This window comes from Ranitomeya imitator, chromosome 2 (assembly GCF_032444005.1).
Source record: "Ranitomeya imitator isolate aRanImi1 chromosome 2, aRanImi1.pri, whole genome shotgun sequence".
Taxonomy (NCBI): Eukaryota; Metazoa; Chordata; class Amphibia; order Anura; family Dendrobatidae; genus Ranitomeya; species Ranitomeya imitator.
In genome coordinates this window covers 355,298,464-355,370,552 of record NC_091283.1, presented here as the reverse complement: position 1 = coordinate 355,370,552, position 72,089 = coordinate 355,298,464, and the positions used below count along the sequence as shown (strand labels likewise).

General features: G+C 40.7%; 1 protein-coding gene across 2 annotated transcripts; it reads right to left on the bottom strand.

Moving 5' to 3' along the window:
- Window positions 1–14,516: 14,516 nt before the first annotated feature.
- On the bottom strand, window positions 14,517–45,803 carry LOC138663794 (oocyte zinc finger protein XlCOF22-like). Of its 2 annotated transcripts, XM_069750136.1 has the most exons (7): window positions 45,760–45,803; window positions 42,172–42,322; window positions 41,863–42,042; window positions 41,655–41,778; window positions 41,170–41,264; window positions 40,882–40,972; window positions 14,517–18,265 (listed from the first exon to the last, which is right to left on the bottom strand). In XM_069750136.1, exons 2-7 carry the CDS (start codon window positions 42,247–42,249, stop codon window positions 17,199–17,201), a joined length of 1,635 nt encoding a protein of 544 aa, XP_069606237.1. In that variant the 5' UTR covers window positions 42,250–42,322; window positions 45,760–45,803; the 3' UTR covers window positions 14,517–17,198. The 2 variants fall into 2 exon arrangements, with proteins under 2 accessions (XP_069606237.1, XP_069606238.1); XM_069750137.1 differs by lacking the exon at window positions 45,760–45,803 and having other exon boundaries at window positions 42,172–43,456.
- Window positions 45,804–72,089: the final 26,286 nt, after the last annotated feature.

Here is a 72,089-nt window from a genome sequence, read left to right as displayed (position 1 = left end):
ACTGAGAGGTGGGAGGGAAAATAGGCATGGAGAGCAGTGAATATTCATTCCCTTTAATAACAGGCACACGTGATCGCCTAGCCACTGTAGGAAGCCGGCGGCTGCAGCTAACAGTGCCTGCTATCAAAGAAGATGAATATTCACTGCTCTCCACGACCATAGTCCCGTGCCCGTGTGTGGGCAGCAGAGTATTCCGGCAGCTGACCTAAGCATGTAAGCTGCGCATGACTTCACTGCCATGCGCTGCTTACAAGCTGGAATCATCTAGCATCAGAACAAGATGTTACAAGAGAGCGGAGGGAAGGTAAGTAAAATGGTTAATGTTTTTGTGTTTGCAGCGTGATGAGGGCCATGAATACCAGAATGGTGATGGGGCCATTATACCAGGATGGGGGGCCATGTATACCAGGATTGGGATGAGAGGTCCATGTATATCAGGAAGGGGATGAGGGTGCCATGTATACCTGGATGGGGATCATATATATCAGGATGGGGGGGCATGTATACCTAGATTGGGGACATATACATACCAGGATCAGAAATATTAGTGCAGGTTTGTAGGACACTACCCCTATAACAGTGTCAGCAGCAGAGTCTCCCCCCCCTCCACCCCTTATAATAGTGACCACATTTTGTGCTTCAATGTTTTCTTCCTATTTTCCTCCTCCGAAACCTAGGTCCATCTTATGGTCCGATGCGTCTTAGTGTCAGAAAAATACGGTAAAACATGATCAAAAAGTCAAATGTAAATAAAAAATGGTACCTATTAAAACATAGTCATCCTCCAAAAACAAACCATCATACAACTCCGTCAGCAGAGAGATTAAAAAAGCTGTAGCTCTCCGAATATAGTGATGCAAATAAAATTTAATTTATTCCACAAAATCGTTTTTGTGTCTAAGGGGCAAAACATAAAAAAAAACTATAGAAATGTGGTATCACTGTAATCGTATGGACCCGAAGAATAAAGCTGCCTTATCACTTTTACCACACAGTGAACAGAATTTAAAACAAAAAATCCTGATTTGCTGTTTTTTGTTCATTCTGCCTCCCAAACATCGAAATAGAAAGCGATGAAAAAATGTTATGTATCAGTAAATGGTACCAATAAAAACAACTCCTCCTGCAAAAAAAAAGTCCTCATATGTCCCTGTTGGCAGAAATAAAGGAAAATTATAACTCTCAAAATATGGCAATGGCTGGTGTCAGTTCATTGTTCTGTTCTATGTGGGAAAAGGAGTTGAGAAAATCTTTTGATGATTCGCAGTGGGCTAAATGTTTTCGTCATTTGGAACCAAGGCCCAGGAGACTTCCTTAAAGATAGTCTCTAGATCAGGGGTCCCCAACCAGTAGCATGTACATGTGGCTCGCCTGCTCCTGAAATGTGGCTCGCTGATGGTCACCGGAAAGAAGACTGTGTTAAGTCCCCAGTGAGTCGCTCCACCGCCTGTAATACCCGCCCCGCCGATGGTAATATGTTGCCCCTCCTGTGTCAATCACTGACTGCATTCACTCCTGCGCAGTAGTCACTGTGCTCTATTGAAGCCACACAAAGTCTCGCGAGACTTCACAAATCTCGCAAAACTTTGGTTACTGCGGCTTCAATAGTAACATAGTTAGTAAGGCCGAAAAAAGACATTTGTCCATCCAGTTCAGCCTATATTCCATCATAATAAATCCCCCGATTTACGTCCTTCTACAGAACCTAACAATTGTATGATACAATATTGTTCTGCTCCAGGAAGACATCCAGGCCTCTCTTGAACCCCTTGACTGAGTTCATAATAGGGCACAGTGACCCACGCCATCAGGGCATTACTGCCATGACTGGCATATGGAGCCTGATCAGCAGATGAGGTCCACATCGGGCCCCGTCTCTTCTGCTGATCGAGCCCCAGCGGCAGGCTTGTGCTCCGTGCAGTAACTGAACCTGCGTCCGAGACGCAGGTTCAGTTACTCTATTGCAGTGAGGGCCCAAGCCCGCACAGCAATAGTTAAAGCCGCCAGCCAATCGGAGGCTGGCAGCTGACGTCCGCGCGCACTTCACCAGTGTATGACGTTATTGTCATTCCGCGGCAAATGCGCATTTGAGACGTCTGGAGGGATCATCATCGCTGTAGGAGCATGGCAAGGTACGAAGAAAGTTGTTTTTTATTTTTTTTTTTTTAAAGCAATATGTTTCACTGGCAGGATGGAGACACATGGACCATGTGTCTCCATCCTGCCCGAGGCAGAATAGAGACACGGGTGCAGGATAGGAGACAAGGGGGCAGGATGGGAGACTCGGCAGAATGGAGACAAGTGGCAGAATGGAGACACAGAGGCAGGATGGAGACACGGGGTTAGAATGGACACACGGGGAAGAATGGAGACACGGGTGGAAACGGAGGCAGAATGGAAATGGGGGCAGAATGGAGACACGAAGGGCAGAATGGAGGAGGGGCAGAATGGAGACACGGGGCAGAATTGAGACAAGGGGGCAGAATTGAGACAAGGGGGCAGAATGGAGATAAGGGGACAGAATGGAGACAAGGGGTAGAATGAAGACAAGGGACAGAATGGAGACACGGCAGCAGGATGGGAGAAATGGGCAGAATGGAGACAGGGCAGAATGGACACGGGCAGGATGGGAGACACGGGGCAGGATGGAGACATGGTGCAGGATGGGAGAAACGGGCAGAATGGAGACGGGGCAGAATGGACACAGGGGGTAGAATTGGAGACATGGTGCACGATGAAGACATGAGGCAGGAATATGGGGCAGGATGGAGACAGATGGTGCAGGAACATGGGGCAGGATGGAGACAGATGTGCAGGATCATGGGGCAGGATGAAGACAGATGGGGCATCATGGGGCAGAATGGAGACATGGTGCAGGATCATGGGGCAGGATGGAGACAGATAGTGCAGAATCATGGGGCAGGATGGAGACAGATGGGGCAGGATCATGGGGCAGAATGGAGACAGATGGGGCAGGATGGAGACACATGGTGCAGGAATATGGGGCAGGATGGAGACAGATGGGGCAGGATGGAGACAGATGGGGCAGAATCATGGGGCAGGATGGAGACACATGTGCAGGATCATGGGGCAGGATGGATATAATGGAGACAGATGGGGCAAGATCATGAGGCAGGATCATGGGACAGATGGGGCAGGATCATGGGACAGATGGGGCAGGATCATGGGACAGGTGGGGCAAGATCATGGGGCAGGATGGGCTATCACATGGAGGTAGGATGGGAGAACATATGGCTGGAGCAAGGAATGAGACACACGGGGGCCAGGATGGGGTATATTATTACTGCAGTGAGGTATTTATTTTATCTTTTGAGGATAGTGTTTTAAATGGGGGAGGCGGTCCTGTTACTGTGCAGAGCAACACTGCCACCTTTTTTTCTTCATCTGGTGTAGCTTAGAATTTTGGGGGAAAAAAGTAATGTGTTCTGCAAGCGGAGCTCTAGATAACTTATTTCCTGCAGAGATAAGCCCTGGCTGGAAGAAGTGACTGTGCTGGATGAAGACAAAAAGCAAAGATGAAGGACTTCACGTACAGACGTCACTGGTGAGTCAGTGTGTTACCTGTACACTGACACTATACACTGTACTACAATGTGGCTCTTGACCAACTTTTATAGCAAAATGTGGCTCTCAAGGTAAGAAAGGTTGGGGACCCCCGCCTTAGACTCTACTACTTTTAATGTTACCAGTTTCTTGAAATATAAACAATCCCTGATAAGCTACCTAAGAAAAGCAGCCAAAAGTGTTATTCCCCATCACTGGAAGAGCAGCTCTTCCCCCACCCTAGAGGAATGGTTCTCTGAAGTCTCCTCAATAGTATGGAACACTTGATTGCTCTATGACCTGCAGATGTTGATACATATTGTGTGATATGGATAGATTGGATTGAATTCCAAGAATCCGATGCATATTGCCTTGCTCCATCTAATTTCCATTGTCATATGGTCCAGGATGTAAATATATTATCAATTTATATCCTACACTGGCCCGCTCACACCCACATGGAAGAACAAGCACCTTAATAGAGAATGGATGTCAATGGAATGCTCCTGCATACAACTACTCGTCTGAGAGATAAACATGCTCAATACACCACTACATGAATTCCTCCAGAGGTGTGGTTTCAAAAATTGAGTCACTTGTGGCAGTTTATGCTATTTGGCATGTCAGGGGCTCTTCAAATGTGACGTGGCATCCGCACTCTAGTCTAGCCAAAATTGCCATACGCCCAAACACTAGTTTTTCACCACATATGGGCTATCTGTGTATGCATAACATTTTCTCTAGTTGCCCTTTTGAAAAAGAAAAATTTGGGTCTAAATCAACATTTTTACAAGACAACGTATTTTATTTTTTTTTTTAATTTTCACAGCTCAACCTAAGAAAATTCTGTGAAGCACCTGCGAGTTTAAGATGCTCCTCACACCCTTAAATAAAGTTTCCAAAATGGGGTCACGTGTGGAATGTTTCCACCATTTAGGCACAAGAGGCTGCAAATGTAACATGCGTCCGCTATCGATTACAGCCAATTTTGTGCTCCAAAAGTCAAATGGTGCTCCTTCCCTTCTTAGCCCTGCCGTGCACACAAACACCAGTTTTCCACCACATATGGGATATATGTGTACTCAGGAGAAATTGCAAAACAAATTGTTTGTCCACTTTATCCTGTTAACCTTGTGAAAATATAAAATTTGGGGCTAAAGCAGTATTTTTTTGTGAAAATTTAAAATTTTGATTTTTTCTTTCCTCGTTGCTTTAATTCGTATGAAGCACCTAAAGGGTTAATAAGCTTCCTGAATGTAGTTTTGAGCTCTTTGAGGGGTGCAGTTTTTTAAAATAGTGATACTTTTGGGTATTTTCTGGCACATAGAGCCTCAAAGTCACTTCAAATGTGATGGCTTCCCTAAAAATGTCTTATTTTCTTCAAAAAAATGATAAATTGATGACTCTTAACCCTTTTAACTTCCTAACAAAAAAGTGTGTTGGTATCAGGTATACGTGTGGGAAATCTTACTTATTATCTATTTTATGTGGTATAATTATATGATTTAAAAATTAAACGTTTAAAAAAAAATAGGAAAATTTCACAATTTTCAATCAAATTTTCGATATTTTCATAAACGCAAATCATGTCAACTTAAATTTACCATTAATATGAAGTACATGTCACAATAAAACAATCTCAAAATCACGAAGATATGTAAAATTCTGTATATTTGAAGCTGTATTGCAGGCTGTGAACCCACAGGCAGATGATACTGGTACTTAGAGATACATCTGTATATATCAGTTTATTTTGAGGTCCCTGTATTCTAGAGGTGAAGAAAAAGTCTGATTTTTTTTGTTCCTATAATAAAACCATTGCAAAAATGCAATTTTCTCTTCTTCCCTGGGAATCTACCCACCACCTACATCATTGCAGGCAGCAGCTAGAATCCTGAGCCACAACCTGCACTGACAGGTATGGGAGCATTTTCTCTACTTGAAGCTGCATTGCAGCCACCAAACCCATAGGCAGATGATACAGATACATAGAGATACATCTGTATATAGCAGTATATTTCTATGTCCCTGTATTTGAGAGGGAAAATAAAATACATATTTTTTTCTTATAAATTACAAAAAAATAATTGTCATTTTTTATGTGCTATTTTTAAAAAAAGAATAAACATCACAAATCAGGCAATAACAGACATATTTGGTGTCCCTGTAATCATAACAACCTGCACAACACAGGATCAGACATTTTATGGTGGTCGGTAAATGTCATAAAAAAATTTTAGGATTTGATTTTTTTTTCTCTATTCACACATAGCGTAAATGCTAATAAATATAACTTCGTCGTCCCAAATCAACAAATATTCATACTGATAAGTGGCACTTCTACACAGGGGCGGATTATTAGAGGGTCAATATGGGCGGTAGCCCAGGGCCCAGTGGTCTGGGGGGGCCCTGGGCTACCGCACAGAGATTGACCCTCTGATAATCATCTGTGAATGCCGGCGGCCGCCGCCGGCATTTATGTGCCCCCCCGCCGTACCCGGTGGGCAGAGAGAGGGGGCCCGCATTGGGCCCCTTCTCATCTGCTCACCGGGCCCCTTCCGGAGCTGCGGCGGTTTCCTATTGACGTGCGGGCGCGCTCCCGCACGTCAATAGTTAACAACAGCCACCAGCCAATTGGAGGCTGGCGGCTGATGTCGGCCGCAGGCGCACACGTCGCCGGCGTCTGACGTCATTGTCAGTCGCCGGCGAGTGTGCTCTGCTGCAGGGAGCTCGCCACCTGGAGCGCGGACAGGTGAGGAGACTGCTTGTTTTTATTTTTTTATTTTTTTATAACGGTGAACACACTGAGGGCAATGCTGGAGGACACTGGGGCAATGCTGGAGGACACTGGGGCAGATGGCTGGAGGACACTGGGGCAGATGGCTGGAGGACACTGGGGCAATGCTGGAGGACACTGGGGCAGATTGCTGGAGAACACTAGGGCAGATTGCTGGAGGACACTGGGGCAGATAGCTGGAGGACACTGGGGCAGATAGCTGGAGGACACGGGCAGATAGCTGGAGGACACTGGGGCAGATAGCTGGAGGACACTGGGGCAGATTGCTGGAGGACACGGGCAGATTGCTGGAGGACACTGGAGCAATGCTGGAGGACACTGGGGCAGATTGCTGGAGGACACTGGGGCAGATTGCTGGAGGACACTGGGGCAGATTGCTGGAGGACACTGGAGCAATGCTGGAGGACACTGGGGCAGATTGCTGGAGGACACTGGGGCAGATTGCTGGAGGACACTGGGGCAGATTGCTGGAGGACACTGGGGCAGATGGCTGGAGGACACTGGGGCAGATGGCTGGAGGACACTGGGGCAGATGGCTGGAGGACACTGGGGCAGATGGCTGGAGGACACTGGGGCAGATGGCTGGAGGACACTGGGGCAGATGGCTGGAGGACACTGGGGCAGATGTCTGGAGGACACTGGGGCAGATGTCTGGAGGACACTGGGGCAGATGTCTGGAGGACACTGGGGCAGATGGCTGGAGGACACTGGGGCAGATGTCTGGAGGACACTGGGGCAGATGGCTGGAGGACACTGGGGCAGATGGCTGGAGACACTGGGGCAGATGGCTGGAGACACTGGGGCAATGCTGGAGACACTGGGGGAAATGCTGGACATACTGGGGCAGATTGCTGGACACACGGTTGGTAATATTCTGGACACACTGTCTGGGGGCAATGCTGGATGCACTGGGGCAGATTGCTGGACACACTGTCTGGAGGCAATATGCTGGACATACTGGGGCAGATTGCTGGACACACTGGGGGTAATATGCTGGACACACTGGGGCAGATTGCTGGACACACTGTCTGGGGGCAATGCTGGACACACTGGGGGCAATATGCTGGAGACACTGGGGCAGATTGCTGGACACTGGGGCAATATGCTGGACATACTGGGGCAGATTGCTGGACACACTGGGGGCAGGACTGGAGGCATGGGCAGAATGTAGACACGGGGCATGATTGGAGACACGGGGCAGAATGAAAGACATGGGGCGGGATTGGATCATGGGGCAGGATGGATACGATGGAGACATATGGGGCAGGATGTGGAGATCATATGGGGTAGAATGGATACTCATGAGGGCAGGATGCGAGAACATATGGCTGGAGCCAGGAATGAGACACACGGGGCCAGGATGTGGAATATTATTACTATAGGGGCTAATTAAGGGATATTATTACTGCAGTGATGTATTTATTTTATTTTTTGAGTATACTGTTCTAAATGGGGGTCAGTCCTGTTACTGTGCAGAGTGACACTATATCGCCATTTTTCTTCATGTGGTGTAATGTAGAAGTTGTGAAAAATTAAGTAATGTGTTCTACAAGCGGAGCTCGAGATAACTGTGTTATTTCCTGCAGAAACGAGTCCTGGCTGGAAGAAATGATGGCGGTCTGTGCTGGATGAAAGATGAAGGACTTCACCTAGAGACGTCACTGGTGAGTCAGTGTTACCTATACACTGACACTATACACTGTATACTATATAGAGGTCCTGTGTATAATGTCACCAGTGATCTCTGTATTACCTCTACACAGACACTGCATACTAAGTACAGATCTCCTGTGAATACTGGCACTTATGGTGATAGTATTGTGTTGTTTTTTACTGATCAGTATTGTAGTATTCAGTCACTATGTGGTGGTAATATGTGGTCTGGAAATGGTGTTGTGGTATTTGTCCCTTGTATGTGATATTTGGTCACCAAGTGGTAGTAATATGTGGTCTTGACATGGTGCGGTGGTATTTGTTCCTTGTATGTGATATTATTCGATCACTGTGGTTGTAATTTGTGGTCTGGTCATGTTGCGGTGGTATTTGTTCCTTGTATGTGATATTATTGGTCAAAATATACCTAAATTGTATTGCAGATTCTACCAAATATTTAATAGGTTACAGTAGATTAGGGCCTGGCCATTTTTCTGGAATAATCTGGTTTGGGTATATCATGACCCCCGTCACATGACCGGGGGGGATGGGGGCCACAGTGTCTGAACAGCCCGGGGCCCTGGCTACCCTTAATCCACCCCTGCTTCTACACGGTCAAATAAACATAAACAAAGGTTTTTGCAATAGGGTCCCAAACTTATAGGTACCTATGTGCAAAAATTAGAAGTGACAAATAAGCTTCAATAAAAATTATTACATTTTAATTTATAGATGATTAAAATAATAACATAGGTAAAACATACCAAAGGTGCTAGGAAAAAGGGGAGGCTGGAAAAAACTATCAATAAAAAATAAATGTATATATATATATATATATATATATATATATATATATATATATATATATATATATATACATACACACACATATATACACACAAATAGCAGAGAGGATATCAATTTATATTAAATCCTAAAATAATGCATAATTGCCAAAACCTAAAGTGCCTGTGCTTTAAGTATATATCACAGTTTTATACAAACTTTCTATATCTAAGATCTTTATCACTGCTTGCAACAAAAATCATGCATATCAATGAAATCTTGCCAAGATACATACAAAAATAACGCCTGTTGTGCCTAAACATTGGAAAAAAGAAATCCCAGCTCAAATGGCAACTAAAGAGCATTTTATATATTATTCAGGCGTTGTATTTGTAGTCGACTACAAGGTGATGCCCAACTACCATAATTTAAGTGCTGAAAGCCATAGCAATTATTAATATATACAGCTCTGGCAAAAATTAAGAGACTACTGGAACATTTTCAGTTTGTCTGATTTTTCTCTTTATAGGTATATTTTTGAGTAAAATGTAAATTGTTATTTTATGAAAAAGAGAAATGTTCAAAATAACAAAAAAATGCATTGCTTGCAGACCTCAAATAATGCAAAAAAAAAACAAAACAATCCTCCACCAAATTTCACAGTGGGTGCAAGATACTGTGGCTTGTACGCCTCTCCAGGTCTCCGTCTAACCATTAGACGACCAGGTGTTGATCTCGGGATGCTTCAGCAAGGCTGGAATTGGGTAGGTTAATCCTTGCGAAGGACATATCAATCAATACGCATACAAGGTTGCCCTGAGGGTAGCAGAGCGCAAATGATGAATTGAGGGGGTACTGTTACTGTGCATGGAGGCACTGTAACTTTTTTTTTATCGGACAGTGTAAAAGCTGGATAAAAATTGGGGAATGTGCTCCGGAAGTGGTGCTATAGATAAGTGTGCTATTTTCTGAAGAGACGAGTACTGGCTGGAAGAAGTGATGGAGGCCTGTGCTAAATGAAAAGCAAAGATGAAGGACTTAAACAACAGATGTAACTGGTTAGTCAGTGTGTAGTGTCAGTATACAGATAACGCACTATGTACAGAGCTCCTTGGTGTAATGTCACTGGTGATCATTGAATTACCTGTACACTGACACTATACACTGTATAATATTATGTACAGAACTCTTGTGTATAATGGCACTTATGGTATTAGTATTGCTTTTTTTTTATTAATGATCAGTATTGTAATATTCATTCATTATGTGGTGGTAATATGTGATCTGGTCATGGTGTGATGGTATTTGTTCCTTGTATGTGGTATTATGTGTTCACTATGTGGTGGTAATATGTGGTTTGGTACGGTGTGGTGGTATTTGGTCCTTGTATGTGTTATTATTCAGTCACTATGTGGTGGTAATATGTGGTCTGGTCATGGTGTGACCAGTTTTTGTCTCTAGTATGTGGTATTATTGGTCATTTTATAAAATGTGTGCAACACATTCACTTAAAGAAAAATAAATAAAATATACCTAAAGAGTATTGGATAAGGTGATATTGTGTTTGATGGGAACTGATGTGTGAGGATGTGGTGCAGAAATAGATTTTACAAGAGTGGGTGGTGGGACTGTGGAAGGTTTGAGGAGCAAAAGTGGAGCAGGAATATAGACTGGTCGGAATCTCAAGGGGGCCCTAAAATTCCTGGTGGCAGCCGTGCAGTCCAGTAATGGGATAAATGCCTCGGGAGATGAGAGTCACTATCCTCTGCTTAGAGATTGATATGGCAGAGTGGCTCCAAATACTTTTCCATATAGAGCTCCTTCAGCCATATTTTCCAGGGTAATCAGGGTTTCTCCAAGTCTCTCTGGGGTGCTGACCTTAGCATCAGCATCCAACAAACGATCTATCTTACTGGTCTCAATGTCCTCCTTATATCCAGGGGTAGGGAGACAGTTGGACAGTTTGCAGGCCCTCCAGACCTGGGACCTGTGCCTCAGAGATCAAGACACTACACTGGGTGATTTGCGGCATTTCGAGAGCAGAGGGGTCATGAATGGATAGTCTGAAAACGTCACCAGTGGTTCATCAAGAGGCATGGACACATTCAGGCGGCAGATGGTAACTTAGATAATTCAATTATCAGAACCTTCGTAAGGTAATTAAGACTCTAAACCAGATGGGGAATACACAGAATGATACACGACAACACTCCTAAAATCTTTAGAAATATGAACATAGAATGATACCATATCACATCATCACACAGGTCCAGTCATATTACCGTTGGGCTGTACCAAAAATTGTGGTAAAAAAATAGAACAAGAGGCGTTGAAGGACTCACTTTGTATACAACTGTGTGGAACAACCAGACCCTACCTGAAGTCCTATATCTAGATGGGTTTGAGAATTGGATTTCATCAGGTATTATGAGACTTAGTCGTCTATTGTCCAATAATGCTTTCTGTTCATCTTAGCAATTAAAGGAGAAATTTAACCTCCGGGACTTTAACTACCCGGATATTAACTGGGAAACAGAAACCTGTGAAACCCATAAAGGCAACAGGTTTCTGCTAATAACCAAGAAAAATTATCTTTCACAATTGGTGCAGAATCCAACCAGAGGAGCAGCACTTTTAGACCTAATACTATCTAATAGACCTGACAGAATAACAAATCTGCAGGTGGTTGGGCATTTAGGAAATAGCGACCACAATATTGTGCAGTTTCACCTGTCTTTCACTAGGGGGACTTGTCAGGGAGTCACAAAAACATTGAACTTTAGGAAGGCAAAGTTTGAACAGCTTAGAGATGCCCTTAATCTGGTAGACTGGGACAATATCCTCAGAAATGAGAATACAGATAATAAATGGGAAATGTTTAAGAACATCCTAAATAGGCAGTGTAAGCGGTTTATACCTTGTGGGAATAAAAGGACTAGAAATAGGAAAAACCCAATGTGGCTAAACAAAGAAGTAAGACAGGCAATTAACAGTAAAAAGAAAGCATTTGCACTACTAAAGCAGGATGGCACCATTGAAGCTCTAAAAAACTATAGGGAGAAAAATACTTTATCTAAAAAACTAATTAAAGCTGCCAAAAAGGAAACAGAGAAGCACATTGCTAAGGAGAGTAAAACTAATCCCAAACTGTTCTTCAACTATATCAATAGTAAAAGAATAAAAACTGAAAATGTAGGCCCCTTAAAAAATAGTGAGGAAAGAATGGTTGTAGATGACGAGGAAAAAGCTAACATATTAAATACCTTCTTCTCCACGGTATTCACGGTGGAAAATGAAATGCTAGGTGAAATCCCAAGAAACAATGAAAACCCTATATTAAGGGTCACCAATCTAACCCAAGAAGAGGTGCGAAACCGGCTAAATAAGATTAAAATAGATAAATCTCCGGGTCCGGATGGCATACACCCACGAGTACTAAGAGAACTAAGTAATGTAATAGATAAACCATTATTTCTTATTTTTAGTGACTCTATAGCGACAGGGTCTGTTCCGCAGGACTGGCGCATAGCAAATGTGGTGCCAATATTCAAAAAGGGCTCTAAAAGTGAACCTGGAAATTATAGGCCAGTAAGTCTAACCTCTATTGTTGGTAAAATATTTGAAGGGTTTCTGAGGGATGTTATTCTGGATTATCTCAATGAGAATAACTGTTTAACTCCATATCAGCATGGGTTTATGAGAAATCGCTCCTGTCAAACCAATCTAATCAGTTTTTATGAAGAGGTAAGCTATAGACTGGACCACGGTGAGTCATTGGACGTGGTATATCTCGATTTTTCCAAAGCGTTTGATACCGTGCCGCACAAGAGGTTGGTACACAAAATGAGAATGCTTGGTCTGGGGGAAAATGTGTGTAAATGGGTTAGTAACTGGCTTAGTGATAGAAAGCAGAGGGTGGTTATAAATGGTATAGTCTCTAACTGGGTCGCTGTGACCAGTGGGGTACCGCAGGGGTCAGTATTGGGACCTGTTCTCTTCAACATATTCATTAATGATCTGGTAGAAGGTTTACACAGTAAAATATCGATATTTGCAGATGATACAAAACTATGTAAAGCAGTTAATACAAGAGAAGATAGTATTCTGCTACAGATGGATCTGGATAAGTTGGAAACTTGGGCTGAAAGGTGGCAGATGAGGTTTAACAATGATAAATGTAAGGTTATACACATGGGAAGAGGGAATCAATATCACCATTACACACTGAACGGGAAACCACTGGGTAAATCTGACAGGGAGAAGGACTTGGGGATCCTAGTTAATGATAAACTTACCTGGAGCAGCCAGTGCCAGGCAGCAGCTGCCAAGGCAAACAGGATCATGGGGTGCATTAAAAGAGGTCTGGATACACATGATGAGAGCATTATACTGCCTCTGTACAAATCCCTAGTTAGACCGCACATGGAGTACTGTGTCCAGTTTTGGGCACCGGTGCTCAGGAAGGATATAATGGAACTAGAGAGAGTACAAAGGAGGGCAACAAAATTAATAAAGGGGATGGGAGAACTACAATACCCAGATAGATTAGCGAAATTAGGATTATTTAGTCTAGAAAAAAGACGACTGAGGGGCGATCTAATAACCATGTATAAGTATATAAGGGGACAATACAAATATCTCGCTGAGGATCTGTTTATACCAAGGAAGGTGACGGGCACAAGGGGGCATTCTTTGCGCCTGGAGGAGAGAAGGTTTTTCCACCAACATAGAAGAGGATTCTTTACTGTTAGGGCAGTGAGAATCTGGAATTGCTTGCCTGAGGAGGTGGTGATGGCGAACTCAGTCGAGGGGTTCAAGAGAGGCCTGGATGTCTTCCTGGAGCAGAACAATATTGTATCATACAATTATTAGGTTCTGTAGAAGGACGTAGATCTGGGTATTTATTATGATGGAATATAGGCTGAACTGGATGGACAAATGTCTTTTTTCGGCCTTACTAACTATGTTACTATGTTACTATGTAACCTCCCTTAGATTATTTTATCAGTATATTCAGATTAGACACCTTTCTACACAAAACAGGACAAAAAACCTTGAGCTGCAGTTAGACATGATGCTAAGCACAATAGAGATGTCAGGGAGAACATCTGGTAAGATTTCTGAACTTTCTAAAATGCCACTAATGTAAATATGGGGAAAATTAAGGTGTTATCCGTGCATGCTCAAGAGCTAAAAGAGTTCGTTTGGCGTGCTCTAATAATATGTTCAAGTCGCCATGGCTGCATATCTCGCGACTGTTCAACAGCCACAACACATACAGGGATTGTCTATAAAACAGGCAATCCCTGCATGTGTTGCGGCTGTCGAACAGCTGTCGCGAGATATGGAGCCATGGCGTCTCAAACATAGTTTTAGAGCACGCCGAAGATACTCTTTTAGGTCTCGCGCATGCATGGATAACGCCTTATCCGAGTACGTTTGCTCATCACTAAAAAGCATCCTTGAGGTGGTCAGATCTATATCCATAGTGGAGCATTGTAGACAGTCATAATTATAAATTATCCATAGGGGATACATGAACCCTCTTCTACACAAGGTCGGCATACGTACAGAGGCCAAAGATCTGAAGTGCTTAGCGGAAGCTGCTGATCTTATTCACATGCTGCGGGATTATAAATACATTTTAGGAGTAATAGTTTTTACAAGTGTAAAATCATAACCAGCAGGTAGAATAACTGACACTGGACACACACGGTAAAACTGCAGGAGGAGTTTATTGTTTCTTGCACATAAATTGATTGATAAGATCTGATGGAACCAAAAAAGTGGTCCATTTTCCCACCATTTTCTATATGCTCTCAAATATTTCAATTTGGATACAAAAGCATGTAAAATCATAGAAAATTTGTTCAAAGACTTTGTGTGGAGGTAAAGAGCCGAGGATGAAGATGCTTCATCTCCAAAAGTCTCCAAAACAGGGAGGATTAGCAACTCCGAATGTCCTTGTATATTTCATGGCTTTGGGAGCTTGGAAACTTCGGGATCAGCAGGTTTGGATGAAATGAGCAAGTAGTCAGGTTCCATGTCTTCTTTTGAAGGGAATCAGTTTCCAATGAAGGTTAATAAACTACTATACTTAGCACGGAAAGGAATTTAATAAATGGATCATATCAGATGTTCCTACAAAGAAGTAAAGGATTGTAGATATAACTAGCAATATGTAATCTGAACATGTTTATTATTGTAGTGTAGCGAAGTTACAGACTTTGGTCAGACATGGAGATTGTGCGTTGAAAGTAACTGTAATGAATGGCAGATTGCAGCGATTGGGAGCAAGGAAGAAGAGGGAGCAGGATATTTTGGATATTTTCTTGTGGTGTGGGAGTAAGGGTTGCCATATTTGTCCATATAGTGTACATCTATGAATGTATAAAAATGTGAAATATTCAACGCACATATAATATTGCTTTATATTTGCTTATTACATAAAAGATATTAGAAACTGTAGATTTTTTAATTCTAATTATATAATTCAAATTCTGTATTTTCCTGTATTATCTTCCTCTCCTGCCCTGCACCAATAGCATAGATCAGTGTAGGGCAGCAAGAGAGGTTCTCTCAGTGATCAGGAAAGACACTGTCTCAGAGTTCTCCTCAGTCACAGGAAGCTGCCGCCAGACTATAAGAGGCACTCAATTATTGGGACGAAATTTTAATGTTAGAAGTGCATGTAAAAGTAAAAAAAATACAGTAAGTTCTAAAGTACTTTCCGTTTCTCGTTTAATTATATGACTGTCTGCTGAATGGTTTTTGTACAATTTGTCAATAAAAAATATATAGTTTCTCCCCGTGTGCGTTATTATTGATGTTTAACAAAATATGTTTTCTGCTCATTTATTTTTCACATTCTAAGGCTGGAGTTACACTTACCGTATAAAAAAAATCGGTCCGATTTTGATATCCAAAAATCGCACAAATGTTCCCGAACAGTGATCCGTATGTCATTTGTGTGCAATGCGAGGATGTGATTTCCTCGCATCTGGTAAAAAAAAAATAAAAATAAAAAAATCGCAGCATGCTGAGATTGTCACCGCCACTCGGCCGAGAATCGTCTCACTCGCACCCATATAATCCTATGGGTGAGAATGAGACAACGCACATCACTCGGATATCATCCGAGTGCTGTGCGCTAAACGCTGACCCCGGCAATGGAGGAGATGGAGAAATTAGTTTCTCTGCCTCCTCCGCAGCTGTGCTCCAATCCGCTCTGTGCGTTGGATGCAATACGCTAGTGTGACTCCGGCCTAACAGTGTGACACCTGTTATGATACGGTGGTCTAGGAGCAACATGGAACGAGCTCTGAAGGATGTGGTAACTGTACTGACCGCAGTCCCTAAGCTCAACACAACACTAGAAGTAGCCGTGGGATGCTCCTTACTCTCCCTAGGCACCTCGTCACAGCCTAAGAGCTAACTACCCCTAAAGATAGAAGCAGGAAAACTATCTTGCCTCAGAGAAAATCCCCAAAGGATAGATTAGCCCCCCACAAATAATGACTGTGAGTGGAGAGGGAAAAGACATACACAGAATGAAACCAGGATGAGCACAGGAGGCCAGTCTAGCTAAATAGATAGGACAGGATGGAATACTGTGCGGTCAGTATAAAACACTACAAAAAATCCACGCAGAGTTTACAAAAAATCTCCACACCACCTGACTAAAGGTGTGGAGGGTAAATCTGCTTCCCAGAGCTTCCAGCAAGACAGAATTAATTCATACTGATAAGCTGGACAAACATAGAAAGCACAGAACGGATAAGTCCACAATCTATGGACAGAAAAGAGCAAGCAAAAACTTAGCTTTGCTGAACTGGTCAGGATAACAGGGAAATCCAAAGAGATGTGAATCCAACCAGGAACCATTTACAAGTGGCACTGGCTGAAGGAAAGAGCCAGGCATAAATAGCCGAGCAGAAAAGACGATCAGTGGAAGCAGCTGATGACAGCTAAATCCAAGGAGCAGCCATACCACTAGAAACCACAAGAGGGAGCCCAAGAGCAGAACTCACAAAAGTGCCACTTACAACCACGGGAGGGAGCCCAAGAGCGGAATTCACAACAGACATCCGTATGCAATGCGATTTTAACATGAGCTTTTACGTACATCACATCTCTCTATGTAAAAGCTCATGTTAAAATCACATTGCATACGGATGCCATACATCGGATGTCACACTGATGGTCCGTGTGGTGTGCGAGTTTTTCTCGCACCCATAGACTTGCATTGGAGAGTCTTGATACACTGACAATTGCAGCATAGGACTCTTCCGTATTACGCTCTAGTGTGACTCCGGCCTTAGTATGATAATAGCTTCTCCGTGTGGGATTTTAGATGTTTAAGAAAATAGCATTATTGTTTAAAACATTTCCCAGATTCTTAATATGAATATTGCTTTTCAAGACTTGATTTATCTGACCAACATTTCTCACATTCTGAACATAAATAAGACTTCTCCCCTGTGTTAGTTCTCTGATGTGTAACAAAGTGTGATTTCCATGCAAAACATTTTCCACATTCTGAACATAAATATGGCTTCTCTCCTGTGTGAGTTCTCTGGTGACTAACAAGATGTGATTTCTGTACAAAACCTTTTCCACATTCTGAACATGAAAAGGGCTTCTCCCCAGTGTGAGTTCTCTGGTGAATAACAAGAATCCATTTCTGTTTAAAACTTTTTCCACATTCTGGACATAAATATGACATCTCCCCTGTGTGGTTTCTTTGATGTGTAACAAAGTGTGATTTCCATGCAAAACATTTTCCACATTCTGAACATGAATATGGCTTCTCTCCTGTGTGAGTTCTCTGGTGACCAACAAGGTGTGCTTTCTGTATAAAACATTTTCCACATTCCGAACATGAAAAAGGCTTCTCCCCTGTGTGAGTTCTCTGGTGACTAACAACAGCCGATTTCCTTGCAAAACATTTTCCACATTCTGAACATGAATATGGCTTCTCCCCTGTGTGAGTTCTCTCGTGATTAAGAAGATCTGGTTTTTGTACAAAACATTTCCCACATTCAGAACATGAAAAAGGCTTCTCCCCGGTATGAATTCTTTCATGCCTAACAAGATCTGATTTCTGGTTGAAATATTTCCCACATTTGGAACAAAAAAATCTCTTCTCTGTGTGAATTTTATGTTTAACAAAAGATATTTTGAGGGGACAATTGTTTCCATATTCTGAATGTGCAATTGGCTTCTTTGCTTTAAGAGCTGTTTTTTTAATGCCTCCTTTCTGACTTTTATTTTCCTTAATAGCCTGTAATTTATCAGAAGATAGGACCTGTTTTGAATGATCAAATGATAGGTCTTTGCTGTGAAGGGATGATGGTATATCTAGAGTGATGACATTCATTTCAATTGTATCCTGTGTGATCTCAAAGTCTTCCAATTTAAATATTGACCCTGTCCGTTGTCCCTCAGATCTCCTGGTACAGTCATCTGCCAAGAAAAAAAACTATTATTTTTTAATAAAATATCCTTGAAATGTATATTTTTGAACATTGTTACATATTCATAGAAATGGGAAGTTAGGTAGTAAAACTGAATTATTCACTAAGACAATGACAGTTCACAGACTAATAGAAAACCCACCACCAGAAAAGCCACCAGAAAATGTTATGTTGGAAAAAATGATGCTAATAAAAACTTCTCATCCTGCAAATATCAATCCGCCACACAGGTTTCAAAATAATCACTACTTCTATAGATGAATTCACTGATGGTTATAATTTTAAAAAAATTGAGTCACTTTATGGGGTTTTATCTTCTTTAATTTTCTGCCATTCTGCAACATTGGGGCATCTTCTAATTGTGTGTCATCTCCTCTGGGATCTGTTCTGCAATGTCTGCTTCTATCACCAATATCAAAAATTACCGCACACTTGAAGCTGGTATGATGCAAATATATAACAAGTTTATTGTGTTCACAAAACAGGTTGCCACAAAAAGGAAACAAAAAGTGCAGATAGAAACCCAACGTTTCGACCCTCCTGGGCCTTATTCATGGGGTTACTTGATGCACGCTAGGATACATATGTAGGTGGCAGGCATAGTGTAGGAGGGCAAGTCACTTGGTATATAAGCTGTCGCTTAACCTGGAACAGGCTGGGAACATGCTGTTTTGTAATGCAAAGCGATAGTGGCACACAGAGGCTGTGACATCCGTAGTGGGCCTGTGTATAGCTGGATGACCCGTGCGAGCAGCACTCCTGAGGCTTGTAGTGACGTGAATGGAGGGTGCTGGATGAGCGGCGCTCCTGCGCCCTGCTGCTGCGGCATGTCGCATAGCGACATACCTCACTTATATCATTTGTTATGTTTTGGCGCTTTTATACGATAAAAACTATTTTATAGAAAAAATAATTATTTTTGCATCGCTTTATTCTGAGGACTATAACTTTTTTATTTTTTCGCTGATGCTGTATGGTGGCTCATTTTTTTCGGGACAAGATGATGTTTTCAGCGGTACCATGGTTATTTATATCCGTATTTTTGATTGCGTGTTATTCCACTTTTTGTTTGACGGTATGATAATAAAGCGTTGTTTTTTTGCCTCTTTTTTTTACGGTGAAAGGGGTTAACTAGTGGGACAGTTTTATAGGTCAGGTCGTTACGGACACGGTGATACAAAATATGTGTACTTTTATTGGGTTTTTGTTTATTTAGATAAAGAAATGTATTTATGGGAACAATATGTTTTTTTCTTTTTAAGAATTTTTTTTTTTTTTTAACATGTGTGAATATATATTTTTTCTTTACTTTAAACATTGCCCCGTGGGGGGGGGTATCATGTTTTAGGGTCAGATCGCCGATCTGACACTTTGCAGTGCACTGTGTCAGATCAGCGATCTGACATGCAGTGCTGGAGGCTTCCTGGTGCCTGCTCTGAGCAGGCGCTTGCAAGCCACCTCCCTGCAGGACTCGGAAGCAGCCCCGTGGCCATATTGGATCCGGGGCCTGCAGGGAGGAGGAGGTATGAGAGCCTCAGAGCAACGCGATCACATTGCGTTGCTCCGGGGGTCTCAGGGAAGCATGCAGGGAGCCCCCTCCCTGCGCGATGCTTCCTTATGCCGCCGGAACACTGCGATCATCTTTGATCGCAGTGTGCCGGGGGTTAATGTCCTGGGACTGCTCCTGGCACATAGTGCCGGATGTCAGCTGCGATAGTCAGCTGACACCCGGCCACGATCGGCCGCGCTCACGGCATCGTATATGACATACTATCCCGTCGAAGGTCAGATAGGCCCAGGTCACCTCGACAGGATAGTACATCTAAGGTCTCTAGAGGGGTTAAAGCACCATGGAACAAATGGTGCTATAAAAATGAATAATAATAATAAAAATGTTGGAAAAATGCTGCCGACCTAAAGTAGAAATAAGGTAAATGTTATTAACTATTTTGTCTGCTATCACTATTTGATTAAGGGATCAAAGAGCATACAAATTAAAATAAAAGTTTGAAAATTACAAATCATTCTAAATTATTTGGCAATTTTCAGGTATTTTCAAAAATAAATGCAAAATATATTAACCTAAAATGACCAGAAACAAAGTACAAAGTGTCACAGAAATCATATTTCAGAATCCCTGTAATCAGAAGAAGCATCCAACGATATCACCACATAAAGTGACACATGCCAGATTTGGATGCAGAAAGTGGATAAATCAGAGTATTTTGGGCACTAACTACTGTAGTCAAAACTGTGACTATAGACAATAACACACCTACTGAAATGATTACACTTGGCAGTCTTCATCAGTGAAAAATGACTAACTAGTGGTGAAACCTCATGCAAATTTAGATTTCGGGCATTTGGCAAAGACATTGGAGACCTTTTTTTTTTTTAACCCCATTCAATTCCTGGCCATTTTCCATTTTTGCTCACCTTCTTCCCAGAACCATAACTTTTTTATTTTGTCGTTAATATGGCCATGTGAGGGCTTGTTTTTTGTGGATTGAGTTGTACTTTTGAATGCCACCATTGATTTTACTATATAATTTACTGGAAAAAAAAAATTCCAAGTGCAGTGAAATTGCAAAAAAAGTCTAATTCCACAATTGTTTTTTTTTCTACCATGTTCACCAAATGCCAACACTGACCTGCCATTATGATTCTCCAGGTAATTACGAGTTTGTAGATACCAAACATGTATAGGTTCTTTTTTATTTAAGTGGTGAAAAAAAAAATCTAAATTTTGTAAAAAAACAAAAAAAAGTCTTCATTTTCTGAGACCCATAGCATCTCCATTTTTCAGGATTTGGGGCTAGGCAAGGGCTTATTTATTGCATGCAGAGTTGATATTTTTATTAAAGGGAAGGTGCCGTGATTTTAGTTTTTGTATTAATAATTATTGATTATATAATCAATTATTTTTAATACAAAATTAAATTAACTACTTTCATCGTTTTTTTTATTCCCTTTTATTTTTGCCACTAGAGGCTGCACACCTCACTTACGGCAGCTATGAGAGACTGCGGTCGGACTCCGACCACATCCCTTACATTGAGGCCACTCCTCCTGCTTCTTAGCTGTGACCTGGGTACACCCACTAGGTCACATCTGTGGGAGGAGATCACGGCCATTTTGTTGCTTTATTTTCCTGTGTCATCGATCGCGCGCACACACACAGCTCAGTGCGTCTGCGTCAGGAGCTGCCGGGGAGAAGCTGCTGTTAAGCGAAGGTCCGGGGTAAGTATCTGCAGCGAGGAGCTGTGATTGCAGCCTGTACTTAGTATTACAGTACAGGCTGCAATCACTGCTGACCTGTTCAGAGCACAGCACGGAGATCGTCACACTGCCCTGCCCTGAACAGGATGCAGCACTTCCTGGGAGAGGAGGGAAGGTAAGTACAGGTTTTTGTTTCTTATGCACCTACCACTGCTACCTGCCTCTATATACCACCTACCACTGCTACCTGCCTCTATATACCACTGCTACCTGCCCCTATATACCACCTACCACTGCTACCTGCCTTTATATACCACCTACCACTGCTACCTGCCTCTATATACCACTGCTACCTACCTCTATATCAGGGGTGTCAAACTGCATTCCTAGAGGGCTGCAAACAGGTCATGTTTTCAGGATTTCCTTGCATTGCACAGGTGATAATTTAATCACCTGCAGAGAATGATTCCAGCACCTTGTGCAATGCTAAGGAAATCTTGAAAACACGCATGGTTTGAGGCCCTCGAGGAATGCAGTTTGACACCCCTGCTCTATATACCACTGCTACCTGCCTCTATATACACCACCTACCACTGCTACCTGCCCCTATATACCACCTACCACTGCTACCTGCCTCTATATACCATTGCTACCTGCCCCTATATACCACTGCTACCTGCCTCTATATACCACTGCTACCTGCCTCTATATACCACCTACCTCTGCTACCTGCCTCCATATACCACCTAACACTGCTATCTGCCTCTACATACCACTGCTACCTGCCCTTATATCCCACTGCTACCTGCTTCTATATACCACCTACCACTACCTGCCTCTATATACCACTACCACTGCTACCTGCCCCTATATACCACTGCTACCTGCCCCTATATACCACTGCTACCTGCCCCTATATACCACTGCTACCTGCCCCTATATACCACTGCTACCTGCCCCTATATACCAACTACCACTGCTACTTGCCCCTTTATACCACTGCTACCTGCCCCATATACTACTGCTACCTGCCTCTACATACCAACTACCACTACCTGCCTCTATATACCACCTACCACTGCTACCTGCCCCTATATACCATTGCTACCTGCCCCTATATACCACTGCTACCTGCCCCTATATACCAACTATCACTGCTACCTGCCCCTATATACTACTGCTACCTGCCTCTACATACCAACTACCACTACCTGCCTCTATATACCACCTACCACTGCTACCTGCCCCTATATACCATTGCTACCTGCCCCTATATACCAACTATCACTGCTACCTGCCCCTATATACCACTGCTACCTGCCTCTATATACCACCTACCACCTGCCTCTATATACCACTGCTACCTGCCTCTATATACCACCTACCACTGCTACCTGCCTCTATATACCACCTACCACTGCTACCTGCCCCTATATACCATTGCTACCTGCCCCTATATACCACTGCTACCTGCCCCTATATACCAACTACCACTGCTACCTGCCCCTATATACCACTGCTACCTGCCTCTATATACCACCTACCACTGCTACCTGCCTCAATATACCACTGCTACCTGCCTCTATATACCAACTACCACGGCTACCTGCCCCTATATACCACTGCTACCTGCCCCTATATACCACTGCTACCTGCCTCTATATACCACCTACCACTGCTACCTGCCTCAATATACCACCTACCACTGCTATCTGCCTCTATATACCACTACCTGCTTCTATATAACACCTACCACTGCTAACTGCCCCTATATACCACTGCTACCTGCCTCTATATACCACCTACCACCTGCCTCTATATACCACTGCTACCTGCCTCTATATACCACCTACCACTGCTACCTGCCTCTATATACCACCTACCACTGCTACCTGCCCCTATATACCATTGCTACCTGCCCCTATATACCACTGCTACCTGCCCCTATATACCAACTACCACTGCTACCTGCCCCTATATACCACTGCTACCTGCCTCTATATACCACTGCTACCTGCCTTAATATACCACTGCTACCTGCCTCTATATACCACCTACCACTGCTACCTGCCTCAATATACCACTGCTACCTGCCTCTATATACCAACTACCACGGCTACCTGCCCCTATATACCACTGCTACCTGCCTGTATATACCACCTACCACTATATACCACTGCTACCTGCCTCTATATACCACTGCTACCTGCCCCTATATACCACTGCTACCTGCCTCTACATACCAACTACCACTACCTGCCTCTATATACCACCTACCACTGCTACCTGCCCCTATATACCATTGCTACCTGCACCTATATACCACTGCTAGCTGCCTTAATATACCACTGCTACCTGCCTCTATATACCACTGCTACCTGCCCCTATATACCACTGCTACCTGCCCCTATATACCACCTACCACTATATACCACTGCTACCTGCCTCTATATACCACTGCTACCTGCCTCTATATACCACCTACCACTGCTACCTGCCTCTATATACCACCTACCACTGCTACCTGCCCCTATATACCACTGCTACCTGCCTCTATATACCACCTACCACTGCTACCTGCCTCTATATACCACTGCCACTTGCCCCTATATACCACCTACCACTGCTACCTGCCTCTATATATCACCTACCACTGCTAACTGCCCCTATATACCACTGCTACCTGCCCCTATATACCACCGTTACCTGCCCCTATATACCACTGCTACCTGCCTCTATATACCACTGCTACCTGCCTCTATATACCACTGCTACCTGCCTCTATATACCACCTACCACTGCTACCTGCCTCTATATACCACTGCTACCTGCCTCTATATAACACCTACCACTGCTATCTGCCTCTATATACCACTACCTGCTTCTATATAACACCTACCACTGCTAACTGCCCCTATATACCACTGCTACCTGCCTCTACATACCACCTACCACTGCTATCTGCTTCTATATACCACTACCTGCTTCTATATAACACCTACCACTGCTACCTGCCCCTATATACCACTGCTACCTGCCTCTATATACCACCTACCACCTGCCTCTATATACCACTGCTACCTGCCTCTATATACCACCTACCACTGCTACCTGCCTCTATATACCACCTACCACTGCTACCTGCCCCTATATACCACTGCTACCTGCCTCTATATACCACCTGCCTCTATACACCACTGCTACCTGCCTCTATATCCCACCTACCACTGCTATCTGCCTCTATATACCACCTACCATTGCTATCTGCCTCTATATACCACTACCTGCTTCTATATACCACCTACCACTGCTATATGCCTCTATATACCACTACCTGCTTCTATATACCACCTACCATTGCTATATGCCTCTATATACCACTACCTGCTTCTATATACCACCTACCACTGCCACCTGCCTCTATATACCATTGCGACCTGCAGAGGCGTAGCTAGAGCTTTTGCCGCCCGGGGCTGCTCCCGAGTTTGGCGCCCCCCCCGCTCAATACACACAAAGTTTACCAAAAATAGTTTTCCAGTTTTGTAGAACTTAAACTGGGCCTAATGGTGTCACCCCCACATGCCAAACCTGTGACTTTTAATTAATTAATATCAGAGAGAACAAATGACCACCATACACAACAGAATCCACTATACCAAGACCAATAATATCACATACAGGGAGAAACACCACACACCATGACCAGACCACATAGTGACCGAATACTATATACAAGGGACAAATACCGCCTCACCATGACCAGATCACATATTACCACCACTTGGTGACCAAATAGCACATACAAGGGACAAATACCACAACACCATTTCCAGACCACATATTACCACCACATAGTGACTGAATACTACAATACTGATCAGTAATAAAGAAAAATAAAACAATACTATCACCATAAGTGCCAGTATTCACAGGAGATCTGTACTTTGTATGCAGTGTCTGTGTAGAGGTAATACAAAGATCACTGGTGGTATTATACACAGGAGCTCTGTATATAATGTATAGGTAATACAGTGAACACTGGTGACATTGTACACAGGACCTCTGTATATAGTATACAGTGTATAGTGTCAGTGTATAGGTAACACTGACTCACCAGTGACGTCTCTAGGTGAAGTCCTTCATCTTTCATCCAGCACAGACCGCCATCATTTCTCCCAGCCAGCACTCGTTTCTGCAGTAAATAACACAGTTATCTCGAGCTCCGCTTGCAGAACACATTACTTAATTTTTAACAACTTCTACATTACACCACATGAAGAAAAAAAGGTGATATAGTGTCACTCTGCACAGTAACAGGACCGCCCCCCCATTTAAAACAGTATACTCAAAAAATAAAATAAATACATCACTGCAGTAATAATATCCCTTAATTAGCCCCTATGGTAATAATATTCCCCACCCTGGCCCCGTTTATCTCATTCCTGGCTCCAGCCATATGTTCTCGCATCCTGCCCTCATGAGTATCCATTCTACACCATATGATCTCCCCATCCTGCCCCATCAGTCTCCATCGTATCCATCCTGCCCCATGATCCAATCCTGCCCCATGTCTTTCATTCTGCCCCGTGTCTCCAATCATGCCCCGTATCTACATTCTGCCCATGCCTCAAGTCCTGCCACCAGTGTGTCCAGCAATCTGCCCCAGTGTGTCCAGCATATTACCCCCAGGTTGTCCAGCAATCTGCCCCAGTGTGTCCAGCATATTACCCCCAGGTTGTCCAGCAATCTGCCCCAGTGTGTCCAGCATATTACCCCCAGTGTGTCCAGCAATCTGCCCCAGTATGTCCAGCAATCTGCCCCAGGGTCTCCAGCGATCTGCCCCAGTGTCCAGCATATTACCCCCAGTGTGTCCAGCATATTACCCCCAGGTTGTCCAGCAATCTGCCCCAGTGTGTCCAGCATATTACCCCCAGTGTGTCCAGCAATCTGCTCCAGTATGTCCAGCAATCTGCCCCAGTGTGTCCAGCATTGCCCCAGTGTGTCCTGCATTGCCCCCAGTGTGTCCAGCATTGCCCCCAGTGTGTCCAGCATTGCCCCCAGTGTGTCCAGAAATCTGCCCCATGGTCTCCAGCATTGCCCCAGTGTGTCCAGCATTGCCCCCAGTGTGTCCAGCGATCTGCCCCAGTATCCAGCATATTACCCCCAGTGTGTCCAGCATATTACCCCCAGTTTGTCCAGCAATCTGCCCCAGTGTGTCCAGCATATTACCCCCAGTGTGTCCAGCATATTACCCCCAGGTTGTCCAGCAATCTACCCCAGTGTGTCCAGCATATTACCCCCAGTGTGTCCAGCAATCTGCCTCAGTATGTCCAGCAATCTGCCCCAGTGTGTCCTGCATTGCCCCCAGTGTGTCCTGCATTGCCCCCAGTGTGTCCTGCATTGCCCCCAGTGTGTCCAGAAATCTGCCCCAGTGTGTCCAGCATTGCCCCCAGTGTGTCCAGAGATCTGCCCCAGTGTCCAGCATTGCCCCAGTGTGTCCAGCAATCTGCCCCAGTGTGTCCAGCATTGCCCCCAGTGTGTCCAGCATTGCCCCCAGTGTGTCCAGAAATCTGCCCCAGGGTCTCCAGCATTGCCCCAGTGTGTCCAGCAATCTGCCCCAGTGTGCCCAGCAATCTGCCCCAGGGTCTCCAGCATTGCCCCAGTTTGTCCAGCATTGCCCCCAGTGTGTCCAGCAATCTGCCCCAGTGTCCAGGATTGCCCCAGCGTGTCCAGCAATCTGCCCGTGTCCAGCATTGCCCCAGCGTGTCCAGCAATCTGCCCCAGTGTCCAGCATTGCCCCAGTGTCCAGAAATCTGCCCCAGGGTCTCCAGCATTGCCCCAGTCTGTCCAGAAATCTGCCCCAGTCTGTCCAGAAATCTGCCCCAGTCTGTCCAGAAATCTGCCGCAGTCTGTCCAGAAATCTGCCCCAGTATGTCCAGAAATCTGCCCCAGGGTCTCCAGCATTGCCCCAGTCTGTCCAGAAATCTGCCCCAGTCTGTCCAGAAATCTGCCCCAGTCTGTCCAGAAATCTGCCGCAGTCTGTCCAGAAATCTGCCGCAGTCTGTCCAGAAATCTGCCCCAGTCTGTCCAGAAATCTGCCCCAGTATGTCCAGAAATCTGCCCCAGGGTCTCCAGCATTGCCCCCAGACAGACAGAGTCAGACAAAAAAAAAAAAAGTAAAATCCTCACCTCTCCCGTTCCCAGCGCAGGTCCGGTGCACTCAACGTCTCTCCGGCTCTGCAACGCTCAGGACAGAGGCTGAGCGCGCAGTGATGACGTCATCGCACCCTCTGCCCTGAGACGTCGCAGAGTCAGAGGGCGCTGAAGACGCTGCAGCTACCGCGCAGCCGCAGGAACCAGGAGAGGTGAGTATTAGCGCTGGCACGGGGGGGGGCCGAAGATTTAAAGGGCACACATTTTTTTTTTTTCCCTCCTCCTGCAGCGCCGGCCGCGGCCTGGTGACCCGCCCCCTGCAGTGTGCCGCCCGGGGCGGCCCGCCCCCCCTGCACCCCCTTTCCTACGCCACTGGCTACCTGCTTCTATATACCACCTACCACTGCTATCTGCCTCTATATACCACTACCTGCTTCTATATACCACCTACCACAACTATCTGCCTCTATATACCACTGCTATCTGCCTCTATATACCACCTACCACTGCTATCTGCCTTTATATACCACCTACTACTGCTGCCTGGCTCTATATACCACTGCTACCTGTTTCTATATACCACCTACCACTGCTATCTGCCTCTATATCAGGGGTGTCAAACTGCATTCCTCGAGGGCCGCAAACCATGCGTGTTTTCAAGATTTCCTTAGCTTTGCACAAGGTGCTGCAATCATTATGTGTGTAGGTGATTAAATTATCACCTGTGCAGTACAAGGAAATCCTGAAAACATGACTTGTTTGCAGCCCTCGAGGAATGCAGTTTGACACCCCTGCTCTATATACCACTGCTACCTGCTTCTATATACCACCTACCACTGCTATCTGCCTCTATATACCACTGCTATCTGCCTTTATATACCACAGCTACCTGCTTCTATATACCACCGCTATCTGCCTCTATATACCACTGCTACCTGCTTCTATATACCACCTACCACTGCTATCGGCCTCTGTATACCACTGCTATCTACCTCTATATACCACTACCTGCTTCTATATACCACCTACTACTGCTATCTGTCTCTATATACCACTGCTACCTGCTTCTATATACCACCTACCACTGCTATCTGCCTCTATATACCACTGCTACCTGCTTCTACAGTCATGGCCAAAAGTATTGACACCCCTGCAATTCTGTCAGATAATACTCATTTTCTTCCTGAAAATGATTGCAAACACAAATTATTTGGTATTATTATCTTCATTTAATTTGTCTTAAATGAAAAAACACAAAAGAGAATGAAGCAAAAAGCAAAACATTGATCATTTCACACAAAACTCCACAAATGGCCCAGATAAAAGTATTGGCACCCTCAGCCTAATACTTGGTTGCACAACCTTTAGCAAAAATAACTGCGACCAACCGCTTCCGGTAACCATTAATGAGTTTCTTACAATGCTCTGCTGGAATTTTAGACCATTCTTCTTTGGCAAACTGCTCCAGGTCCCTGATATTTGAAGGGTGCCTTCTCCAAACTGCCATTTTTAGATCTCTCCACAGGTGTTCTATAGGATTCAGGTCTGGACTCATTGCTGGCCACCTTAGAAGTCTCCAGTGCTTTCTCTCACACCATTTTCTAGTGCTTTTTGAAGTGTGTTTTGGGTCATTGTCCTGCTGGAAGACCCATGACCTCTGAGGGAGACCCAGCTTTCTCACACTGGGCTGTTATGGACCTGGTGGTTAGAAGCACAAGACAAGCTCTGGGAAGTGGGAACTCTGCTGACCGCAACCCCTAATCCTATCACACAACTAGAAATAGCCGTGGAGCGCACCTAACACGGCCTAGACGCCTCTTCACAGCCTAAGAGCTAACTAGCCCTAGAAATAGAAAATAAAGCCTACCCTGCCTCAGAGAAATTCCCCAAAGGAAAAGGCAGCCCCCCACATATTGACTGTGAGTAAAGATGAAAGTCACAAACACAGAAATGAAACAGGTTTCAGCAAAGAGAGGCCCGACTTACTAAACAGACTGAGGATAGGAAAGGTATCTTTGCGGTCAGCACAAAAAACTACAAAAAGACCACGCAGAGTGTGCAAAAAGACCTCCGCACCGACTCACGGTGCGGAGGTGCCACTCTGCATCCCAGAGCTTCCAGCTAGCAAAACTAAATCATGATAGCAAGCTGGACCAGAAAACAATGAACAAATAATAACTAGCAGGGACTTAGCTTCTGCTGGAGTAGACAGGTCACCAGAAAGATCCAAGAGCGAACTGAACCAGTACAAGAACATTGACAGCTGGCATGGAGTAACGATCTGAGTGGAGTTAAATAGAGCAGCCAGCCAACGAATAAACTCCGTCACCTGTGGAAGGAACCTCAGAAGCAGCAGCACCACTCACAGCCACCAGAGGGAGTCCATGGACAGAACTCGCCGAAGTACCATTCATGACCACAGGAGGGAGTTCGATAACAGAATTCACAACACTGGGCCCTACATTATGCTGCAAAATTTGATGGTAGTCTTCAGACTTCATAATGCCATGCACACGGTCAAGCAGTCCAGTGCCAGACGAAGCAAAGCAACCCCAAAACATCAGGGAACCTCCGCCATGTTTGACTGTAGGGACCGTGTTCTTTTCTTTGAATGCCTCTTTTTTTCTCCTGTAATCTCTATGTTGATGCCTTTGCCCAAAAAGCTCTCCTTTTGTCTCATCTGAACAGAGAACATTCTTCCAAAACGTTTTAGGCCCTTTCAGGTAAGTTTTGGCCAACTCCAGCCTGGCTTTTTTATGTCTCGGGGTAAGAAGTGGGGTCTTCCTGAGTCTCCTACCTTACAGTCCCTTTTCATTCAGATGCCAACGGATAATACGGGTTGACACTGTTGTACCCTTGGACTGCAGGGCAGCTTGAACTTCTTTGGATGTTAGTCGGGGTTCTTTATTCAACATCCGCACAATCTTACGTTGAAATCTCTTGTCAATTTTTCTTTTCCGTCCACATCTAGGGAGGTTAGCCACAGTGCCATGGGCTTTAAACTTCTTGATGACACTGCGCATGGTAGACACAGGAACATTCAGGTCTTTGGAGATGGACTTGTAGCCTTGAGATTGCTCATGCTTCCTCACAATTTGGTTTCTCAAGTCCTCAGACAGTTCTTTGGTCTTCTTTCTTTTCTCCATGCTCAATGTGGTACACACAAGGACACAGGACAGAGGTTGAGTCAACTTTAATCCATGTCAACTGGCTGCAAGTGTGATTTAGTTATTGTCAACACCTGTTAGGTGCCACAGGTAAGTTACAGGTGCTGTTAATTACACAAATTAGAGAAGCATCACATGATTTTTCGAACAGTGCCAATACTTTTGTCCACCCCCTTTATATTTGGTGTGGAATTATATCCAATTTGGCTGTAGGACAATTCTTTTTGTGTTTTTTCACTTAAGACAAATTAAATGAAGATAATAATACGAAATAATTTGTGTTTGCAATCATTTTCATGAAGAAACTGAGTATTATCTAACAGAATTGCAGGGGTGTGAATACTTTTGGCCATGACTGTATATACCACAGCTATCTGCCTCTATATACCACTGTTACCTGCTCCTATTTACCACCTGCCTCGATATACCACCTGCCTCGATATACCACCTGCCTCGATATACCACCTGCCTCGATATACCACCTGCCTCGATATACCACCTGCCTCGATATACCACCTGCCTCGATATACCACCTGCCTCGATATACCACCTGCCTCGATATACCACCTGCCTCGATATACCACCTGCCTCGATATACCACCTGCCTCGATATACCACCTGCCTCGATATACCACCTGCCTCGATATACCACCTGCCTCGATATACCACCTGCCTCGATATACCACCTGCCTCGATATACCACCTGCCTCGATATACCACCTGCCTCGATATACCACCTGCCTCGATATACCACCTGCCTCGATATACCACCTGCCTCGATATACCACCTGCCTCGATATACCACCTGCCTCGATATACCACCTGCCTCGATATACCACCTGCCTCTGTCCTGTGTATCTAATCCTGTCCTGTGTGACAGTGACTGCTGAGCTGTGTATCTAATCCAGTCCTGTGTACAGTATCACACAGGATAGGATTAGATACACGGCTCAGCAATCAGTATCACACAGGACAGGATTATATACACAGGACAGGATTAGATACACAGGACAGGATTAGATACACGGCTCAGCAGTCAGTATCTAATCCTTTCCTATGCACTCCTCTCTACCCATGGGTCGCTCTCCCTCCTATGCACTCCTCTCCCCCTGCATGTCTTTCCCCATTGTAGTTTATTATTTTTGTTGCAGGAGACGAGGGAGTCGGGGATTATGCGTTTGGTAACTATGGTTTAATTAAGATTAATAAAGGACTTTATTATGGCCGTGTCTTTATTTACAATACAACTATAGAATTAGTAATGGATGGGTGCCTTATTGACGCCTCTCCATTACTAAGCCGTGAGCTTGATGTCACCGGACAATATAAAGGAGACATCAACCCCACAACTATGAACCCCACTTGCTACCACTACAGGGCAAGTGGGAATATCAGGCAAAGTGCCAGAAAAGGCGCATCTAATAGGCGGCTGAGAGCTGATGTTTTTAGCCTGGGGGGGACAATATCAATGGCCCCTTCCAAGGCTATTAATGTCAGCCCGCAGCAGTCTGCATAGCATTTGCTGGTTATTAATTATAGGGAGCCCCCCCATGTCTTTTTTGGGGGGTGTCCCCATTTTAACAGCCAGTAAAGGCTAAGTATACAGTTGTGAGTGTGAGCACACTACCCCCCCCCCCATAGACCAGTATACTGCTCTCCTGAAATACTCTGTGCTCCTGTCACCCTGCTCCTTCCACCATACATCTGTGACCTCCCTAGACCAGCAAAATACCATATGGATCACGTATGATGCCACCATATATAATTATCACATAATACTCCCATAAAGACCACACATTATGCCGCTATATATTATATATATATATATATATATCATACATAATACTGCCATATAGATCACACATGATGCCGCCAAGCATTGTGTGATCTATATGACGGTATTATATACGATCTATGTGGCGGTATTATGTGTGATCTATGTGGCGGTATTATGTGTGATCTATGTGGCGGTATTATGTGTGATCTATGTGGCGGTATTATGTGTGATCTATGTGGCGGTATTATGTGTGATCTATGTGGTGGTATTATGTGTGATCTATGTGGTGGTATTATGTGAGAACTATATAACAGTATTATGTGTGATCTATATGGTTGTATTATCTTCAGAAAGGGACCCATTCTAGGGTGGTTCGGGCTGAGCACCTGCACACGGGTCTGGGGTAATAGAGGGGGCAGCATGACCTCCAGTTAGGTGCAGTCAGGGGAGGGCTGGTGAGGCAGCTGATGAGAGGGGTCTCATTTTTATCATTACTATGTGGCTACATTTCCCCCCAGTCTGTTTCCCAGCGTCACCCCGTACTGCGCCTGTAGCCTCGCTTTCACACATCGCCAGGACAGGATCTGAAGAGGGGGATGGGGTCTTTGCATGCAATGTCTGGATCAGAACAGGCCATCAATCAGCAGAAATGTTTCCTGGATTTTTGTGGAGCAGTCGGTCCATCCATGTGTATAAAAGACAGCGCTCTATGTAAATCCCTGGCTGCTCCGTGCACCCATCAGGGTGCCCCCCCATAGACCTGCACACTGCTCTCCTGAAATACTCTGTGCTGCTGTCACCCTGCTCCCTCCACCATATATCTCCCAGAATCCTTGCTGCCTGCATCCTCTGTGACTGTTTACTTGTCAGTATAACTTTGCAGTCACCAACAAAATGGCTGCTCACAGTGTTCCAGAATCCTCTCTTATGCCTTAGCAAACACCCAGAAGGGGAGGAGAGGAGACATCACACACGTCAGCAGACTCCGCCCATAATTACTGCAGTGCAGTAATGTGAGCTAGTTGTACACTAGGTTTTTGTCAAATTTCAGTAGCTGCTCCCCCTAGTGTTTAAAAGTGGAAACGCCAAACTTTTTAAAATTATTTTTCCTATTTTACTAAATTATAAACAAATGATAATATTTTTTTAAGAAAATGTAAACATTAATTCTTTACATTTTTCAATTGCTGGAATTTTTTTTATGGCACCTTCCCTTTAATACCATTTTGGTGTAGATTTGAAGTTTTGATCACCTGATATTGCATTTTAATGCAATGTTGCGGCGACCAACAAACCATAATTCTGGCATTTTGGCTTTTGTCTCGTTACGCTGTTTACCGATCAGATTTATTCATTTTATCTATTGATAGATCAGGCAATTGTGAACGCAGGCATACCAAAAATGTGCATTATTTCATTGTTTCGTTTTGAATGGGGGTGATTTAAATTTTTATATTTTTTTTATTTTTCTTACATTTTTAAAAACATTTTTTTTTTACCAGCTTTAACCCCTTACCGGCATCGGACGTACTATACCGTCCGATGCCGGCTCCCCTGCTTTGATGCAGGGCTCCGCGGTGAGCCCGCACCAAAGCCGGGACATGTCAGCTGTTTTGAACAGCTGACATGTGCCCGTAATAGGCGCGGGCAGAATCGCGATCTGCCCGCACCTATTAACTAGTTAAATGCCGCTGTCAAACGCAGACAGCGGCATTTAACTACCGCTTCCGGCCGGGCGGCCGGAAATGACGTTATCGCCGACCCCCGTCACATGATCGGGGGTCGGCGATGCTTGTATATTGTAACCATAGAGGTCCTTGAGACCTCTATGGTTACTGATTGCCCGTCGCTGTGAGCGCCACCCTGTGGTCGGCGCTCACAGCACACGTGCAATTCTGCTACATAGCAGCGATCAGCAGATCGCTGCTATGTAGCAGAGCCGATCGGGTTGTGCCTGCTTCTAGCCTCTCATGGAGGCTATTGAAGCATGGCAAAAGTTAAAAAAAAAAAGTTTAAAAAAATGTGAAAAAAATAAAAAAAACATAAAAGTTTAAATCACCCCCCTTTCGCCCCAATCAAAATAAATCAATAAAAAAAATATCAAATCTACGCATATTTGGTATCGCCGGGCTCAGAATCGCCCGATCTATCAAATAAAAAAAAGTATTAACCTGATCGCTAAACAGCGTAGCGGGAAAAAAACTCGAAACGCCAGAATTACGTTTTTTTGGTCGCTGCGACATTGCATTAAAATGCAATAACGGGCGATCAAAAGAACGTATCTGCACCGAAATGCTATCATTAAAAACGTCATCTCGGCACGCAAAAAATAAGCCCTCAACCGACCCCAGATGATGAAAAATGGAGACGCTACGAGTATCGGAAAATGGCGCAATTTTTTTTTTTTTTTAGCAAAGTTTGGAATTTTTTTTCCCAACTTAGATAAAAAATAACCTAGTCATGTTAGGTGTCTATGAACTCGTACTGACCTGGAGAATCATAATGGCAGGTCATTTTTAGCATTTAGTGAACCAGCAAAAAAGCCAAACAAAAAACAAGTGTGGGACTGCACTTTTTTTGCAATTTCACCGCACTTGGAATTTTTTTCCCGTTTTCTAGTACACGACATGCTAAAACCAATGATGTCGTTCAAAAGTACAACTCGTCCCGCAAAAAATAAGCCCTCACATGGCCAAATTGACGGAAAAATAAAAAAGTTATGGCTCTGGGAAGGAGGGGAGCGAAAAACGAACACGGAAAAACGAAAAATCCCCCGGTCATGAAGGGGTTAATAGTCTCCAAGGGGGACTAGAAGCTCTCTTATCCGATCGCCTGTGGTACACACAGGGCTTCAGCCCTGCTGTGTGTAGTTAAAGTGTTCTCTTGCTATGAGCGCCGACCGCTGGTTGGTGCTCATAGATATCCAGTTATGACAACCACAGGGATCTCCTGCAGACACCGAGTTGTCATGCCAACCCATCAGCGACCCGCAGTCATGAGACATGGGTGTCGATGGGCGGGGTTTGTGATGCGCCTCAGGAGCAAAAATGTTAAATGCCATTGTCACAGACTGACAGCGGCTTTAACATATTAACATCAGAGGGTGGATCGTGATTCCACCCGCGGCTGTTGGGGTTACCAGGACAATTTTTTTCAATGCTGACCATTGTCACTTTATGAGGCTGTAATTCTAGAACACTTTAACACATCCCAGCAATTCGGAGACTGTTTTTCATGACACGTAATTGATGCAAGTGGCAAATTATGGTCGCTAATATTTGCATTTTTTATGAAAATACCGACAATTTGCCCCAAAAAAGTGAACATTTTGCAATTTTCAAATTTTTACTTTGTATGCCCTTAAATCAGAGAGTTATCACACAAAATAGTTCATAAATAACATTTACCACATTTCTGCTTCACATCAGCATAATTTTTCAAACAATTGTTTTGTTAGGAAGATAGAAGGGTTAAAAGTTTATAAGCAAATTCAATAAAAAAAAAAAAAAATTATTAACAAAACCAATTTTTTCAGGGTCCACATCCCCTTTCAAGTGACCTTGAGGGGCTTATATGACAGAATATACCCCAAAGTGACACCATTTTAAAAAGTACACTCCTTAAAGTGCTCAAAATCACATTCAAGAACTTATTAAAACACTATGGGCTTCACAGGAATTAGAGCAATGTGGAAGGAAAAAAATGAAAATTTTACCTCAAAAATATTGCTTTAGTCCTAAGTTTTGCATTTTTGAAAACTAACAGGAGAAAATGGATGGTACAAATTGTTAAAAAGTTTCTCCCAAGTACACAGATATGAGCACCATTCAAGTTTTGGAGCTCAAAAATGGCTGGAATAGATAGCGGATGCCATGTCACGTTTGGCACTCTCCGCCATACGGATCTTCTTCAGATTGTTCAGATTTTGGGGTTGTGTGTTTCAGGTCTTTGTCATGTAGGAAGAACCAACCATGACCCATCTTCAATGCTCTTACTGAGAGAAGGAGGTTCTTGGTCAAAATCTTGCAATACATAGTTACATAGTTATTAAGGTTGAAGGAAGACTTTAAGTCCATCTAGCTCAACCCATAGCCTAACCTAACATGCCCTAACATGTTGATCCAGAGGAAGGCAAAAAAAAACCCATGTGGCAAAGAGTAAGCTCCACATTGGGGAAAAAAATTCCTTCCCGACTCCACATACGGCAATCAGACTAGTTCCCTGGATCAACGCCCTATCAAGGAATCTAGTATATATACCCTGTAACATTATACTTTTCAAGAAATGTATCCAGTCCCCTCTTAAATTTAGTAATGAATCACTCATTACAACATCATACAGCAGAGAGTTCCATAGTCTCACTGCTCTTACAGTAAAGAATCCGCGTCTGTTATTATGCTTAAACCTTCTTTCCTCCAGACGTAGAGGATGCCCCCTTGTCCTTGTTTCAGGTCTATGATTAAAAAGATCATTAGAAAGGTCTTTGTACTGTCCCCTCATATATTTATACATTAAAATAAGATCACCCCTTAGCCTTCGTTTTTCCAAACTAAAAATAGCCCCAAGTGTAATAACCTATCTTGGTATTGCAGACCCCTCAGTCCTCTAATAACCTTGGTCGCTCTTCTCTGCACCCGCTCTAGTTCAGCTATGTCTTTCTTATACACCGGAGACCAGAACTGTGCACAGTATTCTAAGTGTGGTCGAACTAGTGACTTGTATAGAGGTAAAATTATGTTCTCCTCATGAGCATCTATGCCTCTTTTAATGCATCCCATTATTTTATTTGCCTTTGTAGCAGCTGCCTGACACTGGCCACTGAATATGAGTTTGTCATCCACCCATACACCCAGGTCTTTTTCATTGATGGTTTTGCCCAGAGTTTTAGAATTAAGCACATAATTATACATCTTATACTTCTACCCAAGTGCATGATCTTACATTTATCCCCATTAAAGCTCATTTGCCATTTATCAGCCCAAGCTTCTAGTTTACATAAATCATCCTGTAATATAAAATTGTCCTCCTCTGTATTGATTACCCTGCAGAGTTTAGTGTCATCTGCAAATATTGAAATTCTACTCTGAATGCCCCCTACAAGGTCATTAATAAATATGTTAAAAAGAAGAGGGCCCAATACTGACCCCTGTGGTACCCCACTGCTAACCGCGACCCAGTCCGAGTGTGCTCCATTAATAACCACCCTTTGTTTCCTATCCCTGAGCTAGCTCTCAACCCACTTGCACATATTTTTCCCTATCCCCATTATTCTCATTTTATGTATCAACCTTTTGTGTGGCACCATATCAAAAGCTTTTGAAAAGTCCATATACACTACATCCACTGGGTTCCCTTGGTCCAGTCCGGAACTTACTTCTTCATAGAAACTGATCAAATTAGTCTGATATGAACGGTCCCTAGTAAACCCGTGCTGATACTGGGTCACGAGGTTATTCCTCTTCAGATACTCCAGCATAGCATCCCTTAGAATGCCCTCCAGGATTTTACCCACAGTAGAGGTTAAGCTTACTGGCCTATAATTTCCGAGTTCAGTTTTTGTCCCCTTTTTGAATATTGGCACCACATTTGCTATACGCCAGTCCTGTGGTACAGACCCTGTTATTATGGAGTCTTTAAAGATTAAAAATAATGGTCTATCAATGACTGTACTTAATTCCTGCAGTACTCAGGGGTGTATCCCATCCGGGCCTGGAGATTTGTCAATTTTAGTGATTTTTAGACACCGCCGCACTTCCTGTTGGGTTAAGCAGGTGACATTTAATAGGGAATTTTTTATCACTGGTCATTTTGTCTGCCATGGGATTTTCTTGTGTAAATACTGATGAAAAAAAGTCATTTAGCATATTGGCTTTTTCCTCATCCACCATTTCACCCAGACTATTTTTAAGGGGGCCAACACAATCATTTTTTAGTTTCTTACTATTTATGTAGTTAAAGAATATTTTGGGATTATTTTTACTCTCTCTGGCAATGAGTCTCTCTGTCTCAATCTTAGCTGCCTTGATTTGCTTTTTACGGAATTTATTTAAATTTTCTGTATTTATTTAATGCCTCATCACTACCTACTTCCTTTAATTATCTAAATGCTTTCTTTTTGTCACTTATTGCGCCCCTTACAGATCTATTTAGCCATATTGGTTTCCTCCTATTTCGAATATGTTTATTCCCATACGGTATATACTGTGCACAGGTCCTATCCAGGATGCTAATAAATGTCTCCCATTTTCTTTGTGTATTTTTATGTCTCAGGATATCGTCCCAGTTAATTGCACCAAGATCCTCTCTCATCCGTTGGAAATTTGCCCTCCTGAAGTTTAGTGTCCTTGTAACCCCTCTACTACACATCTTATTAAAGGATACATGAAAACTTATTATTTTGTGATCACTATTTCCCAAGTAACCCCCAACCCTTATATTTGCTATGCGGTCTGGCCTGTTGGTTAATATTAGGTCTAGAAGTGCCCCCCTTCTTGTTGGGTCCTGAACCAGTTGTGAAAGGTAATTGTCTCTCATAGTTGTCAAAAACCGATTACCTTTGCTGGAACTGCCGGTTTCTGTTCCCCAATCTATTTCAGGGTAGTTGAAGTCCCCCATAATAATGACTTCTCCTTGAGTCGCAGCTTCATCTATTTGCTTTACGAGGATATTCTCCATTGCTTCCATTATTTTTGAAGATTTATAACAAACCCCTATCAGTAATTTATTATTTTTTCCCCCTCTCTTTATCTCCACCCACAGGGATTCTACATTTTTATTAAATTCACCTATATTATCACGCAGGATGGGTTTTAAGGACGATTTTACATATAGACACACCCCACCCCCTCGCTTATCTGTACGGTCATTTCTGAACAGACTATAACCCTGTAAATTAACAGCCCAGTCATGGCTCTCATCCAGCCACGTTCCAGATATCCCCACCATGTCAAAATTATGCTCCAACAACATCAGTTCTAATTCGTCCATTTTGTTGGCGAGGCTTCTGGCATTAGTATACATGCACTTGATGTTCCTCTCTGTACCTCTATTCTTTCTTAAATTATTAACTGTTCTAACCCCACCTCCCATGCCACCGCCACCCCCAACTTCCTTATTTGTGCCCAGGTCTCTGTCTGCACTATCTTCCCCTCCTATAAATTAAATACACTCCCCCCAATCCCTAGTTTAAACACTCCTCCAACCTTCTAGCCATTTTCTCCCCCAGCACAGCTGCACCCTTCCCCATTGAGGTGCAGCCCGTCCCTAGCGTAGAGCCTGTAGCCAACTGAGAAGTCGGCCCAGTTCTGTAGGAACCCAAACCCCTCCTTCCTACACCAATTCTTGAGCCACTTATTAACCTCCCTAATCTCCCGTTGCCTCTCTGGCGTGGCACGTGGTACAGGCAGTATTTCGGAAAATACCATGTTGGAGGTCCTTGCTTTCAGCTTGCAGCCTAATTCCCTGAAATCTTTAAGGACCTTCCACCTACCTCTAACTTTGTCATTTGTGCCAATGTGCACCATGACCGCTGGGTCCTCACCAGCCCCTCCCAGTAATCTGTCCACCCGATCAGCGATGTGTCGGACTCGAGCGCCAGGTAGGCAGCACACTGTTCGACGATCCCTGTCTTTGTGACAGATTGCCCTATCTGTTCCCCTAATAATTGAGTCCCCCACTACCAGCACCTGTCTGGCGTGCCCTGCTCTCCTATTTCCCTCCTTACTGGAGCAGTCACTCCCCCGGCTTTACATACATGACTCCATCCATTCTCCCTTCAATATGGTGCAGTCGTCCTGTCTCCTTTGCAAAACAGCATCCCTAAAGTATGATGCTTCCTCCACCATGCTTCACAGTTAGTGTTCTTGGGGTTGTACTCATCGTTCTTCTTCCGGAGTTGTATTCCCTTGACAAAGTGGTAGGTTCTGTGTGACCACCAGGCTGTGTATCCTTGACACCCATTATAACAACTTTTTCAACTGACTTTATAACTTGTCAGCACATTCTACGTATGCTGGCATTGGGCTTTGTAATTTACAAATCTGGACAGTTAAGAGTCAGTGTCTTCTAATTACAGGGGGTAGGTGGATCCTCCAAGCTGCAAGCTCTATAGAAGGGTTTTCAATGCCCAAAGTAATAGAAAAGTTTTGGGTGGGGGAACATGCAGAGGTCTAATGGCAGAATGGTGATCACATGATTATAATAGGTCTGGACTACACCACTGATAAAGCAGTGAAAGCTGATGGCTGAGAAGAATCTATGACATCTCTGCATTTAGTGGCCACTACTCACGTGGGTTGCTATCTGTAGGAATCTCCTCTTTACACTGCTCATCACTCCTCACATATGTCTCTGTAGTAATAATATGGGTCAGATCTTCACTCTGAAACAAATATTGCAAAAGTCACAGAGATGGAAAAGTCCCATCTATCATCAGCTCTAATCCTGCCATCTCCACCGTTCTCATTACACAAGTATAAAACATATAATACTGGGGGATAAATCAAAACTGAGCACAAGACCTTCACAGCCGTCTACACATCATAGGGGAGGATCTCATGACGCCTTCTCTCCATCTACCTGATGATCCTGAGGAACATTGGGATCTTCTGGTTTACAGTCCTGTAGAAGAAGAGGATGGGGACTTCTCTCTGGTGTTGTCTCACTGGATAGAACTGAAAGAAACACATATAGTGACTGAATTCATTCTTTACATACAGATAATTATAGGCATCACTAGTCCTGTCTAGTGATGAACGAGTATACTCGGGTTTTCCAGAGCACGCTCGGGTGGTCTCAGAGTTTTTATGACTGCTCGGAGATTTAGTTTTCCTTGCCACAGCTGGATGCTTTGTGGCTACTAGACAGCTTGATTACATGTGGAGATTCCATAGCAACCAGGCAACCCCCACATGTACTCAGGTTGGTTAGCAGCCGTAAATCATCCCACTGTGGCAAGGAAAACCAAATCTCTGAGCAGTCATAAATACTTGTAGACCACCCGAGCGTGCTCGGGAAAACCCGAGCAATGAGTATACTCGATCATCACTAGTCCTGTCTATTACCTGGTGATGTGAGGGGCTGGGGAACCTCCATCATGATGTCCTTGTATAGATCTTTGTGTTCTTCTAAATACTCCCACTCCTCCATGGAGAAATAGACAGCGACATCCTGACACCTTATAGGAACCTGACACATACAATGATATCATCCACCCGATCCCATTATAGTGTTACATAGTGTATAATGTCCCAGCATTCCCAGCAGTGTCACCTCTCCAGAAAGCAGCTCAATCATCTTGTAGGTGAGTTCTAAGATCTTCTGGTCATTCATTTCCTCTTGTATCAGGGGGTGAAGTGGAGGTTCCATCATTGGGCTCACGGGTCTTTTCCATCCATAAGAAACAGGGGCCAGACAGCACTCACTTGAGGTCTTCTTCACTACTATGTAATCCTGGTTATGGAGAGACACATTAATAAATCTCACTACAGACATTTCCAGAGTCCTCACCTCTCCAGTTCTGTCCATCTGTTATTTCCATAGATAAGAATGATGTAATGTGACGTCATCAGAATCTCTCACCTCTCCAGTAAGCCGGAAGAGGATCTCTAGGGTGAGATGTAATAGCCTCTCTGACATTTTGTCATTGTCCATATCCATCCTTGATGGGTAAATTAGAAAAATTCTCTAAATATAGAAGATCTCCACTAAGAAGATCCGATATTGTAGGGACCTTGATGTGAAAAAGAAGAGACAGATGAAACAAAATAAAGAATCCCATGTAATAATACAATAATAATCTATTTATATAGCACCAACATATTCTGCAGCGCTTTACAGTTTTTGCACATATTATAATCGCTGTCCCCGATGGGGCTCACAATTTAAATTACCTATCAGTATGTCTTTGGAATGTGAGAGAAAACCGGAGTATCCGAAGGAAACCCTGAATGCTGGCTTGAAGGACATCCAAAGAACCTGTCATTTTACAGGATACCGGCTTAGGGGACCACGGCCCCGGTTGAAAGAATACAGATCTGCTCTATTGACCATCGCCAAACCATGGATTCCTTTGACGAAGCCAGGTTGTGACCCACCGGTCAACTGGCCTTGTACCTCAATGGACTGTCAATTTTCCAAGCTTGTTGTTACATCCTCTCGGCCCTGGAAGCTGAAGTAAGGTCGGGACCCTCTGGTCAACTGGCCTTGTACTTCAATGGACTGTCATCTTCCTAAGTTTGTTGTTACTGCCTCTCTGTGTGCGTGCTACAGGTGGGGTAGTCAGGCCTGGAAGCTCTAAAGTAACAGCTGCTCTTACTCTTATCCCAGCAAGTCAGCAGAATTCCAGTTATCACATTTAAATTTATATCATTATAAAAGAATTCAGCATGCGTATCAGTCACAATGTTGGAGAAAACTTATTGAGATCCAGATTGATATCACGCTGGCTTCCATTTTGGAGAACATTGTCCACAAATTTATGACTTTAGGTTACAGACAATGGACTTAAGGAGTAGATTCATCCAGAGAGGTTGCCCCAAAACAAATTTGGGTTCAGTTTTTATAATGCTCTTGATCAGGATAGACAATCACTCCTACACACCAGGGAAAGAGGGGACAATAAAAGAATAGTAAGGATTATAGACACGTTTGACAACCAAATCAGGTCTATCAGATAATAAAAAATCATACAGGAATGCAGCGAGCAGATACAGATGTAAGGGATATCATTCCAACTGATCCAAGTATCATCTACAGAAAAGGGAGATTTATCAGGGACTAGTCCACAGTTTCTATTACAAAAATGACACAGTACGGTATCTGCCTAGACCGTAGAACCTGTGGCACATTTATATGCGGTGACCGAGGTTTCTGTAACTGGATTAGACAGTGTAGGAGCTTCACTGTGGCGTCTTCAAACAGTTTCTAATCAGACATTTTGCGAACTGGAAAACAGGAGTTGTATATATGGCCACATGTACAACAACACTTGCAAAACACCAGATCATGAGACACAATGTGCACCTTTTATGCCAGATGTTTAAAAAAAAAAAATCTTTTGCTGCTGGGTTTCCATGCTACCTAAATGCCTAATAATGGGTCTGCAACGTACAAAAGTCTATCAGGCCGATCTAGAGGCAGTGGCCAATAAGTTCCCTCTTAAGGCTCCCATACACATTAGACTAAAGGTGGCAGAATCTGCTGATATCAGGGGAACTGGCCTCCAGCCATATGATAATCCTCTGCCAATGAGTAGCACAGTTGTGTGTGGGGGAGTCGGGAAAGACAGACATCAGCAGAATGACTGTCCGGCCAACAGTGATCTCATGTGCATGGGGCCATTAGTATCACACTGACAGGCAGGGATAATACCCCGCACTACAGTAGTACAGGGCATCACCGGAGCCATCAGAGGCTTGTATGCTGTATGATCGCACTAATGAGGAGTGTGGAGAAAAGCTGAAAAAGAAAAATAAATATCACAGTTTTAGGAAGAGAGAAATAATATTCTCCATTATTGATGAGGACAGAGAGAAGACATCTTCTATATATCTGAGGTAACAGAGAGACAACATCCATTATTGTATCTGAGGCAGAAAGACAGAGGCAGAGAGCGTCCTCCATTATATCTGGGGCACAGAGAGGGGGAGTGCTGTGTTCCCCATAGACACCTCCCAATATATCACCATGACAGCCGGGGCCTAACAATGGGGTCCTAGATTAAATTATAAAGAGAAAACAACAAGGTAAAATCTAGCTACATTCACTAAAGAGAAAAAGTTCTACTGCTGGGATAATCTGTCCCCAGAATGTCTCCATTACATGTACAGCTCCCCCCGCAGATAACAGCCCCTCATACATCTATAGCACCGGCCCCGGGGCCACATCTCCAGCCCTGGGAAACTGATCCAGGAGGTCGGTGCTGTGTCCCGGGGGCATCTGTATCTGCACCAGGAGTGGGGGAAGGGAGGAGTTATTTATTAGGAGGTGGGTGACATATTGTGGGGGGTAACTTGTACTATCATAATGTGTGGGGGAGGGTGGCGGTACTGGGGGAACATTACACGGTGTGGGGGATGGCGGTACTGTGGGAACATTATACTGTGTGTGGGGGGATGGCGGTACTGTGGGAACATTATACTGTGTGGGGGGGGGAATGGCGGTACTGTGGGAATATTATACTGTGTGTGGGGGGAATGGCGGTACTGTGGGAACATTATACTGTGTGTGGGGGAATGGCAGTACTGGGGGGAACATTATACTGTGTGTGGAGGGATGGCGGTACTGTGGGAACATTATACTGTGTGTGGGGGGAATGGCGGTACTGTGGGAACATTATACTGTGTGTGGGGGAATGGCAGTACTGGGGGGAACATTATACTGTGTGTGGAGGGATGGCGGTACTGGGGAAACATACTGTGTGTGGGCGGTGGCAATACTGTGGGAACATTATATTGTGTGGGTGGATTGCGGTACTGTGGGAACATTATACTGTGTGGGTGGATTGCGGTACTGTGGGAACATTATACTGTGTGGGGGGGGATGGCTGTACTGGGGGAACATTATACTGTGGGGGGTGGCTGTACTGTGGGAACATTATACTGTGTGGGGGGGATGGCGGTACTGGGGGAACATTATACTGTGGGGGGATGGCAGTACTGTGGGAACATTATACTGTGTGGGGGGGATGGCGGTACTGGGGGAACATTATACTGTGGGGGGATGGCAGTACTGTGGGAACATTATACTGTGTGGGGGGGGATGGCGGTACTGGGGGAACATTATACTGTGGGGGGATGGCAGTACTGTGGGAACATTATACTGTGTGGGGGGATGGCGGTACTGGGGGAACATTATACTGTGGGGGATGGCGGTACTGGGGAACATTATACTGTGTGTGGGGGGATGGCGGTACTGTGGGAACATTATACTGTGGGAGATGGCGGTACTGGGGGAGGATTATACTGTGTGTGGCGGGATGGCGGTACTGGGGGAACATTATACTGTGTTGGGGGTAAGAGAGCAGCACTGTGCTGTGTGAGGAATACATGTTTCCTTACCGTCTTTCACAGTTGGGTGGTATGCATCTATCAGAGGCAGAGGATTAAAACGTTATGATTCTTATAAAGTGTCAACATAAAAGAGTAATGGGGAATCTCCAGCACCTACCTCCACCTGCAGAGCCGCACTCCACATATATGGCTGTTCTGTGCGCACAGGACCTGTGATGAGGTCACAGGAGGGGAGGAGTCAGGGGTCACATGATCAGGGGCCTCAGTGTATGCAGGACTGTGCTGTGCTGGTTGTCATGGTGCTGGATGAGGAGAAGTTTATGTGTGGGGTCAGGAGGGGTTTACAGGCTGGATGTAGCAGAGCCGTGTGTGTACGAGGTGTATGGACCGGAGCCGTGTATGTACGAGGTGTACGGAGCGGAGCTGCGTGTGTACGAGATGTGTGTGTACGAGGTGTACGGAGCAGAGCCATGTGAGTACAAGGTGTATGGAGCGGAGCCGTGTGTGTACAAGGTGTACGGAGCAGAGCCACGTTTGTACGAGGTGTGCGGAGCAATGTGTGTATGAGGTGTATGCAGCGGAGCCGTGTGTGTACGAGGTGTACGGAGCAGAGCAGCGTGTGTACGGAGCGGAGCCATGTGTGTATGGAGCTGAGCCATGTGTGTATGGAGCGGAGCCGCGTGTGTACGAGGTATACGGAGCGGAGCCGCGTGTGTACGAGGTGTACGGAGCAGAGCAGCGTGTGTACGGAGCGGAGCCATGTGTGTATGGAGCTGAGCCATGTGTGTACGGAGCGGAGCCGCGTGTGTACGAGGTGTACGGAGCGGAGCCGCGTGTGTACGAGGTATACGGAGCAGAGCAGCGTGTGTACGAGGTGTACGGAGCGGAGCCGTGTGTGTACGAGGTGTACGGAGCAGAGCAGCGTGTGTACGAGGTGTACGGAGCCGAGCAATGTTTGTACGAGGTGTACGGAGCTGAGACGCACGTATATTATTGTGTTCCCCGCCCTTGGCACACCCAGTTTTTCCCTTACAGCCTCATTTCCCCAGGGGTCGTCTCTCTCTCTCTTACAGATTTGGGACATCTTGGTAGAAGTCTCTCCTGGTCTCTTGCTGACACGGACTCTCGTTCCCGTTTCCAGCATCATTTGCCCCTTACAACGGGCACAATTCCTCCGCACCCCTTTTGTAAACAGTTTTATGTGTGGAATGTAACGTGGGATTTCTCTGCTTGGAGACAAATAGACGCCACACAGGAGGGAATTATCAACAGTCACTGTCCCCTTTCTGCCATTGGACGTACTATCCCATCGAGGTGACTTGGGCTCTAATTCCCATGGACGGGATAGTATGTCATACGCGATCATAGGCGGCATAGGGAAGCATCGCGCAGGGAGGGGGCTCCCTGCATGCTTCCCTGAGAGAACAACTCGATGTGATCGTGTTTTTCCGAGCGTCTCCTCTGTCCTCCTTCCTGCAGGCCCCCGGATCCAAGATGGCCGTGGGGTCCTGCAGGGAGGTGGCTTGTCAGCGCCTGCTGAGAGCAGGCACAGGCAAGCCTCCTGCACTGCCTGTCAGATGCCTGACTATGTAGTGATGTAACACCCTGGCACAATGTCAAAAAGTAAAAAAAAAAATAAAGATAACGCGTAAAAATATTTTTAAAAAAATTCTTAAATAAAGAAAAAATAAATATCTACTATATAATTGTCTAAGGGTCACTTCCATCTTTCTGTCTGTCCTTCTGTCTTTCTTTTCACTGTGTATGCCCTGCAGTGGTATCTCACACTGCTGTACGTTACATCCTGCATATATTTTTCCTCCTTCATTGGGGCATTACATTCCCTCCTGGGTTCATAATGCACTGTGCTGAACCCTTTCTGCACATGTGCATTGTGTACTATGGGCAGAGACGTCTGCCTGCACGGCTCCTTGCCCTCATGCTGTGTCACTTCCTCTTCGGGTCCCTGGTTTGCCTCGTTCCTGCACCTGATCATACCAAAAGGTATATAAACTGCTATTGATCATTTTATCTACATCTTCCCCTGACGAAGCCGTCCTTGCAACGGCGACACACGTTGGGCTCCTCCCCACGCTGCTCTCTGCCTGACCTTACCTTCCCCCGGCTGCAGCACCTCTATTTCAGCTGTTATATGTTTGTTCCGCTGATTCTTACTTATTCAAGGCTGCGGTAGTGGATTTAGGCACAATTTTTTCATCCAGGACTCCCTGTTTCTTGTGCTTTGTGGCCTCTGTTGCAATACTTACCTCTCTTTGCTGTCCTCTATGCTGCTGTCTTGTGACCACTGACAGTGTAATCTTGCGTCTGCATACAGGTATTTCTGGTATATTTGCCTTAGGGAGTGTTGCTTTATGGTTGGTTTTATCGGTGGTTATTGCCCATCTGTTCTATACCTTTCCGGGGTGTGTGTTTATGGTATTTTCTATATTCTACGTTGTTTTTTCATTATGACTATGCATATTATCTTTGTATCTTTACTATATATATCATGACCTTTTGTATTTTGGCAGTAGCACTGGGGATGTTGTTGTATACATGTATTTTTTAAGTGTTTTTATATTTTTGTATCAATAAAAGTTTTACCTCTTTATATATAATTATATAGCGGTGTGCTCTCTTTTGGAGTGGTTCTCTCTATCCATTTTTGTGCTATCTACGCTACCACTCTTGTTGCACCCCTCCAACCGACAGTATACTATTAGTAGTGCGCCAGTGTTTCTTCTCTTATATCTGTCTATCTGTCTGTCACAGATATTCATGGGTCGCGGCCTCTGTCTGTCATGGAATCCAAGTCGCTGATTGGTCGTGGCCTATGCAGCATCAATAGTAAAAAGATCTAATGTTAAAAATAATTTAAAAAAAAATCATCATATTCTCACCTTCCGGCGCCTTTCCCGCTCCTCGCGACGCTCTGGTGACCGGTCCATGCATTGCGATCTCGTGAGATGATGACGTAGCCAATTCTGCGTTGAAAAATTAAAACAGGGCTCCTTCCCTTACGAGCTCTGCTGTGTGCCCAAACAGTGGTTTACCCCCACATATGGGGTATCAGTGTACTCAGGACAAATTGGAAAACAACTTTTGTTGTCAAATTTCTCCTGTTACCCTTGAGAAAATAAAAATTTGGGGGCTAAAAAATGACTTTTTTTGGAAAAAAATTATTTTCACGGTTCTGCGTTATAAACTGTAGTGAAACACTTGATGGCTCAAAGTTCTCACAACACATCTAGATAAGTTCCTTGAAGGGTCTAGTTTCCAATATGGGGTCACTCATGGCGGGTTTCTATTGTTTAGGTACATCATGGGCTCTGCAAATGCAACGTGATGCCCGCAGACCATTCCATCTAAGTCTGCATTCCAAACGGCGCTCCTTCCCTTCCGAGCTCTGCCATGCGCCCAAACGGTAGTTCCCCCCCACATACGGGGTATCAGCGTACTCAGGACAAATTGGACAGCAATTTTTGGGGTCCAATTTCTTCTGTTACCCTTAGGAAAATGCAAAATTTGGGGCTATAAATTCATTTTTGTGGGGAAAAAAATGATTTTTTATTTTCACGTCTCTACATTATAAACTGTACTGAAACACTTGGGGGTTCAAAGTTCTCATAGCACATCTAGATAAGTTCCTTGGGGGGGTCTAGTTTCCAATATGGGGTCACTTATGGGGGTATCTACTGTATAGGTACATCAGAGGCTCTGCAAACGCAACGTGATGCCCACAGACCATTCCATCTAAGTCTGCATTCCAAACTGCACTCCTTCCCTTCCGAGCTCTGCCATGTGCCCAAACGGTGGTTCTTCCCACATACGGGGTATCAGCGTACTCAGGACAAATTGGATTTTTTGTTTTCACGGCTCTGCGTTATAAACTGTAGTGAAACACTTGGGGGTTCAAAGTTCTCACAACACATCTAGATAAGTTCTTTAGGGAGTCTACTTTCCAAAATGGGCGCTCCTTCCCTTCCGAGCTCTGCCATGCGCTTAAACAGGGGTTTACCCCCACACTTGGGGTATCAGCGTACTCCATACAAATTGCAAAGCAACTTTTGGGGTCCAATATCTCCTGTTACCCTTGGGAAAATAAAAAATGGGGGGCAAAAGGATCATTTTTGTGAAAAAATATGATTTTTTATTTTTTTGTCTCCGCATTATAAACTTATGTGAAGCAATTAGTGGACCAAAGTGCTCACCACACATCTAGATAAGTTGCTTAGGGATTCTAATTTCCAAAATGGTGTCAATTGTGGGGGGTTTCCACTGTTTAGGCACATCATGGGCTCTCCAAATGCCACATGGCGTCCAATCTCAATTCCAGTCAATTTTGCATTGAGAAGTCAAATGGCGCTTCTTCCGTTCCGAGCTCTGCCATGCGCCCAAACAGTGGTTCCCCCCACATGTGGGGTATCTGCATACTCAGGACAAATTGTACAACTTTTGGGGTCAAATTTCTCCTGCTTCCCTTGGTAAAATAAACCAAATTGGATCTGAAATAAATTTTATGTGAAAAAAGTTATTTTTTTTTTAAAGTTAACATTTTTTTTAACCCCTTAGCGACCGCCGATACGCCTTTTAACGGCGGCCGCTAAGGGTACTTAAACCACAGCGCCGTTAATTAACGGCGCTGTGGAAAAAGTGAATAGCGCCCCCCAGAGGCCGATTTTCTCCGGGGTCTCGGCTGCCGGGGGTAGCCGAGACCCCAGAGAACATGATTCGGGGGGTTTTTAACCCACCCCGCATTTGCGATCGCCGGTAATTGACCGTTTACCGGCGATCGCAAAAAAAAAAAACGCGATCTCTTTTTAATTTCTCTGTCCTCCGATGTGATCGCACATCGGAGGACAGAGAAAAGGGGTCCCAGGTGGCCCCCCAATACTCACCTATCTCCCCCGATGCTCCTCGTGTCTCCCGGTGGGCGCCGCCATCTTCAAAATCAGAGGACAGAGAAATAGGGGGATTCGGGGACCCTACAATACTCACCTGTGTCCCTGGATCCTCTTGCTGCTCCTCCTGGCCGCCGGCAGAAGAAAATGGCGGGCGCATGCGCAGTGCGCCCGCCATCTGTCTCCATCTGCCGGCCGGCAGGAGAACAGCAGTTGGGGCTAAAATTAGGGGTAGGGTTAGGGGTAGGGTTAGGGGTAGGGTTAGGGGTAGGGTTAGGGGTAGGGTTAAGGGTAGGGTTAGGGCTAGGGTTAGGGCTAGGGTTGGGGCTAAATTTAGGGTTAGGGTTGGGGCTAAATTTAGGGTTAGGGTTGGGGCTAAATTTAGGGTTAGGCTTCTTTCACACTTACGTCGGTACGGGGCCGTCGCAATGCGTCGGCCCGACATACCGACGCACGTTGTGAAAATTGTGCACAACGTGGGCAGCAGCTGTAGTTTTTCAACGCATCTGCTGCCCAATCTATGTCCTGGGGAGGAGGGGGCGGAGTTACGGCCACGCATGCGCGGTCAGAAATGGCGGATGCGACGTACAAAAAAAACGTTTCATTGAACGTTTTTTTGTGCCGACGGTCCGCCAAAACACAACTGATCCAGTGCACGACGAATGCGACGTGTGGCCATCCGTCACGATCCGTCGGCAATACAAGTCTATGGGCAAAAAACGCATCCTGCGGGCACATTTGCAGGATCCGTTTCTTGTCCAAAATGACGGATTGCGACGGAATGCCAAACGACGCAAGTGTGAAAGTAGCCTTAGGGCTAGGGTTAGGGTTGGGGCTAAAGTTAGGGCTAGGGTTGGGGCTAAAGTTAGGGTTAGAGCTGGGATTAGGGTTAGGGTTTGGATTAGGGTTGGTATTAGGGTTAGGGTTGGCATTAGGGTTACGCTTGGGATTAGGGTTAGGTTTGGGATTAGGGTTAAGGTTAGGGTTGTGATTAGGGGTGTATTGGGATTAGGGTTAGGTTTGAGGTTAGGGTTGAGATTAGGATTAGGGGTGTGTTGGATTTAGGGTTTTGATTAGGGTTATGGTTAGGGTTGACATTAGGGTTGTTTTGGGGTAAGGGTTGTGATTATGGTTAGGGTTAGTGATTAGGATTATGGATCAGGTTGGGATTAGGGTTAGGGGTGTGTTGGGGTTAGGGTTGGAGCTAGAATTGGGGGGTTTCCACTGTTTAGGTACATCAGGGGGTCTACAAACACGACAGCCAATTTTGCGCTCAAAAAGTCAAATGGTGCTCCCTCCCTTCTGAGCTCTGCCGTGCGCCCAAACAGTGGGTTACCCCCACATATGGGGCATCAGCGTACTCGGGATAAATTGGACAACAACTTCTGGGGTCCAATTTCTCTTGTTACCCTTGTGAAAATAAAAACTTGGGGGCTACAATATTTTTTTTTTGTGAAAAAAAAATATTTTTTATTTTCACGACTCTGCATTCTAAACTTCTGTGAAGCACTTGGGCATTCAAAGTTCTCACCACACATCTAGATAAGTTCCTTGGGGGGTCTAGTTTCCAAAATGGGGTCACTTGTGGGGGGTTACTACAGTTTAGGTACATCAGGGGCTCTGCAATCGCAACATAATGCCCACAGACCATTCTATCAAAGTCTGCATTCCAAAAAGGCGCTCCTTCCCTTCCGAGCTCTGCCGTGCCCCCAAACAGTGGTTTACCCCCACATATGGCGCATCAGCGTACTCGGGATAAATTGGACAACAACTATTGCAGTCCAATTTCTCCTGTTACCCTTGTGAAAATAAAAACTTGGGGGCTACAATATCTTTTTTGTGAAAAAAAAATATTTTTTATTTTCACGACTCTGCATTCTAAACTTCTGTGAAGCACTTGGGCATTCAAAGTTCTCACCACACATCTAGATAAGTTCCTTGGGGGGTCTAGTTTCCAAAATGGGGTCACTTGTGGGGGGTTACTACAGTTTAGGTACATCAGGGGCTCTGCAATCGCAACATAATGCCCACAGACCATTCTATCAAAGTCTGCATTCCAAAAAGACGCTCCTTCCCTTCCGAGCTCTGCCGTGCGCCCAAACAGTGGTTTACCCCCACATATGGCGCATCAGCGTACTCGGGATAAATTGGACAACAACTATTGCAGTCCAATTTCTCCTGTTACCCTTGTGAAAATAAAAACTTGGGGGCTACAATATCTTTTTTGTGGAAAAAAAAATATTTTTTATTTTCACGACTCTGCATTCTAAACTTCTTTGAAGCACTTGGGCATTCAAAGTTCTCACCACACATCTAGATAAGTTCCTTCGGGGGTCTAGTTTCCAAAATGGGGTCACTTGTGGAGGGTTTCTACTGGTTAGGTACATCAGGGGCTCTGCAAATGCAACATAATACCCGCAGACCATTCTATCAAAGTCTGCATTCCAAAACGGCGCTCCTTCCTTCCGAGCTCTGCCGTGCGCCCAAACAGTGGTTTACCCCCACATATTGGGTATCGACGTACTCAGGAGAAATTGCACAACAACTTTAGTAGTCTAATTTACCTGTTACCCTTGTGAAAATAAAAATTTGTGGGCAAAAAATCATTTTTGTAGAAAAAATGCAATTTTTTTTTTCACCGCTCTACGTTATAAACTTCTGTGAAGCACATGGGGGTTCAAAGTGCTCGCCACACATCTAGATAAGTTCCTTAAGGGGTCTAGTTTCCAAAATGGGGTCACTTGTGGGGGGTTTCCACTGTTTAGGCACATCAGAGGCTCTCCAAACGCGACATGGCGTCCAATCTCAATTCCAGCCAATTCTACATTGAAAAAGTAAAACGGCGCTCCTTCACTTCCAAGCTCTGCGGTGCGCCCAAACAGTGGTTTACCCTCACATATGGGGTATCGATGTATTCAGGAGAAATCGCACAACAACTTTTGTGGTCTAATTTCTCCTGTTACGCTTGTGAAAATAAGAATTTGTGGGCGAAAAGATCATTTTTGTGTAAACAAAAGCGATTTTTTATTTTCACGGCTCTACGTTATAAACTTCTGTGAAGCACTTGGGGGTTCAAAGTGCTCACCACATATCTAGATAAGTTCCTTAAGGGGTCTAGTTTCCAAAATGGTGTCACTTGTGGGGGGTTTCCACTGTTTAGGCACATCAGGGGCTCTCTAAACGTGACATGGCGTCCGATCTCAATTCCAGCCAATTCTGCATTGAAAAAGTCAAACGGCGCTCCTTCACTTCTAAGTTCTGCGGTGTGACCAAAAAGTGGTTTACCCCCACATATGGGGTATTGGCGTATTCAGGAGAAATTGCATAACAAAATTGATGGTTACATTTCTGTTTTTACACTTGTGAAAATAAAAAAAATGGTTCTGAATTAAGATGTTTGCAAAAAAAAGTTAAATGTTCATTTTTTCCTTCCACATTGTTTCAGTTCCTGTGAAGCACGTAAAGGGTTAATAAACTTCTTGAATGTGGTTTTGAGAACCTTGAGGGGTGTAGTTTTTAGAATGGTGTCACACTTCATTATTTTCTATCATATAGACCCCTCAAAATGACTTCAAATGTGATGTGGTCCCTAAAAAAAAATGGTGTTGTAAAAATGAGAAATTGCTGGTCAACTTTTAACCCTTATAACTCCCTAACAAAAAAAAATTTTGTTTCCAAAATTGTGCTGATGTAAAGTAGACATGTGGGAAATGTTATTTATTAACTATTTTTCGTGACATATCTCTCTGATTTAAGGGCATAAAAATACAAAGTTTGAAAATTGCAAAATTTTAAAACTTTTCGCCATATTTCCGTTTTTTTCATAAATAATCGCAAGTAATATCGAAGAAATGTTACCACTAACATGAAGTACAATATGTCACGAAAAAACAATCTCAGAATCAGTGGGATCCGTTGAAGCGTTCCAGAGTTATAACCTCATAAAGTGACAGTGGTCAGAATTGCAAAAATTGGCCTGGTCATTAAGTACCAAATTGGCTCTGTCACTAAGGGGTTAAACATTCCAAAAATTCCTGTGAAGTACCTGAAGGGTTAATAAACTTTTTGAATGTGGTTTTGAGCACCTTGAGGGGTGAGTTTTTAGAATGGTGTCACTTTGGGTATTTTCTATCATATACACCCCTCATAGTGACTTTAACCCCTTAAGCCCTGAGGGTGGTTTGCACGTTAATGACCGTGCCAATTTTAAAAATTCTGACCACTGTCCCTTTATGAGGTTATAACTCTGGAATGCTTCAACGGATCTTGGCGATTCTGAAACTGTTTTCTGGAGACATATTCTACTTCATGATAGTGGTAAAATTTCTTTGATATTACCTGCGTTTATTTGTGAAAAAAAAAACAAATTTAGCGAAAATTTTGAAAATTTCGCAATTTTCCAACTTTGAATCTTTATGCCCTTAAATCACATAAATATGTCACCCAAAATACTTAATAAGTAACATTTCCCACATGTCTACTTTACATCAGCACAATTTTGGAAAGAAAATTTTTTTTTTGTTAGGGAGTTATAAGGGTTAAAAGTTGACCAGCAATTTCTCATTTTTACAACAAAATTAACAAAACCATTTTTTTAGGGACTGCCTCACATTTGAAGTCACATTTAGGGGTCTATATAGCAACAAAATACCCAAAAGTGACGCCATTCTAAAAACGGCACCCCTCAAGCTGATCAAAACCACATTCAGGTGTTTCACGAGAGCTAACGCAACGTTCAAGGAAAAAATGAAAATTTAACTTTTTAGCAAACAATAATTGGGATCGAGCTAAAACAATTTTTAGCAACTTTTTTTTATTTTCCCAAAGGTAACAGAGAAATTGGACTGCAAAAGTTGTTGTCCAATTTGTCCCGAGTATGCTGATACCCCATATGTGGGGGGAACCACTGTTTGGGCACATGGCAGGGCTCGGAAGGGAAGGAGCGCAGTTTGATTTTTTTCAACCTAAAATTGGCTGGAATTGCGATCGGACGCCATGTTGCGTTTGACGAGCCCCTGATGTGCCTAAACAGTGGAAACCCCCACAAGTGACCCCATTTTGGAAACTAGACCCCCTAAGGAACTTACCTAGATGTGTGATGAGCACTTTGAACCCCCAGGGGCTTCACAGACGTTTATAACGCCCGGGTGTGAAAATAAAAAATCATATTTTTTCCAAAAACATGATCGTTTAGTCCCCAATTTTTTATTTTCCCAAAGGTAACAGGAGAAATTGGACTGCAAAAGTTGTTGTCCAATTTGTCCTGAGTGCGCTGATACCCCATATGTGGGGAGAACCACTGTTTCGGCGCATGGCAGGGCTCAGAAGTGAAGGAGCGCCGTTTGATTTTTTTCAACCTAAAATTGGCTGGAATTGTGATCGGACGCCATGTTGCGTTTGACGAGCTCCTGATGTGCCTAAACAATGGAAACCCCCCACAAATGACCCCATTTGGAAACTAAACCCCTAAGGAACTTATCTAGATGTGTGATGAGCACTTTGAACCCCAGGGGCTTCACAGAAGTTTATAACGCCCGGGCGTGAAAATAAAAAAATCATATTTTTTCCACAAACATGATCGTTTAGTCCCCAATTTTTTATATTCCCAAAGGTAACAGGAGAAATTGGACTACAAAAGTTGTTGTCCAATTTGTCCTGCGTACGCTGTGATGAATTGCGTGTGGGGGACAGGGACAGAAAATTATGTATTCAGGGTGATGAGAGCAAATAATGATGAATTGAGGGTGGGGGAGGAAGACAGCAAATTATGAATTGAGGATGGGGGAGAGCAAATAATGATGAATTGAGGGTGGAGGAGATATTGATGTTGTCATACTCATTTTGATGATGTCATAATCATTTGTTGATGTCATATTCATTTTGATGATGCCATAATCATTTGATGACTATCATCATAATCATTTTAGCGATGTCATAATGTATTGATGATGTCACAATCATTTTGATGATGTCATGATCCTTTTGATGGTGTCATAATCATTTTGATGATGTCATAATCAACTGATGATGTCATAATCATTTTGATGATGTCATAATCAACTGATGATGGCATAATCATTTTGATGATGTCATAATCATTTGATGATGTCATAATACTTTTGATGATGTCAATCATTTTATTATGTCGTAATCATTTTGATGATGTCATAATCAACTGATGATGTCATAATCATTTGATGATGTCATAATCATCTGATGATGTCATAATCATTTTGATGATGTCATAGTCATTTTGATGATGTCATAATCAATTGATGATGTCATTCATTTTGATGATGTCACAATCATTTGATGATGTCTAAATCATTTGATGTCATAATCATTTTGATGATGTTATAACGAACTAATGATGTCATAATAATTTTGATGATGTCATAATCATTTTGATGATGTCATAATAATTTGATTATGTCATAATCAACTGATGATGTCATAAGTATTTAATGATGTCATTATCATTTTTGATGATGTCATAATCAATTGATGATGTCATAATCATTTGTTGATGTCATATTCATTTTGATGATGCCATAATCATTTGATGATGTCATAATTATTTTAGTGATGCCATAATGTATTGATAATGTCATAATAATTTTGATGATGTCATAATCAACTGATGATGTCATAATCATTTTGATGTCATAATCAACTGATGATATCATAATCATTTTGAAGATGTCATAATCAACTGATGATGTCATTCATTTTGATGATGTCATAATCATTTGATGTCACAATCATTTGATGATGTCTTAATCATTTGATGTCATAATCATTTTGATAATGTTATAACGAACTAATGATGTCATAATCATTTTGATGTCATAATCATTTTGATGATGTCATAATAATTTAATTATGTCATAATCAATTGATGATGTCATCATTATTTGATGATGTCATAATCATTTTTGATGATGTCATAATCAACTGATGATGTCATAATCATTTTGATGATGTCATAATCATTTCATGATGTCATAATCATTTCATGATGTCATAATCAACTGATGATGTCATTAATTTTGATGATGTCACAATCATTTGATGATGTCATAATCATTTGATGATGTCTTAATCATTTTGATGATGTCATAATCATTTGATGTCACAATCATTTGATGATGTCAAAATCATTTGATGTCATAATCATTTTGATGATGTTATAACGAACTAATGATGTCATAATCATTTTGATGATGTCATAATCATTTTGATGATGTCATAATAATTTAATTATGTCATAATCAACTGATGATGTCATCATTATTTGATGATGTCATAATCATTTTTGATGATGTCATAATCAACTGATAATGTCATAATCATTTTGATGATGTCATACTAATTTGATGATGTCATAATCATTTTGATGATGTCATAATCATTTGATGATGCCATAATCATTTTGATGATGTCATAATCATTTTGATGCCATTATCATTTTGATGTCATAATCAACTGATGATATCATAATCATTTTGATGATGTCATAATCATTTGATGATGTCATAATCATTTTGATGATGTAATAATCATTTGATGATGACATAATCATTTTGATGATGTCATAATTATTTGATGATGTCTTAATCATTTTGATGATGTCATAATCATTTGATGATGTCATAATCAACTGATGATGTCATAATCATTTTGATGCCATTATCATTTTGATGTCATAATCAACTGATGATGTCATTCATTTTGATGTCACAATCATTTGATGATGTCATAATCATTTGATGATGTTATAATCAACTGATGATGTCATAATCATTTTGATGATGTCATACTAATTTTATGATGTCATAATCATTTTGATGATGTCATAATCATTTGATGATGATGTCGTAATAATTTTGTTGATGTCATAATCAGCTGATGACGTCATAATCATTTGATTATGTCATAATCAACTGATGATGTCATAATCATTTTGATGATGTCATAATCATTTGATGATGACATAATCATTTTGATTATGTCATAATCATTTTGATGCCATTATCATTTTGATGTCATAATCAACTGATGATATTATAATCATTTTGATTATGTCAATCATTTGATGATGTCATAATCATTTGATTATGTCATAATCAACTGATGATGTCATTAATTTTGATGATGTCAAAATCATTTGATGATGTCATAATCATTTGATGATGTCTTAATCATTTTGATGATGTCATAACCATTTGATGTCACAATCATTTGATGATGTCTTAATCATTTGATGTCATAATCATTTTGATGATGTTATAACGAACTAATGATGTCATAATCATTTTGATGATGTCATAATAATTTGATTATGTCATAATCAACTGATAATGTCATAATCATTTTGATGATGTCATACTAATTTGATGATGTCATAATAATTTTGATGTCATAATCATTTGATGATGACATAATCATTTTGATGATGTCATAATCATTTTGATGCCATTATCATTTTGATGTCATAATCAACTGATGATATAATAATCATTTTGATTATGTCAATCATTTGATGATGTCTTAATCATTTTGATGATGTCACAATCAACTGATGATGTCATAATCATTTGATGATGTCATAATCATTTGATGATGTCATAATCAACTGATGATGTCAAAATCATTTTGATGCCATTATCATTTTGATGTCATAATCAACTGATGATGTCCTTCATTTTGATGATGTCACAATCATTTGATGATGTCATAATCATTTGATGATGTCATAATCAACTGATGATGTCATAATCATTTTGATGATGTCATAATCATTTGATGATGTCATAATCATAATCAGAGACCGGCACAGCATCAACGTAGAAATCCCGCCTGGCGGCCTCGACCAATCAGCAACGGGCACAGCGACGATGATGTCATAATGGTTGCCATGGCGACGATTATGTCATAAAGGTTGCCTCGATCAATCAACGACGGACACAGTCTGCCGCGAATTCTGGAATCATCATTGTCCATATATTACAGGGACATGCATGTTCTAGAATACCCGATGCGTTAGAATCGGGCCACAGTCTAGTGATGTTATAATCATTTGATGATGTCATAATCATCTGATGATGTCATAATCATTTTTGATGATATCATAATAATTTTGATGATGTCATAATCAACTGATGATGACATAATTATTTTGATTATGTCAAACTAATTTGATGATGTCATAATCATTTTGATACCATTATCATTTTGATGTCATAATCACCTGATGATATCATAATAATTTTAATGATGTCATAATCATTTGATGATGTCGTAATCATTTTGATGATGTCATAATCATTTGATGATGTAATCATTTTGATTATGTCATAATCAGCTGATGTCATAATTATTTGATGATGTCATAATCATTTTTGATTATGTCATAATCAACTGATGATGTCAATCCTTTTGATGATGTCATACTAATTTGATGATGTCATAATCATTTTGATGATGTCATAATCATTTTGCTGCCATTATCATTTTGATGTCATAATCAATTGATGATATTGTAATCATTTTGATGATGTCATAATAAGTTGATGATGTCATAATCATTTTGATGATGTCATAATCATTTGATGATGTCGTAATCATTTTGATGATGTCATAATCAACTGATGATGTCATATTCATTTGATGATGTCATAATCAACTGATGATGTCATAATCATTCTGATGATGTCATTCATTTTGATGATGTCACAATCATTTGATGATGTCTTAATCATTTGATGTCAATTATTTTGATGATGTTATAACGAACTAATGATGTCATAATCATTTTGATGATGTCATAATCATTTTGATGATGTCATAATCATTTGATTATGTCATAATCAACTGATTATGTCATAAGTATTTAATGATGTCATAATCATTTTCGATGATGTCATAAACAACTGATGATGTCATAATCATTTGTTGATGTCGTATTCATTTTGATGGTGCCATAATCATTTGATGATGTCATAATTATTTTAGTGATGCCATAATCATTTGATGATGTCATAATAATTTTGATAATGTCGTAATCAACTGATGAAGTCATAATCATTTTGATGATGTCATAATCATTTTGATGTCATAATCAACTGATGATGTCATAATCATTTTGATGATGTCATAATCACTTGATGATGTCATAATCATTTTGATGATGTCGTAATCATTTTGATGATGTCATAATCAACTGATGATGTAATTCATTTTGATGATGTCACAATCATTTGATGATGTCATACTCATTTGATGATGTTTTAATCATTTTGATGATGTCATAATCATCTGATGTCACAATCATTTTGATGATGTTATAACGAACTAATGATGTCATAATCATTTTGATGATGTCATAATCATTTTGATGATGTCATAATAATTTGATTATGTCATAATCAACTGATGATGTCATAATTATTTGATGATGTCATAATCATTTGTTGATGTCATAATCATTTTAGTGATGCCATAATGTATTGATGATGTCATAATCATTTTGATGATGTCATAATCATTTGATGATGTCATAATCATTTTGATGATGTCATAATTAACTGATGATGTCATAATCAACTGATGATGTTATTATCATTTTGATGTTGTCATAATAATTTTGATACTGTCATAATCAACTGATGATGTCATTCATTTTGATGATGTCACAATCATTTGATGATGTCTTAATCATTTTGATGATGTCATAATCATTTGATGTCACAATCATTTGATGTCTTAATCATTTGATGTCATAATGATTTTGATGATGTCATAATGATTTTGATGATGTCATAATAATTTGATTGTCATAATCAACTGATGATGTCATAACTATTTGATGATGTCATAATCATTTTTAATGATGTCATAATGAACTGATGATGTCATAATCATTTTGATGATGTCATACTAATTTGATGATGTCATAATCATTTGATGATGTCATAATCATTTTGATTATGTCATAATCATTTGATGATGTCATAATCATTTTGATGATGTCATAATCATTTTGATGATGTCATAATCAGCTGATGATGTCATAATGATGTCATAATCATTTTTTATTATGTCATAATCAATTGATGATGTCCTAATCATTTTGATGATGTCATAATCTTTTTGATGATGTCATACTAATTTGATGATGTCATAATCATTTTGATGATGTCATAATCATTTGATGATGACATAATCATTTTGATGATGTCATAATCATTTTGATGCCATTATCATTTTGATGTCATAATCAACTGATGATATTATAATCATTTTGATTATGTCAATCATTTGATGATGTCTTAATCATTTTGATGATGTCACAATCAACTGATGATGTCATAATCATTTAATGATGTCATAATCAACTGATGATGTCAAAATCATTTTGATGCCATTATCATTTTGATGTCATAATCAACTGATGATGTCCTTCATTTTGATGATGTCACAATCATTTGATGATGTCATAATCATTTGATTATGTCATAATCAACTGATGATGTCATTAATTTTGATGATGTCAAAATCATTTGATGATGTCATAATCATTTGATGATGTCTTAATCATTTTGATTATGTCATAATCATTTGATGTCACAATCATTTGATGATGTCTTAATCATTTGATGTCATAATCATTTTGATGATGTTATAATGAACTAATGATGTCATAATCATTTTGATGATGTCATAATAATTTGATCATGTCATAATCAACTGATAATGTCATAATCATTTTGATGATGTCATACTAATTTGATGATGTCATAATAATTTTGATGTCATAATCATTTGATGATGACATAATCATTTTGATGATGTCATAATCATTTTGATGCCATTATCATTTTGATGTCATAATCAACTGATGATATTATAATCATTTTGATTATGTCAATCATTTGATGATGTCTTAATCATTTGATGATGTCATAATCAACTGATGATGTCAAAATCATTTTGATGCCATTATCATTTTGATGTCATAATCAACTGATGATGTCCTTCATTTTGATGATGTCACAATCATTTGATGATGTCATAATCATTTGATGATGTCATAATCAACTGATGATGTCATAATCATTTTGATGTCATAATCATTTTGATGATGTCATAATCATTTGATGATGTCATAATCATTTGGTGATGTTGTAATAATTTTGATGATGTCATAATCAGCTGATGATGTCATAATCATTTGATGATGTCATAATCAACTGATGATGTCATAATCATTTTTGATGATGTCATAATCAACTGATGTCATTCATTTTGATGATGTCACAATAATTTGATGATGTCATAATCATTTGATGATGTTATAATCAACTGATGATGTCATAATCATTTTGATGATGTCATACTAATTTGATGATGTCATAATCATTTTGATGATGTCATAATCATTTGATGATGTCATAATCATTTTGATGATGTCATAATCACTTGATGATGCCGTAATCATTTTGATGATGTTATAATCATTTGATGATGTCATAATCATCTGATGATGTCATAATCATTTTTGATGATATCATAATAATTTTGATGATATCATAATCGACTGATGATGACATAATTATTTTGATTATGTCAAACTAATTTGATGATGTCATAATCATTTTGATGCCATTATCATTTTGATGTCATAATCACCTGATGATATCATAATAATTTTAATGATGTCATAATCATTTGATGATGTCGTAATCATTTTGATGATGTCATAATCATTTGATGATGTTGTAATCATTTTGATTATGTCATAATCAGCTGATGTCATAATTATTTGATGATGTCATAATCATTTTTGATGATGTCATAATCAACTGATGATGTCAATCATTTTGATGATGTCATACTAATTTGATGATGTCATAATCATTTTGATGATGTCATAATCATTTTGATGATGTCATAATCATTTTGCTGCCATTATCATTTTGATGTCATAATCAACTGATGATATTATAATCATTTTGATTATGTCAATCATTTGATGATGTCTTAATCATTTGATGATGTCATAATCAACTGATGATGTCAAAATCATTTTGATGCCATTATCATTTTGATGTCATAATCAACTGATGATGTCCTTCATTTTGATGATGTCACAATCATTTGATGATGTCATAATCATTTGATGATGTCATAATCAACTGATGATGTCATAATCATTTTGATGATGTCATAATCATTTTGATGATGTCATAATCATTTGATGATGTCATAATCATTTGGTGATGTTGTAATAATTTTGATGATGTCATAATCAGCTGATGATGTCATAATCGTTTGATGATGTCATAATCAACTGATGATGTCATAATCATTTTTGATGATGTCATAATCAACTGATGTCATTCATTTTGATGATGTCACAATAATTTGATGATGTCATAATCATTTGATGATGTTATAATCAACTGATGATGTCATAATCATTTTGATGATGTCATACTAATTTGATGATGTCATAATCATTTTGATGATGTCATAATCATTTGATGATGTCATAATCATTTTGATGATGTCATAATCATTTGATGATGCCGTAATCATTTTGATGATGTTATAATCATTTGATGATGTCATAATCATCTGATGATGTCATAATCATTTTTGATGATATCATAATAATTTTGATGATGTCATAATCAACTGATGATGACATAATTATTTTGATTATGTCAAACTAATTTGATGATATCATAATCATTTTGATGCCATTATCATTTTGATGTCATAATCACCTGATGATATCATAATAATTTTAATGATGTCATAATCATTTGATGATGTCGTAATCATTTTGATGATGTCATAATCATTTGATGATGTTGTAATCATTTTGATTATGCCATAATCAGCTGATGTCATAATTATTTGATGATGTCATAATCATTTTTGATGATGTCATAATCAACTGATGATGTCAATCATTTTGATGATGTCATACTAATTTGATGATGTCATAATCATTTTGATGATGTCATAATCATTTTGATGATGTCATAATCATTTTGCTGCTATTATCATTTTGATGTCATAATCAACTGATGATATTGTAATCATTTTGATGATGTCATAATAAGTTGATGATGTCATACTCATTTTGATGATGTCATAATCATTTGATGATGTCGTAATCATTTTGATGATGTCATAATCAACTGATGATGTCATATTAATTTGATGATGTCATAATCAACTGATGATGTCATAATCATTCTGATGATGTCATTCATTTTGATGATGTCACAATCATTTGATGATGTCTTAATCATTTGATGTCAATTATTTTGATGATGTTATAACGAACTAATGATGTCATAATCATTTTGATGATGTCATAATCATTTTGATGATGTCATAATCATTTGATTATGTCATAATCAACTGATTATGTCATAAGTATTTAATGATGTCATAATCATTTTCGATGATGTCATAAACAACTGATGATGTCATAATCATTTGTTGATGTCGTATTCATTTTGATGATGCCATAATCATTTGATGATGTCATAATTATTTTAGTGATGCCATAATCATTTGATGATGTCATAATAATTTTGATAATGTCGTAATCAACTGATGAAGTCATAATCGTTTTGATGATGTCATAATCATTTTGATGATGTCATAATCATTTGATGATGTCATAATCATTTTGATGTCATAATCAACTGATGATGTCATTATCATTTTGATGATGTCATAATCACTTGATGATGTCATAATCATTTTGATGATGTAATCATTTTGATGATGTCATAATCAACTGATGATGTAATTCATTTTGATTATGTCACAATCATTTGATGATGTCATACTCATTTGATGATGTTTTAATCATTTTGATGATGTCATAATCATTTGATGTCACAATCATTTTGATGATGTTATAATGAACTAATGATGTCATAATCATTGTGATGATGTCATAATCATTTTGATGATGTCATAATAATTTGATTATGTCATAATCAACTGATGATGTCATAATTATTTGATGATGTCATAATCATTTGTTGATGTCATAATCATTTTAGTGATGCCATAATGTATTGATGATGTCATAATCATTTGATTATGTCATAATCATTTTGATGATGTCATAATTAACTGATGATGTCATAATCAACTGATGATGTTATTATCATTTTGATGATGTCATAATAATTTTGATACTGTCATAATCAACTGATGATGTCATTCATTTTGATGATGTCACAATCATTTGATGATGTCTTAATCATTTTGATGATGTCATAATCATTTTATGTCACAATCATTTGATGTCTTAATCATTTGATGTCATAATCATTTTGATGATGTTATAACAAACTAATGATGTCATAATCATTTTGATGATGTCATAATCTTTTTGATGATGTCATACTAATTTGATGATGTCATAATCATTTTGATGATGTCATAATCATTTGATGATGACATAATCATTTTGATGTTGTCATAATCATTTTGATGCCATTATCATTTTGATGTCATAATCAACTGATGATATTATAATCATTTTGATTATGTCAATCATTTGATGATGTCTTAATCATTTTGATGATGTCACAATCAACTGATGATGTCATAATCATTTGATGATGTCATAATCAACTGATGATGTCAAAATCATTTTGATGCCATTATCATTTTGATGTCATAATCAACTGATGATGTCCTTCATTTTGATGATGTCAAAATCATTTGATGATGTCATAATCATTTGATGATGTCTTAATCATTTTGATTATGTCATAATCATTTGATGTCACAATCATTTGATGATGTCTTAATCATTTGATGTCATAATCATTTTGATGATGTTATAACGAACTAATGATGTCATAATCATTTTGATGATGTCATAATAATTTGATTATGTCATAATCAACTGATAATGTCATAATCATTTTGATGATGTCATACTAATTTGATGATGTCATAATAATTTTGATGTCATAATCATTTGATGATGACATAATCATTTTGATGATGTCATAATCATTTTGATGCCATTATCATTTTGATGTCATAATCAACTGATGATATTATAATCATTTTGATTATGTCAATCATTTGATGATGTCTTAATCATTTTGATGATGTCACAATCAACTGATTATGTCATAATCATTTGATGATGTCATAATCAACTGATGATGTCAAAATCATTTTGATGCCATTATCATTTTGATGTCATAATCAACTGATGATGTCCTTCATTTTGATGATGTCACAATCATTTGATGATGTCATAATCATTTGATGATGTCATAATCAACTGATGATGTCATAATCATTTTGATGATGTCATAATCATTTTGATGATGTCATAATCATTTGATGATGTCATAATCATTTGGTGATGTAATAATTTTGATGATGTCATAATCAGCTGATGATGTCATAATCATTTGATGATGTCATAATCAACTGATGATGTCATAATCATTTTTGATGATGTCATAATCAACTGATGTCATTCATTTTGATGATGTCACAATAATTTGATGATGTCATAATCATTTGATGATGTTATAATCAACTGATGATGTCATAATCATTTTGATGATGTCATACTAATTTGATGATGTCATAATCATTTTGATGATGTAATAATCATTTAATGATGTCATAATCATTTTGATGATGTCATAATCATGTGATGATGCCGTAATCATTTTGATGAAGTTATAATCATTTGATGATGTCATAATCATCTGATAATGTCATAATCATTTTTGATGATATCATAATAATTTTGATGATGTCATAATCAACTGATGATGACATAATTATTTTGATTACGTCAAACTAATTTGATGATGTCATAATCATTTTGATGCCATTATCATTTTGATGTCATAATCACCTGATGATATCATAATAATTTTAATGATGTCATAATCATTTGATGATGTAATCATTTTGATGATGTCATAATCATTTGATGATGTCGTAATCATTTTGATTATGTCATAATCAGCTGATGTCATAATTATTTGATGATGTCATAATCATTTTTGATGATGTCATAATCAACTGATGATGTCAATCGTTTTGATGATGTCATACTAATTTGATGATGTCATAATCATTTTGATGATGTCATAATCATTTTGATGATGTCATAATCATTTTGCTGCCATTATCATTTTGATGTCATAATCAACTGATGATATTGTAATCATTTTGATGATGTCATAATAAGTTGATGATGTCATAATCATTTTGATGATGTCATAATCATTTGATGATGTCGTAATCATTTTGATGATGTCATAATCAACTGATGATGTCATATTCATTTGATGATGTCATAATCAACTGATGATGTCATAATCATTCTGATGATGTCATTCATTTTGATGATGTCACAATCATTTGATGATGTCTTAATCATTTGATGTCAATTATTTTGATGATGTTATAACGAACTAATGATGTCATAATTATTTTGATGATGTCATAATCATTTTGATGATGTCATAATCATTTGATTATGTCATAATCAACTGATTATGTCATAAGTATTTAATTATGTCATAATCATTTTCGATGATGTCATAAACAACTGATGATGTCATAATCATTTGTTGATGTCGTATTCATTTTGATGATGCCATAATCATTTGATGATGTCATAATTATTTTAGTGATGCCATAATCATTTGATGATGTCATAATAATTTTGATAATGTCGTAATCAACTGATGAAGTCATAATCGTTTTGATGATGTCATAATCATTTTGATGATGTCATAATCATTTGATGATGTCATAATCATTTTGATGTCATAATCAACTGATGATGTCATAATCATTTTGATGATGTCATAATCACTTGATGATGTCATAATCATTTTGATGATGTCGTAATCTTTTTGATGATGTCATAATCAACTGATGATGTAATTCATTTTGATGATGTCACAATCATTTGATGATGTCATACTCATTTGATGATGTTTTAATTATTTTGATGATGTCATAATCATTTGATGTCACAATCATTTTGATGATGTTATAACGAACTAATGATGTCATAATCATTTTGATGATGTCATAATCATTTTGATGATGTCATAATAATTTGATTATGTCATAATCAACTGATGTCATAATTATTTGATGATGTCATAATCATTTGTTGATGTCATAATCATTTTAGTGATGCCATAATGTATTGATGATGTCATAATCATTTTAATGATGTCATAATCATTTGATGATGTCATAATAATTTTGATACTGTCATAATCAACTGATGATGTCATTCATTTTGATGATGTCACAATCATTTGATGATGTCTTAATCATTTTGATGATGTCATAATCATTTGATGTCACAATCATTTGATGTCATAATCATTTTGATGATGTTATAACAAACTAATGATGTCATAATCATTTTGATGATGTCATAATCATTTTGATGATGTCATAATAATTTGATTGTCATAATCAACTGATGATGTCATAATTATTTGATGATGTCATAATAATTTTTAATGATGTCATAATCATTTTGATGATGTCATACTAATTTGATGATGTCATAATCATTTGATGATGTCATCATTTTGATTATGTCATAATCATTTGATGATGTCATAATCATTTTGATGATGTCATAATCAGCTGATGATGTCATAATGATGTCATAATCATTTTTTATGATGTCATAATCAACTGATGATGTCCTAATCATTTTGATGATGTCATAATCATTTTGATGCCATTATAATTTTGATGTCATAATCAACTGATGATATAATAATCATTTTGATGATGTCATAATAATTTGATGATGTCATAATCATTTTGATGATGTCATAATCATTTGATGATGTCGTAATCATTTTGATGATGTCATAATCAACTGATGATGTTATAATAAACTAATGATGTCATAATCATTTTGATGATGTCATAATAATTTTGATGATGTCATAATCAACTGATGATGTCATTCATTTTGATGATGTCGCAATCATTTGATGATGTCTTAATCATTTAGATGATGTCACAATCATTTGATGATGTCTTAATCATTTGATGTCATAATCATTTTGATGATGAACGAACTAATGATGGCAATCATTTTGATGATGTCATAATCATTTTGATGTCATAATAATTTGATTGTCATAATCAACTGATGATGTCATAAGTATTTAATGATGTCATAATCATTTTTGATGTCATAATCAACTGATGTCATAATCATTTGTTGATGTCAAATTCATTTTGATGATGCCATAATCATTTGATGATGTCATAATTATTTTAGTGATGCCATAATGTATTGATGATGTCATAATCATTTTGATGATGTCATAATCAACTGATGATGTCATATTCATTTTGATGATGTCATAATCATTTTGATGATGTCATAATCAACTGATGTCAATCATTTTGATGATGCTATAATCAATTGATCATGTCATAATCATTTTGATGTCATAATCAACTGATGATGTCATAATCATTTGATGATGTCGTCATCATTTTGATGTCATAATCAACTGATGATGTCATAATCATTTAATGATGGCATAATCAACTGATGATGTCAATCATTTTTGATGATGTCAGGAATCCCCTGACCGCTGCCACCAATTTGTCAGGATTCCCCTGACCGCTGCCACCAATTTGTCACGATTCACACCGTGACCGTCACCCCTATGTCACGGGTTGGGGTGACTTTAGGCCAACAGACGGCTATCACATGTGCAGGGGGGCTTATCTTAGTTATCCCTCCACTGCTAACAATGTGATGAGAAAACACACACAAGGCTATTGACCTCTTAGTTTACAGCAGGGGCTTATACTAGAGTAGTGTATAATTCAGATTATTCGTCAAACTCAATCTGACAGGTGCCCCGCCCCCTATCAAAGTGTATCAAAGTGTGTAACCCCTCCCCTCCTCCTGTCAGCCAGCTGTCCCTGAGGCTGGCTGATTTCCCCTTTTGATATCGTTTGATATACTTTAATTTGTTGTAGTTTTGATATTATTCCTCGTATTTTGTTTTTATACGTAGTCCGAGTTTGATTCTGTAAGCTGTGTTTTGAGAACTTATATAACACATGTTTATAATTATAGCCTAGTCGTGTATTTATTTTACACGTGGTTTATAACACCTTTCTCATTTGTTTTATATTAGATTTTATACGTAGCCCCGAGTTTGATTCTGTAAGCTTTGTTTTATTCACAGTGTATTCATATAGTGGAGAACTTAAAGCTGTCTATTTGTTTTTGTAAATGGTGAACACTAACTAAATGGTGAACATTACCTAAATGTTTAGGTTAACTGCGGTTCAGAGGTTTATAACACCTAGGTCAATTGTTGTTGTATTTGCGTACCCAATAAATGTTTATTTTCACAAGCAGAAGAGGCAGCTTTTCTGTTTGTACATGTATTGTACCTGAAGGTTATTGCGGGTCATGTGCCCAGGCATTGGTTTTTATAACGCCGAATGTTTGATATTTGCTTTCTCTTTTTTGTGTCCTGAAGATGGCATCTGAGAAGTTATTTAGCTGTTATCTGTGGGGCATTGTAAGCTGTGTTTATTCACAGTGTAGCAGATTTTCTCCTTGTGGCTGCCTTATATACACAAACAGAAGAGTTACTGGACAACTTATTTCTGATATATATATATATATATATATATATAATATGCACCAATGTTACAACACAAGCTATAATATGACCCAATGTTACAACACAAGTAAGAAGCGGCGTGTTTTATACGAATATAAATTTTATTTCTCACAATAAAGCAACAGCTCAAATTTTAAGTGATGCTGGCAAATGCACCTTTGCGGTATCTGATAATGACACGATGAACAAAGGACTGGGCCTGAAAATCTTGATGTCACAAAATCTGATACGGCTCGATCATTATTCTGCATGTCAGACGTGAAATTTTGTAAAATCTTCTTAAATGGAAACTCCTTTTTATTCAAAGACATCTAACATATACATACTTTTAATGTTTTTGTGTAAAATCGCGGTCAGACAGGCACGAACACACACACACACAACACAGAACCCACACACAACAAACACACAGAACCCACACACACAACACATACAACACACACAAGAAATAGACATTTAGGACTTATTTATGATTAATATGCGATTATTAGTCATTTAGGACTTATGTTATCATGTTTTTGCACTTTATTAATATGCTGACCACATAGGTCAGGCACGAACACACACACACAACACAGAACTCACACACAACAAACACACATAACATACAAAACACACACAACACATACAACACATACGACAAACATACACACACACACACAACATACAGAACACATACAACACATGCGACACACACACACACAAACAACACACACACAACAAATACACATGATTTTTTGCACTTTATTAATATGCTGATCATATAGGTCAGGGATTTTTTGCAATTTATTAATATGCGGTCCACATAGGTCAGTGATTTTTGCACTTTATTAATATGCTGTACACATATAGTATTTTTG

Coding starts and splice junctions, on each gene's coding strand:
- LOC138663794 (XM_069750136.1), bottom strand. CDS start 42,249: ATGGATATGGACAATGACAAAATGTCAGAGAGGCTATTACATCTCACC. Junction 41,265..41,654: donor CCAGCCCCTCACATCACCAG/GTAATAGACAGG, acceptor TGTTTCTTTCAG/TTCTATCCAGTGAGACAACA. Junction 18,266..40,881: donor TCCTACAGATAGCAACCCAC/GTGAGTAGTGGC, acceptor TTTTCTTGGCAG/ATGACTGTACCAGGAGATCT.